Raw genomic sequence first — 72,089 nt, 5'->3', positions numbered from 1 at the left:
ATTTTTTATGTATAACACTTAAGAAATTGAATGGTTTGTATATTTAAGCCGATTCAATAGTCACCAATTTTTAATATTTAATATAATATATATATATAATTATTATAATTTTTAGGGGTATAAAATTGTTAAATTAATATATATAATTATTATAGTATTTTTTTAGGGTTATGTTGACCCTAAAAATTACAAAACCTATGGGCGCGTAGGCCGAGTAACTAATAAGCTAACTACGTCCTTCGATTGATGTGGGGCGTGCCAACTCGTTGGCCGAGCTTGGTCGAGGAGTACAATTTGTTGATATTGCGCTAAGCGCGTTGCTGACTTCTTGATCTTGCGACTGCGGCTGAGGAAGGAACAAATCTCGACCTTTGGATTCTTGAGCATGAAGACAAGACTGCTAATTCTGCGAAGTTCACGAATCGGCGGCGCTGGATTCGGCCACAGTGATTATATTCGTGAGAGTATAAGCACGTCGAATCGACACCAGACTATATGGACACAAATACTCAAAGGTGATGTATGTCTTGATGGTTCTACAGCAACAGTGCTGTTTATCCAAACTGAAGATGTTCGCCGGTTGCCTTCATAGTGCTATTTATCCTAACTGAATGTGTGTTGACGGAAAAAGAAAATCATAATTCTCAAGATGTTTGAGAGGTTTGCGCAGGGCAATTGTGTGTTGAATTGGAAGAGGCTCAATTGTATTTATAGCAACAAATCCTCCTTAAGATCAAGCTAAAACCTTATCTGGATTAGGACTTCTTATTCTGTTCCAACTCTATCTCGACCAATCCTACTCTAATTAGGACTTTGATCTCACCCACTTTTCAGGCCATGTTCATTGCTGGTCGAGAATCCTTATTGCACTAGGACCTCTTATCGTATTAGGATTTCTTCGACCCATCTGCTCATCCAAACTACTCATTCTTGCAATATGACTCGACCACCTTTGCTGAACAGCTCGGGACCACTAAGCAGCCCATATAGTACACTTGGAAAAGCTTTAGGCCGAACCAACGCTCGACCCAATAACATTTTGGGCCCAAACATTGCCCCCTCGCTTCTGAGGTCTTCAGCCTAGAATCCCTTAGCCAATTTTCGACCTTGAAGAAACGATCCTCAGAAGATAACTATGGGATAATGAAAAGCCTTACACTTCCCAACCGTCGATCGCATGTATGACACATAATCACATGATCTGAATCTTCTCACGCGTTTTGCCGCGTGTCAACCCCTTGGTTAACCTAGCAGCCTTTAATCATGACCCTCAAAAACGTGCGCCAGTTAAAGCGTCTCTTCTTTATCAATGCATTAAGTCCGCCACAACACGCAATCATACGTCCTTAAACTTCGAAAACCTCGATCTTATCCTTGGAGATTTCCAAGATATCCGAAATGATTGGTGATTTCCTGGTTGATTTTTCCCTCAAATTTGAAAATCAAACGCCTCAGATTATTAAACGTTTGGCCTTCTTCTCGAAATGCCTATAAATATTTGAGTCTCTTTCACCTGCATTTCACGCTTCCAGAAACCTTTGAAAATCTCCTTGCCATTTTGCTTTCGAAATCCCAGAAGACAAACTTTCATCCCAGAAATCCTTCCAAGCATTCATCTCAGAACCCTCCCAAGCTCTTCCAAATGGCTTCCAACACCTTTATTTTCAAGCTCAACGATGAATGCAGCAAATGCAAAAGCTTCATCGATTGAAGCGCCATCAAAACTCTATGCTTCGAGAGTGATCTGAGCACCACTCATCAAATCCTGGGGCTACTCTTCAAGGATGTAGTACCATCGTCCATCACCACACTCTTCAAGGCTCATTGCCTGACACCCTTGCTGCAAGGGTTCGACTGGTCAAAGTGGGACCTAACGAAGCCCCAAGGAGCCTAGCCTACGACCAATGCCAACTGGGCAGCCTAGGTCGTCCAAATGAAAAATTTCTTCGGTCAAGAGTGGAAGGCTCTCGGCATCTATGATGCCATTAGACTCTCGACCATGGAGATAGTCATGGATAAGGAACTTCTTATGGTAGCGCTGAGTCTCTAGTGCTTGGCCACCAACACTATGGTCCTTCCCTTTGGCCCTCTCGGCCCCACCATCTTTGACGTCTCAACTATTCTTGGGACTTATCCTTCTGGCATCCCAATAGATGTTGCCTTCTTTCGATGCCCGTCGAATCTCGACCTCAAGGCATTTTTTGATGAACGAGCCGTCGAGACAGCCAAGAGCCTTCGAAGGAAGAGGTTCAGAAGCTACACAAGAATTTCTTCAACTGCAACACCTCATCCTCTACTTCGCTGGGCGATGAGAGGCAAGTCTTCGAAAGGGAGAACATGAAGCCTTCCTATTCTACTGGTACATCAAATTTATTTATTGTACTCGATCAAACAAATGCCTGGTCGAGAATGTACCAGTGGCCGAAGCTTTGGCTAGTGGTCATACCCTGGCGCTCAGCTTGGTCGTTCTCGTCAATCTTCTTCGTTGCTTAGCGGAAGCGACCATTGGCAAAATTGACCCAAACCGAAATGGTCCCCTCTGGGTCTTCTAACTCTGGCTACAGGTCTATTTCACCACACTTCAGCCAGAAATCTCCAACTTCCAACTCACTATCTTGCTTGGTCTTTAGTTGGCATCCCGGCGCCTCCTCACGAGGCCGAAGAGGTCTTCAAATATCTCTTCGGCCTAGATGTCCTCTTTGACGATGAATTTTTAGTGTGCCGTCATCAAGAGCACCCTTGCTCCATCAGGCTTCCAACATCAGCATGGAGTGAAAGTGAAAATGCTGTTCTTTGTCAGAATTAGGGGTCGATCGTGTTAACACGCGACCTTCCCCTTGGTTGTGACTCTCGTCGAGTGAGTTGGGAAGTCTACCACCCCCACTTCACTGCCTGACAACTCGGATATCTCCAAGGTTGTCTGGTACCTCTACTCACTTCCCGTTCCCTCCTCAGCCGAGAATGTTTTTCTAACTTGTCAGAGAGGGAGTGTAGAGACTCCGAGAAAAAGTTTCAGGATCGGTGCAAAACATTTCGCCTCTAACCAACTCTTCCTGAATCTCTTGGCACTGACATTTTCGGTGATTGGTGGGAAGAGTACACCCAAGCTTTTTTTGGGGTTTCGGCCGAAGACATCGTCAACAAAATTTTCGGCGATCAACCCAAAAAAACTTCTGCCCCTATTCCAAAGAACCAACCGGAGGTATATGGCTACCCTTCCCTCTATTTCTCTTTTTACTGTCACTACATTTCACTAATTTAATCTCGTTTTCTTAGATGGTCGAGTCGAAGAAAGCGGATGTGATTGTCGCGGCTGCGGTGATGTGAGAATTATACGCACACAAATTAAACCCTCTTTTTGTCAATTGTAGTAAGTATGTAAGTAGGGATCGTTCTGGACCGGGGATTAGGAGGGATTGTTAATCACTCAGATTTGACTCAAAAACGTAAAAACAAGTTTAAAGCACTATACTAGACTCAAAGAATGCTAAACTCAAAATAAGATAGATTAAGACTAAGACTAAACAAAAAATGGGGGGGATTGAGGTTTGGACGAATTTAAACTAAAATGGATAGATTGTAAAGAAAACAAATTGTAAATACGAATTTGATGGAATTGAATGGATGGGAAGCTAGCTAAGGGGTTCATCTCCACACATGTTATACTTGCGCACAAAATGATTTCTAATTGCTTTTCAATAAACCATGAATTCTCAACACCCCGGGTTAATTAGGTCCGCTTAAATTAACCGTCAAGTTTTCCTTAAGTCAATGAATTGGATGATTGCATACGACAACCCAAAGCATTCCCCACAAGTTCCCTACATGAATTGCATAATAGAGATACAAGCAAGAATCATTAAGTTCTTTGAAAACCATAAGTGTTGACGAGGCATTCGTTACTATGAATTGCATGAAACTTATGCCAAGAATTTACTTAACGCGATTGTTTATAAGCAACCTCCACTACTTGTGAATATAAGTTCATAACTATTAGGTGAAACTTACTTATATTCTAGCGTCATATTCATGCATGAAAATTAAGCGTGCACTCTCAATAAACATACATAAATAGGTTATCAATCAAATAGTTAAACAAATTGAATCCACAACTTATGAAACGCAATTGGAAGTAATCAAATCATATTGCAAGCATAAACATGTATTTCGAATCCCCCCTAGCCAAGGGGGGTTTAGTTCCTCATACGTACAAAAGTAAATTTAACCATTGAAATCGAGGAAAAGAAACTCCTAAACATTCCAACAACTCAAACTTGAATTGTATGAACGTTTAGGCACTCTTCTCCTCCTCTTTGTTGTAGCACAAGGTCTAAGGATAGTGTTTTGGAGGGATGAAAGTGTGGAATGGAGTGGAGTGTGTTGGAGGGATGGGGAGATGCTGGAAATGAAGAGAATGATGCTGGAAATGCAAAGAAAACCCACGGCAAAGATGGAAGAATGCTGTTTTTGTGTTGTGTTGTGGTGTTTTGAAGTGTGTCATGGTAATAGGAATGCAAGGGTTTTTATAGGAGGAATGGAGGTGTATATGGCTGTTTGTTTAAGAATGCATGTGGCTGGTTAATGATGGAAAAACAGCTAGGAAAGTTGGTGGAAAGCTGGAAAGCATGTGGCAAGGTGTGTAGGTGCTGGAATTGACAAGGTTATGCACGGCAAAGGCTTGTTTGGGTGCATGTGATGATTTCTGTGGTGGGTTATGCATGGCAAGGCTGGAATGTGGTGTAATGATGAAGGAATAATGTCTTGGTGGCTGGAATGATGAAGTGTAATGCTGGAATTGCACAAGGGGAAAGCTGGAAAGGGAAGGGTAGCCACGGCAATGGAGATTTCTTGATGGTTTTGGGGTTGTGATGCATGTGAATGCATGTGAATTAAAATTAGAGTGAATGATGATGAATGCATGTGGATTAAAGAGGGAGAATGTGGTGTAATGATGAAGTGGAATGCTGAAAATGTAAGGGGAAGGTACGGCTAAGGGTTGTTGATTGTGTGAAGTGTGTGTGGATGGTGGTTTTGCATGGCTTTGATGGATTGCTTGATTGGGCTAGAGGTTTTGCATGGCTCAAAGGATTGTTTGATTGGGCTAGGCCCTTTGTTTTATGTCCAAAGTGCATACAAGGCTTTCAAATTCGTCCAACACTTTGGCTCCAAGCATATGCTATCCATTCCAAGCCCAATTTTGCTCCAAAATGCTCCAAAATGCATCTTTTTGCTTCCTTAGCCATATGAACCTAAAAACACACGAAAATGGCTTAAACTACTAAAACAACTAGGAATTAACAATATAAATGCACGAAAACAAGCTAAGTAAGTCGCCTAAATATGCTCCTATCAAATTCCCCCACACTTAGCTTTTGCTAGTCCTCGAGCAAAACAAAAAAAAAAGAACACGAAACTAGTCAAAATGAACAAAACACAACCTACACCTTCCAACAATGGTCTCATGGATTTTTAATGCACATGACATGTTAAAAAAATTCATTATCTCCACAGATTTTAGTCATCTTCACACTTAAGTACATTCTTAATCATAGTCACCACTTACTAGTTCACAATTAAGCATTTAAAACCATGTTTTGAATGTAGTACATGCTTTAGAGAATTTGCTCAATTCCTTACAAGATATGCACTCAATTTTCACTCAGATTTTCTAACTACACACCCTAATCTAGTCATATGTGAGAAGATTGATGTAAACATGAAAACGAACACTCACATATATGTATCACAAAGAAAGCAATTTCTGGAGTTAATAAGCATGTTTAGATATGATCTCATGAATGGAATGCTACTACTTAGACGCGAGAACCAGTGACACCATATGCTCATACCAAGTTCAAACTCCACAAATTGAAACACATAACACTCAAGATTGAAGTCACGGGTTGTAATGGGGCTTGGGGCGTGTGGATAACAAAGAAGGGATATGGAAAACAAAGGTTCTTAAAGAAATAGTGAGCAAAGCACTTGAATCAACTTAGAATTCACTTTTGAATGAAAACTCAACTTTTGAACAAAAATGGAGAATTTAGACAATTTAGGGCCAGAATTGGTGTTTTGGACCCTTTCTTCAATCACTCATTCTTTCATTTTTTTCAAGCTCTTTTTTCTTTCTTTCTTTCTTTTCTTTTCTGTTTTTCTTTTCTTTTGAATCTCAAAACATACTTAAGAACAAGCATTCCTTCCCCCACACTCATTTTCTTGCATAATGTAACTCAAAAGGAATTCATTTAAGTCATGCTCACTATCTTTTAAGAACAAGGGTGTGGACTGTCCTAAACTAGGCTAGGTGAGGATAATGTGGGTTAACAAGGAATAAAGGCTTAACAAGGCTCAACGGGGTTAACTTAAACATATAATGAAGTAGGATACACGGCAATTTGGCTTTGGTGGTGGTCACTACACAACTTCTTCTTGAATATGTGTTATGCAAATCAATAGCATGCTTTGAATGAATTGGGCATGAGTTCTAGCATTTGGAACTATATGATGAAACGCCTTCTAAGTAGTAACCAAGCAAAGAATAATGAGATCATGCAACGACTTTAGAAAACAATAATGCACAGATTTTAACTCTCCAAATAACGTTTAGGCTCAAGTCTCACAAGGTTGTAGCCTTTGTTTGAGTTCCTTCCTTCAAGCATGTTACAAAAACTAACTTTTCTTTTAGGATTGCATGTGAAGTCATACATTATAACCATAACCAAGCATATACCAAGAGTAAATCAAACTTTTCTCCATGTGTATAACTCTTTTTAACAGTCATGCAATTAAAAACCAAATCCTCATCATTGTGTTGGAAGGTGACCTACGACACAAACACACAAAAACGACTCAAAACACTCTTTTTAGGCTTTTCAAAACATGTTTTTTCAAATTTTTATGTGATTTTCGGAGTTATAAAACAAAACACACTAAAACACTCCAACTCAGCTTAAGAACATTTTTAAAACAGTAAGGAACAACACTTGAAGTTATGGGTGATAGATAAAATCCAACGAATTTGTCTCAACATACTTAGTTACCCCCCCCCACACTTCAATCAAACATTGTCCTCAATGTTTTAAGCTAAAAACCACACTTAAACACGAGTAAACACATAAACAACAACTAAACATACTAAACATGGCAGAATGTATCTAACAAAGAGAAGAGTTTAGGGATGCAAATCTGGTTATGGAGTGTAAATTCCATCTTCTCCTTGGTGATTGCATTGAGGCTTGATCTTGAATTTTTCCACAGGCTAATCTTGAACAGGGCTGGAGGATTCTGACACATGGCAGGCAAGCACGAGGTGGAGGTGATGACCTGTTTCTTTGTTCAATCTTTCCAATTCGTATTGAAGAGGGTTAGAGGATAACTCAACATATGCAGTTGTTGCGTTTGCCGACTATCCACAAGATTGATGTTTCCTCATCACTCGTCTTAGCTGTTCTCCAAGCCGATGTGGTCCCTTCTCTGGAAGTGTATCAACCTTTGAAGATGACTACTCGAGAGCAACACTAGGTAAGCAACCAGGGAATAGATTCCAGGTAGTCGGTTCCAGATCGGAAGACTGACTCCAAGTGCCGGCTGATTGCTCACTTTACTTTGCCATGCGAGTAATAACAAGGACAAAGGAAAGGACATGGAAAGGTCATGATATGAGATACCTTTGCTTTCGCCCTTGATGATATGAGATACTTTTGCTTTTGCAGAAGCAGCGAATGAATCAGCACATATATTTGTTGCGCTTGTCTCCACATGCTTCGATCCACCGTTTCCTCTTGCCTCATCTGTACTCCAGGCATCTGGTATCTTCTTTGGGGGATACATCAATGGTTGAATATGTGTTCTCAAGGGAAGAAGAAAACTGAGCATGTTTGAGAGGTGTGGTTGGAGCTACATTCTCGGCCGAGAAGGAAAGTCATGCGTTTTTGGGTGTATGCCTTGCCATGAATGTTGATGTATATAGGAAGTGTAATGGCAAGTAGTAGTGCGGATGCGGCAATGACCTCCACGCGTCTTCAACTTTGTCAGAGAGCTTTTGATAAAGTGGCACGCGTTTTCTGAAAAGCCGGGATTTCGGCTTTGTCACCCACGCTTGTCGGCAAAAGTGTGTAGCTGCTTTCGCGGCCTCCATGCATCTTCAACTTTGTCAGAAATCTTTTGACAAAGTTGAACGCTTTATCTGAAAAGCCGGGATTGCGTCTGAAGAGCTGGCGAACTTTACGCAGGAAAATCCGGCTTTGAAGAGTGGTGTCTCTTCATTTCTGAATCGGTGATTGTGTCGCCTTTCCTGTAATAGAGGTGATCGATCACCTCTAACATGCACACTTTGAAGATTGCCCAAAAATCGTCTCCGGCCCGTCGATATTTTACTCCATCCAACCCTTCTCTTTTAACTTCTTGAAAAATGGCTAACTCATCTAACCCATCGAACATTTACTTAGATTTGAGTCTCAGCAGTGATCCGGTTGCGCCGCGCCAGGGTCAGGTATGGTGCCCGTCTTTCATATCTTCTAATGGCCCTCTGACAGGTGAAGACTCCGGGATGACGGATGCAACAACAGCTACGATAGTAGCTCGGAACCTCCTCACTCCTAAAGACAGTAGGCTGCTTTCAGGACGGTCCGATGAGTTGGTCGTTCAAGAGTCCCTAGCTCTCAGTGTTCAGTGCACGGGCTCTGTGTCCAACATGGGCCAACACCTTCTTGCTCGATCCCGTCAGGTTGAATCATTGATGGCAGAGGTGGAAAGTCTTAAGCAAGAGATCAAACAGCTTAAGTACGAGAATAGAAGTTTGCACGTGCTTGCCAATAATTATTCGACAGGCATGAAGAGGAAGCTTGATGAGATGCAAGAATCTCAAGGTCGAATTCAAAGTGACCGTCAAAGGCTTGCGTCTTTCTTCTAGAGGCACCTCTTTCCTGCATCATCTAGCGTTCCACCAAGTATTGGGGCCTCGAATGATCTATCTTTGATGCCTCCTGCTCCGCTGCCTCCTGCTCCGATGCCTCCCACTTCTATGCCTCCTGCTCCTAGAGTGTTGCCACGTAGTGGGGCTTCACATAAACAACCTTTGTGAAGGCTCCATCTTTCTCTTTCTTTGTTAGATACATTTGTAATTTCTCGAAAATCAATGAAAATGCTTTGTTTTATTCAGTGCATTGGGTTGCCTCCCAAGTAGCGCTTTCTTTTACGTCTTGCAGCCGGACGAAGAACTTCTTTTCTCACTTAGGACCCACGACATGGAATTGATCTTTGAATGGGGGGTGATACTTGAGATGATCCGGTAATGGTTCAAATTCTAGAGTGGGTGCCTGAATCATTAACAACATATTATTATAAAACAAAATTGAAATTCGGGGAAGTGGCTTACCTATGTGCTCCAATAAGAACTCAAGGATAAACACATCTTCTTTGAACGTTTCAGGGACTTTGCACTCGGCCAGATGTGGTGTGAGGATTGGTCATTGTCCTGTGTCATAAAATTCAATTTCTTTGGGGTTGTTTGCCTCAAGAACATCCTCTTTGACGAATTCTTGATATTCCATACTTTGCACCTTTGGAAGGGCTTCCAAGATGTCTTTTTCACTTTCTTCTTCCTTGGAATTCATGAACCTGCAAGGAATAGGGACATTGGTTGGAATGGGGTTAGAAAGAATTAAATTTGGAACAACCTTACATGAATTGGATGGCGTAGGAGCAATAGGTGCCTGCGGCAAAGGTGTTTCCACCCTTACCGTGTGTTGGGTGTGTTCCTCTTCCTTAAATTGCAATCTTTCATCTTCCTTGTGATTTGATTTTGATGGTTGAGGGTCCGTTCCAACCTCCTTGCCACTTCTTAACGTGATATCCTTGGCAGTTTCAAATCCTTCCTTCGGATTTGCAATGGTTGAAATAGGGAGTTTGCCTTGGTCTTGAAATTGTCCTACGAACTCCGCTATCTGCCCAATTTGCTTTTCCAAGTTGTCCAATCTTTTGTCTTGATTTTGCATTGCTTTGTTTTGATCTTCTTGCCCCTGAGACAAATTGGTGAGTAACTGACTAACCGTATCATTATACAAAGACTTACTTGAATTTGTTTGGGCAGGTTGTGGTGGCTGCATATGTGTTGTATAGAACTCCTCATATGGTTGCCAATATTCTCCTTGTTGAGCCTCCTCGACTTGGTTTTGTGAGCCCTGCACCAAAGAAATTAATTCATTAAGAGCTTGATTATAATCTATTGACAAACCTGAGTTTGGTTGGGCATATTGTATATGAGGTTGTGGTGGATGCATAGACGTTGAATAGAACTCCTCATAGGGCTGCCAATATCCTTCTTGTTGAATATGTTGAGGTTCCCACCACATAGATTTTGAATGATCACTCCAATCTGAATTGTAAGTATTGGAAAACAAGTCATTCCTTGATTGATTATGATAAAATGTACCAACTCTTTTCATTTGGGACCTTTCCATAAGCTGTGACAAAAGAGAAGCACTATCAAGTGCCATGTCTTGCTTCTAAAATCAACAAAATAAAACTAAAAATATATACACACAAACGAAAATAAAACAATCCAAGAGATTAGCAAAGTTGCTAATCCCCAGCAACGGCGCCAAAATTTGATGTGAGAATTATACGCACACAAATTAAACCCTCTTTTTGTCAATTGTAGTAAGTATGTAAGTAGGGATCGTTCTGGACCGGGGATTAGGAGGGATTGTTAATCACTCGGATTTGACTCAAAAACGTAAAAACAAGTTTAAAACACTATACTAGACTCAAAGAATGCTAAACTCAAAATAAGATAGATTAAGACTAAGACTAAACAAAAAATGGGGGGGATTGAGGTTTGGACGAATTTAAACTAAAATGGATAGATTGTAAAGAAAACAAATTGTAAATACGAATTTGATGGAATTGAATGGATGGGAAGCTAGCTAAGGGGTTCATCTCCACACATATTATACTTGCGCACAAAATGATTTCTAATTGCTTTTCAATAAACCATGAATTCTCAACACCCCGGGTTAATTAGGTCCGCTTAAATTAACCGTCAAGTTTTCCTTAAGTCAATGAATTGGATGATTGCATACGACAACCCAAAGCATTCCCCACAAGTTCCCTACATGAATTGCATAATAGAGATACAAGCAAGAATCATTAAGTTCTTTGAAAACCATAAGTGTTGACGAGGCATTCGTTACTATGAATTGCATGAAACTTATGCCAAGAATTTACTTAACGCGATTGTTTATAAGCAACCTCCACTACTTGTGAATATAAGTTCATAACTATTAGGTGAAACTTACTTATATTCTAGCATCATATTCATGCATGAAAATTAAGCGTGCACTCTCAATAAACATACATAAATAGGTTATCAATCAAATAGTTAAACAAATTGAATCCACAACTTATGAAACGCAATTGGAAGTAATCAAATCATATTGCAAGCATAAACATGTATTTCGAATCCCCCCCTAGCCAAGGGGGGGTTTAGTTCCTCATACGTACAAAAGTAAATTTAACCATTGAAATCGAGGAAAAGAAACTCCTAAACATTCCAACAACTCAAACTTGAATTGTATGATCGTTTAGGCACTCTTCTCCTCCTCTTTGTTGTAGCACAAGGTCTAAGGATAGTGTTTTGGAGGGATGGAAGTGTGGAATGGAGTGGAGTGTGTTGGAGGGATGGGGAGGTGTTGGAAATGAAGAGAATGATGCTGGAAATGCAAAGAAAACCCACGGCAAAGATGGAAGAATGCTGTTTTGTGTTGTGTTGTGGTGTTTTGAAGTGTGTCATGGTAATGGGAATGCAAGGGTTTTTATAGGAGGAATAGAGGTGTATATGGCTGTTTGTTTAAGAATGCATGTGGCTGGTTAATGATGGAAAAACAGCTAGGAAAGTTGGTGGAAAGCTGGAAAGCATGTGGCAAGGTGTGTAGGTGCTGGAATTGACAAGGTTATGCACGGCAAAGGCTTGTTTGGGTGCATGTGATGATTTCTGTGGTGGGTTATGCATGGCAAGGCTGGAATGTGGTGTAATGATGAAGGAATAATGTCTTGGTGGCTGGAATGATGAAGTGGAATGCTGGAATTGCACAAGGGGAAAGCTGGAAAGGGAAGGGTAGCCACGGCAATGGAGATTTCTTGATGGTTTTGGGGTTGTGATGCATGTGAATGCATGTGAATTAAAACTAGAGTGAATGATGATGAATGCATGTGGATTAAAGAGGGAGAATGTGGTGTAATGATGAAGTGGAATGCTGAAAATGTAAGGGGAAGGTACGGCTAAGGGTTGTTGATTGTGTGAAGTGTGTGTGGATGGTGGGTTTGCATGGCTTTAATGGATGGCTTGATTGGGCTAGAGGTTTTGCATGGCTCAAAGGATTGTTTGATTGGGCTAGGCCCTTTGTTTTATGTCCAAAGTGCATACAAGGCTTTCAAATTCGTCCAACACTTTGGCTCCAAGCATATGCTATCCATTCCAAGCCCAATGCATCTTTTTGCTTCCTTAGCCATATGAACCTAAAAACACACGAAAATGGCTTAAACTACTAAAACAACTAGGAATTAACAATATAAATGCACGAAAAGAAGCTAAGTAAGTCGCCTAAATATGCTCCTATCATGCGGCCAAGAAAAAATCTGCCTTCTCCAAGAAAAACAAACCTACCGCGTAGCCTCCGCAAAGCAAATGACCTCGTCCGGAAGCTAAGACGGCCGGCGAAGCTCCCCAACCCTCAAAACGAGTCAAGAAATTGGTGAAGATGGGGGAACGGGAGAATCACGTGATCTCCAACCATACTACTGGAACGATTGCACCTAGCAACCCTTCCCCCGCCCCGATCGTCCAAGCCCCGACAGAAAAAAAGCAGACACTACCCTGTTACCCTGGCCAACCCATCTTTGGGGCCGTGGCTGATTCAAGGATTGCTCCGTTGGTCGAGGAACCTGCAGTTTCGGGGCCAACAGTTGCGCCCGTCCTGGAAGAAATGGCTCAATCCGTCAGGATAGCTTTTCCAAGAAAACAATCAACGATCATCTTGGAAGAGGTATGATTACATCTTTGGTAACTCCCTTCTCTTATTAATCTCAAAAGTATTAACTGTTTTTTTTTTCTTTAGGATGACGAAAGCGACGAAGGCGACGAGATTCCGCTGGCGAGTCGCCCTCGACCAACCAAACTTCCTTCCACCAATCCTTTCCCCGTGGTCGAGGTGACAGACCAAGTCGATTCCCTTGCAGCAGATCGTGGGAAAAGGCCTCATGTTGAGCCACAAGCGACGGCGGAAACACCCGTTCACCCACAGGATCAGGATCTTGGTATTCCCCCCAAGAAGTCACTTCAGCCTTTGTAAGTAACATCGTGTTCTTTTCCTTTGGTCAATCTCCTATCTTTAGAATTCTAAACCAGGAAAATATTAAATGTCAGGTGCCTACTTTCTGATTTCACCAAAACTTTTATGCACCGAAAGGTGTTATCTACATTTCCTGGCCACCTCAGTGGTCGTCGAACGTAGATAACCTTCATCGGCTACGTGAATTGAGAAGCAGTCTAAAGCACTGGGCTCAGCCATTAAGCTTTCTCGATTCAAGCATTGAACCAGGGGACATGGTAGAAGTCTCATCCCGATAGGTCTAAAACAAATTTTCTCGGTCAGTTCTTCTTGTTTTAAAATCTCCATGTGCCTAAAATCTTTTCATGTGCAGCCTTCATGGGAGGTTGAGTTTGATGCTCTTATCGTGACCACATCGGGAGTGGCTGGCTCTTCAACGACCACTACCAAACCCTTCGTGTCAACGGCCGAGTCAAATGCTCTGAACGATCTTGCAGCTGATGGTCAATTAAGCAATGAAGCCATTACTCAAGCATCTTCTACTCTGGAACGAACTCAAGAATATTTCAGTATTTTTGAGAGAGCTCTTCGGGCTGAAGGTGACTTGAAAACTGCGATGGTCGCTCAAGAAGCTCTGCGTCCATAGGTCGAGATGTTAAAGACGAAGAAAGAGGCGCTGGCCGACCTCGATCGTCAAATTGCCGAACTTCAAAATCGAAGGTCGGCAGTTGTTTCTGAGCTTGCCAGAGATTTCGAGTCGGGCAGCGAATCCTGCCTAACCAAATACGCAGATAGTGTACGGCGGGTTGAGCAGCTGAAGATGAACAAGAGGAATCGGTAAGTCGAGGTCACTATGGGTAAAGTGAGGTGGTTGGAGCTGAAGGCTGTCCTTGAAACTTTCCTTCTTCCTTCACCTTAGGGATATTTAGCTGTAAACAAATTAAGCATCTGTATTTGTATACTTGTTTTGCGGTCTTATTAATGAAATAAACTTTATTCTCGCATTTCCCACGTGATCGGATAATACTTCTTTAAAAATTTACCATTGATTAGTAGTTTATGAATTAAACCGGTTCGATCTTGGTGATGGTATGCCCCCTTGCCGAGGACTTTATGTACAACGAATGGCCCTTCCCAATTTTGGAGACCATTTTTCTAACTTAGGTTCTTTGATTCTAACCAATAGCACGGTTTGCCATACTAACTCTCCTTCACCGAACGTTTTTTGTCTGACATGCCTATTATAAGCTCGCTCGGCAATCTTTTTCTGCGTTATTAACAAGTTATAAGCGTCAAGCTGAACTTCTTCTAAGTCTTCCAACTCTTGTGTATGGCTTGACTGTATTCGACACTACACAAACTACTTTGTTTAATCACCCGTAATGAATTTATACTCAGTTCAATTGGTAGCATAGTGTCGTGTCCGTAGGTTAAATCATGTGGGGTTGTTCCGGTGACTGATTGGGGTGAGGTTTGATAGGCCCATAATGCTTCATTTTGCTTTAAATGCCACATACCAGGTTTCTCTCTTACCATTTTTTCAAGAATACCGATCAAAACCTTATTACTTGCTTCAGCCTGGCCATTCATTTGTGGATAATACGGCGTAGATTGCTCGAGTCAAATATTTAGGCTTGCCATGCATTCCTTAAACCTATCAGCTGTAAAGATTGTGCCGTTGTCAGTTGTGATTGTTTCTGGTATACCGAATCTGGCCATAATATTTTTCTCTACGAAATTGCAAACTTCTTTTATCGTCAACTCGGCGTATGATTTTGCTTCTACCCACTTAGTAAAATAGTCGGTTACCATTAGTATCCATGCATGTTTTCCTTCTTCTGAAGACGGCGTGATTTTGCCGATTACGTCCATTGCCCATTCTCTAAACGGCCATGGTTTGGTGACTGAATGAAGTAATTCAGTTGGGACTCTCTGTATAAGTCTGTGGATTTGACACTGTATGCATCCTGGTGCGTATTCAATACAATCCTGTTGGAAGTATGCTCACAAAGCCACTCATTTGATGTAATAGCTTTTTTGGAATACTTATTATGTTAAACTTTTATATGTTTAATAGAGGGCAAAGCTTATTGTTAATCACTATTTATAGTATCTTGTGTTTAAGCAATAAGGGAATCCAAGGAATGTATTTGATCTAAGAGACAAGTGATTTAAGTTAGTTAAATTAACGAGACCTTTCTCTTATGTTCATTCCTAAAACGTTCCTAGCCATAGGATTGCCAATTGGGCATTGACAATCCGCTAAGGTTAGTATGTGTTATGTCGACTCAAGCGTGAGTATGAACTAGTCTCAAGTCATTTGGTGTTGGACACTAAGGCAAACACATAAGTGCTCGAAAGAGTAATCGAGTACACTGAACAACGATCAAACGAGAGTTCGAACATACATGTCATGTGAGAACTCAATAGTTGCAATATGCAAAGTAGTCATTTGACCTGAGGCATCATTGATGTCTAATGGTTAGGTCCTTGATCTTTGATTATGTCAATGGCATTCCATTGGAGTGTCCACGACATTGTTGGGGTCAAGCTATCTAGTCATGTAGGCATATGAATGCACAACAAGGGATCTCTAACCTTCCATGGTGGAAGGAGAATACTCTAAGATATGATTCGAGAGTCTTTGGCCAAAGCATATGAATATGACTAAGGAAGCTTGTTCCAAATCTTATTCAATTGAATCATATAGAGAAGTATCACATTGGATAGTAGACATGAAACAAACTATCACTTAAACAATGTGATTAAGAGTATTGTATTAGAGAAGGACCGTATTGCATTGTAGTTGTAACTGGATAGGTTCTCCAACCACTTCTACTTAGCTTGGGTAACCATGACATGCTGCTAGGCGTCACCCATGGTTTGTGGAAGCCCTAAAGATTAGCAAACACTAATTTTAAGGGAGAATTGAAATGTGGTTTCAATTCACAATCGATCGTTAAGAGTAACATCGCCCACTACCTCGCTAATTGGAACCTAATGGATCGTACACCGAGTACGGATATAAGTGAAGAAATTATATGAAATGGATAAGCAATTAAATGGTTTAATTGAAGAATGGTCAAGATTAATTAAATAGTTAATTAATTATACGAAACGTTCGTATTGGGCGTTTAAGTTAGTTTTGGGCTTCGGGGCGCAAAAACGTTTTGGTCCACAAGGCCCATTATGTTTAAGTTGTATGACAACTAAAACAAAATGGGCAATTAAGCCCAATAACAACATATGGCCGGCCATAAGGGTGAGGGGTAGCAAACTTGTATTAATTACAAGTTTGCCACTCACATGAAATGAAGTATAAAATCAACATTATAGCTTTGTTTCAAATTAGGGTTTTCTAATTGAATTTGGGTGAAACATATTCTCTCATTTTCTACATAGAGGCCGGCCACTTAGGGGAGGAACATCTAGCAATCTTTTCTTCCCTAAGTCATCCATTTCATCTTCACACTACATCTTTGGTGTGGAGACTTAGAGACACCATACCTTTGGTGTTTTGGAGAACAAATCCTCAAATCCTCAAAGAAGAAAAGGAGCACTAAAAGGGAGGAAATCACAAGGAAGATCCAAGGAGCAAGGAGGTGACTTGAAGGCCCTCCACTTGGGTGAATCCCTTGTGCAATCAAGGATGAGCTTCAAGGGTAAAGAATCTCTAAATTCTTATTCTCTTTAATATTGTTAAAGAGTCTTATGGTTCACCATATACTAGGCTTTGAAAGTCATGGGTTTTATGAATTGTTTTTGAATGCATGCCTACTTTAAAGTGTTATTAGTTTGCATATGTATTCAAATGTTCTTACATGTTCTTAGCTAGGACAAAATTTTTCCTTCAAATCCTTCAATATACTCGGTTAGAAGTAGCCGTGTTGTCGAAGTAACCAACGCATTTTACGTCCGGATTTGGTGAGCTCCACAAATCCCTTCGTGTACTTCGGCCATTGCTTGGGCAGCTTCTTGTGGGCTGAGGCACAATAACAATAACCCATCCTCACCCTTTCGATATAATTCATTCTGGTATGACACATAATTTGTGGCGTGGACTCTTGTCCTTGGTCATGTTTATCGCTGGGGTTATCGAGATATCGTATAATCACCCTTCTCCTATCGTCTGGTAGCGTCTCGACAACACATACTTCTACGGGGTCTCCTTGCTCTAGTAATATTGGTAAAGACATTACTTTTGTGCGTATCACTTAATTGCGTTGAAGAACTTGCTGATTAACCAAGGCTGGGTAAGATCGTAGTTTTGTGGGTGTTGCCCAGCCTAACTTGCCCCCCGCGAGTTGTGCTTCGGAGGCTGTTTGGGCGAGTTTGTTTGCATCAATGTTTCGAATATGTGAAATGTGCTCAAATGTAATCCTTTCAAATGACTCGGCCAAATAGATGGTAACCATGTGATAGGGCGCCAAAGTACAACTCATGCAACGAGAAATGTCGTTTAGTTGGTTAATCACTAGTTTGGAATCACCAAGGACGAGAACACGGGTTGCTCGTAAGTCATGGAGGACGTGAAGGCCGATGACGAAAGCTTCATATTCGACCTGATCATTTGTACAGCTGAAGTCCAACTTAAGAGAAACATACCAATGGTAGTGGTCCGGAGATTGAATGACAATGCCAACACCGGTCGAGGTGGAGGTGCTAGAACCATCAAAATGCATCGCCCAGTAGTTGTCTCGTGTTTCGACTAAACCGATGTCGACTTCGCTGTCCCCAAAACCATAAGAAGAGGGCTGTTGGGCCAAAAAATCGGCCAGAGCTTGCCCTATGATGACTTTTTGAGGTACGTATTGCAAAGTAAACTCAAATAAGGCCATTGTCCATTTCCCAATTCGGCCTTTGACGATAGACCAAGTAAGCATGTAACAAATAACATATGTCCAGGTAATGACCTATGTAACTGATGGAAGCATGTAATGTCGAAGTTTTGACGCGGCGAAGAACAACGCCAAACAGAGTTTCTCGACAAGTGAATAATTGATCTTAGGCGAATTAGATTCCAGTTGAGATAAAAGATAGCTTCTTGACGCCCAGCATTGTTATCTTGAGCAAGGAGGAAACCGATGGACTCATCAGCCGTCGAAATATACAGTTTGAGAGGCCTACCATGTCGAGGTAGTACGAGTATTGATGGCGTTGTAAAAAAACCTTGATTTGCGTGAAAGCCGCCTGATGTTCTTCTCGACACTCAAACCTGTCTGAGTCCTTAAGTTTTAAGAGCGTAGAAAACGCTTTCAGTTTCCTTGCTGAATTAGCTATAAATCGGCAGAGAAAATTTATCTTCCTGAGTAACGACTAGAGTTGCTTCTTGGTCGTTGAAGGTGGGGCACTGATGATCACGTGAGCTTTATTTTCATCTACCTCAATGCCCCGATGGTGTATAAGAAAACCCAAGAAGTTACCGACCGATACACCGAAAGCTAACTTGGCCGGGTTCATTTTGAGATTATGTTGGCACATACAAAGGAACGCTTGCTAAAGATCATCTAGATGTGTTCGGCGGCTCTTTGATTTCACTACCACATCATCTATGTATACTTCGATGACGGTATAGATCAAATCATGAAATATGGTATTCATAGCTTGTTGGTATATAACACCAGCGTCTTAAGGCCAAATGGCATAATGACCTATTTATACGTGCCAAGTGCCCCTGGGCAACGAAAAGCTATTTTGTGAGCATCGACTTCAGCTATGAAAATCTGGTTGTAACCGGTATGGCCGTCCATGAAGGAAAATACTTCGTTATTGGCTACAACATCAATTAATAAATCTAAGATCAGTGTTGTGTATTTATCCTTAGGAGTTGCCAGATTCAAATTACGAAAATCGATACAAATGCATAGAGCGCCGTTTTTCTTCAACACCGGGACGATATAGGCCAACCACTCGACGTATCGAGCGGTCCAAATAAACCCTATTTTAAAAGCCAAACTAATTCGTCCTTTATGCCGAGCTGTACTTCGGTCAAGAATTGGTGAGGGGGTTGTCGGAAAGGCTTACAACCAGCCTTAATGCGTAATTCGTGTTTGACGAGGTTTCAGTCATGGCACGGCATCTCATGATAATTCCACACGAAACAGTCTTTAAACTCGTTAAGTAATTTACTAAGTTTGACTTTCATGGGGTGAGGTAATAATGCACTAATAAATATCGGCCGAGGCTCATCAACTGTGCTAACATTTATCTCTTCCAATAGGTCCTTGACTTGGGGCCGATTGTCTTCGAGGTCAGCCAATGTGGCATGAACTTTGTCTAGTGATAAAACGGGGTCGTTATCTCCTTCAGCCAAAAATTTGATTAAGTTTATGCCCGAGTGAGGTTGCTTGGAAATAACATACCAATGAGCCAGCAGATATTCCATGGTGGATGAAACTGCGGCCATACACCTTCCTTGGTTGGCGGCATTAGTCATCGGTGTTGGTGATTAGTTTGCCAAGCCGAGTCTCGCCGAATCCTGATGTACAGTCTAGGTGCCTACCTCAATGGCTTTTTGGACTGAGGTCCGAGTTGGTTGTCCATCCTCATTAAAACCCTGTAGGGTAATGTAGCCAACGTGATCATCATAATAGTAGGCTTAAATCATGTTGGTCTCGAATGGCTGATTATTGGCTGAATGGACTACCACCGATTTGCTGTCCTGAAAGATGAGGATCTGGTATAGCGATAAAGGAATGCAACTCGTTTGATGGATCCAGTCGCGGCCAAGCAATGCATTGTATTTGGTCTTTGAGTCAATTATAAAGAATGTAGTCATGTGATTACGACCTGCAACACTTACTTCTAACGGGAGCACTCCTTTGGTTTGGGACTTGTCGCCGATGAAGCTATTCATTGTTATTCCTGTATGAACTCGTCATTGGAACAACGTAATGCCTTCATGATGGAAGTCGACATGATGTTGAATATGGCTCCACAATCGACAAACACCTTGGAAATGGGGTATCCTTTAATATGAGCCGTAATGTATAACAGCTTGAGATGTTAGAGATTAACAGTAGGAGAGTGAGGAAACAATTTGGCCAAGGCTGCTTTAAGTTTGTTGTCTTTACTGATTTCTCCATCCTACTCGGTAGCGATGAAATCGACTTGTGTCACTTCTTTGGCAACTACATCCCCATCCAAAAAGTTTGACTAGTGGTGGGTTGGTTGAAACTCAGCCGGCAGGACATAGACCATGCTGATTTCCATGTGCTCGAGGACTGAATGACCCATCGGGTCTTGGTTGTCGTCTTCCAGGTTAGCGAGTGTGGTATTAGTCTTTGGAGTATCCTCAACCGAATCATCTTTTACCTCACTATGTACCGACTCTTGTGGCGCGTTGACTGAACTTATCTTATTCTGGTTGTCGTCCTCGAACTTGTTTGTTGCCGAAGAGTGATTTTGTTTTTGTAATGCATTACGGGTGCATTCCTCGCAGGCAATTCGAGCATTCCTTGTGTCCAGGTATGCATTTAAATGCACCACATGTTCCTCTTCATCGACTCTAAGGCTGAAGAGAGACACGGCCGAGAAGACTTCGAAATGATATCGTAAGTGCTAAAGGTCTTCGAGGGAAAAAATGAGCTTGGCAGTGTCTATATCTGTCTATGGGTCGACCTCAAAGCCGAGGACTCGAGCCCCACGTATATGCTGGAACCTAGCTTTTATTGCTGGATCGGTGGTTTTTTGGATAATCTGTTTAGCATCATGATAAGTTAGTGCTAGGTCAAGGGCTTCCTGACATGCCTTGGGCAGTCCGTACAAGTCACTGACGAAATATTTCTTATGGAATTCTCGTATGTACTCAAAGGATTCACATACAAATGGAGGGTGTAAATTTCATCGAACTTTCATCTCTCCAGGCCAAAGAAGGAGATTGATACGTTATTTAGACTCTTCAATGGTGGTTTCAAAGTCGCAATCAACTGCCTTTTTCTCTTGAACTAATTCAGCCATAATGGTCGGGGTAGGCTGGTCATCACTGCTTCCTGCTGCCTCTTTTGGCTGCCATCGGGTAATCGAATTAGCTTGTGCTTCCTGTCGTTGGGCCATGCAGTCTATCCGCTAACGACAACGTTTTTGGGACTTAAATAACGTCGTATACATACCAGTCGGAGAATTGTAACTGTACCAACATTGGTCGCGTGGCTTGAAGGTTTTTTGACCCACCGATGAGCTCAAACAGCTAGAGTTACGCGAGTAATAATCCTTATTATAGAATGGCGTGTCAAAGTCAATAAGTCGTCTGACTGGGGTTGGATCTTTTGGTCGTACTTGTGGACCGAGTCTCTCAAACACCTGCCGACATTAGCCGGCATCGATTTGTTTTAGAGGTTTCGCTGCGGCTGTGGTCGATTGACATGAAGTTGGAGCCGGAAGTGTTCTCCTTTTAGCTTCGGTTAGGGCAACTCGAGTTTTACAATGGTCACACAAAACCATTGGTTCATCAGTGTCTTCGAAACTAGAACTTGACATAGGTTCGACTATGGCTGGTCCCGAAGACTCCATGGGCAGCTCATTTGAAAATAAATCAATCTTAAGCCTCAGCTGAGAGTTCTGCTTATGGATATGTTGTACTAGGACGAACTCAGCCTTCCCTTTCCCTTTGTTTTTGGGTGGATAAGCGTCTACCATGCCAATTGTCGTAGAGGGGAAGGATTGACGTCAACCGTCATCTGTTTCTCAAGAAACTTTAACTTACCTTTATCAATCCAAGTCTGAATCGCATCACGGAACACGACGCAATTATTAGTGGCATGCTTGTTCGAATTATGGTACTTGCAATACATTTTGCCTTTTAACTCTTCGGCCTTAGGAGTGTTGTGTCCTAGCCGAAGTTTTATAATCTTTGCTAACAACAACTGCTCGAAAATTGCATCAGCCTTGGTGATATTAAAAGTGTAAGGTTCTGATGTTTTAATCGTCTCTTCAGAGGCTGAACGGGTTTTGGCATCCTTTGAATTGATTTGAGCTAATGCCTTGCAGATGTATGGTTTATCTATGAATATTTCGGCCGCGTCCACATTGGCGTGTTGGGGATCATCGCTTTCGCCCAATGCATAACTAACTGTGGGATTCTTGTACATCGTTCCCCAGGATGGGGCCTTTGAGATCTTTTCCTTTAAGAGCAAATAATCATATTGCTCAATGTGCTGAGCCAGTTCGTACATATCCTGGATATTTGCCCCCAGGAATTTCTTTTTGTATTCTACATCCAGGCCGTTTAGAGCGATTCTGACGAATTCAACTTCAGCAAGGGGTACTCGGCACCAATTTCTGGCCAACTTGAATCTTGTCAAGTATTCCATTAGCGACTCGTCTGAGGCTTGAGCCATCCTAGCTAATGATGAAACTGACATTTCCATCCCCGATCGATAGAATTGCTTATGAAATTTTTCGACCAATTTGCCCCAACTTTGGACGGAGTTAGGTGGAAGGTTAATGTACTAAGCAAATGCTGAACCTGTTAGTGAGAAGTTGAATAGTCGCAGTTTATGAAATTCGCTATTAACGTCTCCATATTGCACAGTGAACCGAGCTACATGTTCTAACGAAGATAAGGACAATTCTCCGGCGAAAAGACTGAAATCTGGGATCTTGAAGCCTTTAGGATATTCGAACCTTTCCACATAAGTCGGGTACAGATGGATGAACTTTGGGAACTTCAGCCCCTTTTTTAAGGCCGAATCATCATCCTTTGAACCTCGGTCATATTGACGGATACTGTTTCCACTCTCTGGTTAGGTTCATTAAATCTACTACTTGATCCTCCTCTTTTTTCCAAGTCAATTGGTTGGAGCTGAGCGGATCCTATCTCAGCTTGTAGTGGAACATTCTTTCCTAGAAGTTGCCGATGTGGACATCTTCGAAGGCTTTACTAACCAATAGTTTAAGCAATCTACCCTGTGTATCACTATTGCTTTGTATCGCTTCAAGCAAATTATTCATTTTCTAGCCAATCGACTGCTCGACCTGCCGAGATTGTTCATCAAGTTGTCTTCAAAGAAACGACCTAGTTGGGGGATCAGAACCTTCCCTACCATCTTCGTTGTAATCTTCCACTATTCCTTCAATGAAAATGCCTACAGTTTTGTTGAGATTTTCTGGGTGGCGAGTTTGTCCGCAGAGACAAACTTCTTTCTCTCGGTGTGTCGCACTTTTAGCCTCGGGTGGCACACCTGTGACAAATCTTGTCCAAGGCCTTATACTGGCAAGTCGGTTGTTGACTTTCCCATGATTGTTTTCTTTTTTATAGACCGTGTCTCAATGGTCATGAACTTCGAAGGTCTAGAATAATGTCCTACCGGACGTGCCAAAATGTTGACCCTAAAAATTACAAAACCTGTGTGGCGCACAAGCCGAGTAACTAATAAGCTAACTACATCCTTCGGTTGATGCGGACGTGCCAACTCATCGGCTGAGCCTGGTCGAGGAGTACAATTTGTTGATGTTGCGTTGAGTGCATTACTGACTTCTTGATCTTGCGACTGCAGTCGAGGAAGGAACAAATCTTGGCCTTTGGATTCTCGAGCCTGAAGACAAGGCTGCTAATTCTGCGAAGTTCACGAATCGTCGACGCTGGATTCGGCCACAGTGATTATATTCATGAGAGTATAAGCATGTCGAATCGACACCAGACTATATGGACACAAATACTCAAAGGTGATGTATGTCTTGATGGTAAATGTGGTTCAGCTGTCAGAATGCCGAACTCTGAAACTCACTGGCGAGTATCCAATCATAAAATCACTCGATGTACAATGTGCTGAATGTCGTAACTCGTAACACCTTACTTCGCCGAGAAGGCTAATAAGATAACCTCTGCCAATAAGGATTCGAAAACCCTTCTCTACTGAGAATTGGATAGATAACTAGTCGGCCTCGCCGCAGTGTTGTTTATCCAAACTGAAGGTGCTCCTCGATCGGCTAATTCTACGACAACAGTGCTGTTTATCCGAACTGAAGACGTTTGCAGGTTGCCTTCACAGTGCTGTTTATCCAAACTAAAGGTGTGTTGGCGGAAAAAGAAAATAAAAATTCTCAAATGTTTGAGAGGTTTGCGCAGGGCAATTGTGTGTTGAATTGGAGGAGGCTCAATTGTTGTAAGATGCCTTGTATTTATAGCAACAAATCCTCCTTAAGATCGAGCTGAAACCATATCTGGATTAGGACTTCTTATTATGCTCCAACTCTATCTCGACCAATCCTACTCTTATTAGGACTTTGATCTCACCCCCTTTTGAGGCCATATTCATTGCTGGTCAAGAATCCTTATTGCACTAGGACCCCTTATCGTATTAGGACTTCTTTGACCCATCTACTCATCCAAACTACTCATTATTGCAACAAGACTCGACCACCTTTGCTGAATAGCCCGGGACCACCAACGCTCGGCCCAATAACATTTTGGGCCCAACACAGGTTATAGAATTATAAAATTAATATTTTCTTATCGTGTATCGTATTACCAACGTGTATACCCGAACCAACCTGTTATCTTAACAGGTTCTTATTGGGTTGACAGGTTCTTATTGGGTTACCCGATAACAACCCAATTCGTTATTGTGTCGACCCAAATACCTGTTAATTTCGTATCGTGTCGTGTCCGGATTATAGAATCGTGTCAGGAATTGTCAGGCCTACAATACCTAACACTAAATTAGTTCAATTAAAATGACTCAAGTAATAAGTTTACTATTTTACCCCTAACAGCAAATGAACATATGTCGTCGCTCCCTCCTAGATTTGGATCCTCTCCTGAGCTAATGGAGAGGATCCTCCTGACCCATCAACATGGACTGTTGGATTTTTATCCAACGACTACAATTATTATAACTTTAAAGGGACCACCCTGTTTGTAGCCGTTGGATAAGATGATGGGTCAAGAAGATCTTCTCTATTAGTTTAGGAGAGGATCCAAATCCGCTCCCTCCTCTTACCTCTGCTGCATTCCTCGATTAATAAAAAAGGACAAGAGTTGATTTTCTGACCCCCACATTACTAACACATGTCTCCCTCATATCATTATAGTCATGATATGACCGAATATATTTGTCAAAAATGCTATTCAAATGTATATATTTTTTTTAAATAAATAAATAATTGTGACTAATTTGAAATTGTTGGATATAAATTTTTTACGACAAATTACAAATGGAGCTCAGAAAGGTTGCATATGATATCACTATTTTAATCCCGTAGTCCAGACATATATCAGAGCAACACCATCACTACACCAACAGAATAACATGTAATCAAAATAATTAAACTATTAACTACTAATTCAATTTAATTCAGATTAAAAAGAAAAATATGAAAATATTTTGCAAAACTAATAACAAATAATCCCCAGAGACAATTCCACATAAGTGGAAATTGCAGACAATCTACATAGCATCAAATTATGTCCGCCCGTCTGCTTTTCCTCTTCATCGATACAAATTTTAGCACAAATCCATTAACAGAAATGCGATTGAAAATCCACAAAAAATATTAAATTATTTTAAAATCAATAAAAACGGCAAAACATGTAGTTTGATATAATTGGGGAAGATAAGTTGTATAGCTTATTATTATTATTAGTATTAGATGCATAAATTTCATAAGTTTTAAAGAAAAAAAAAAAGAGTTGCACATGAGGGTGGATATTGCAATTTGCAAGAATCTAAAGACTTTATAATCCACACTATTTTTGGAATTACAACAAAATAACAAATACTATTTCTAAAACTAAACTAAAATAACTCGCACTATTTTTAGAAAGGAAGAAAATACACACAAGTTTTGGAACAACAACAAAATAACTCACATCATTTCTGAAACAGAACCAAAATAATCCACACTATTTCTGAAACAGAACCAAAATACTCCACATTATTTCTGGAACGACAAACACCGTTTCTGAAACTACAGTAAAACAACTTACACTATTTATGAAATAGAACCAATATAATCAAAACTATTTCTAGAAATACAGCAAAATAACTCAGCTATTTCAGAAATTGAACCAAAATAATCCACACAATTTCTAAAACTACAGCAAAATAACTCACACTATTTCTGAAACTAAACGAAAATAATTCACACTATTTCTGGGACTACAACAAAATAACCCACACTATTTTTGAAACTGTATCTAAATGACGTGACACATCCCGTCCCAGAAAGTCCACTTGGACCCTGAATCGAGCTGTGCTGGCCGACACCTGGAAGGTGACGAAGCCATAAAATATGATAGTGTATAAAAAGTGAATGAATTTGAATCTAAAAGTGTCTAAATACCAGAGTGCGCTACGAGTGGGAGCGAACCCATTTCACACGCGATGTCAGAGCATAAGTAAGGTACAGTAATGTGGGTAAGAATCATACCCTCAAAAATATCCATCAATACTAAGATTCGCCGCAGATTCTTGTCGATACAAACTCAGCAGCTAAAACCTGGAGGGCACCAAACAGAAGGTGTGTTTAAGCAATAAAACCAAGCTTCCCAAAGTTACTACCTCTCTAAAAGTAATGCCCCTAAATGTAAAACCCGTATCGTTTTCCATAAGACAGTACAACATATATACATATATCCAAACCATACTCAGAAATGACCAAAACCACGGTTTGCCATCAAATCCACCATCATTAATAAGTAGGCCAAATGAACTAAATCAATACAAAGTGATATATCAGTCAGAGTCATCTAAAATGACATGTACAACTTATCCGTATCTCATCAATCATGGCTAGCATATAAGTCGGAGTCACCTATAATGACCTGTACGACTTATCCATATCTCATCAATCCTGGCTAGCATATAAGTCGGAGTCACCTATAGTGACTTGTACGACTTATCCATATCTCATCAATCCTGGCTAGCATATAGCTCAATAAGTATACCTGCACACGAGTCGGAACCACCTAAAGTGGTCTGTACGACAGGACTGGGTGTAAATAAATACGCTCGAGTGCTACGATCACGTGAAGACTGGGCGAATAATCGAGGGTCACCTACGAGTCGGAACCACCTAAAGTGGTCTGCACGACAGGACTATGCACCTACCTTGGATCCAAGGTGAGCGTAAGGTGTGGGAGGTGAACATCACGTGAAGGACTGTGCCCTGGCCACGGGCGGGAGCACTAACACTGGGGTGCAGGTTTATGAGCTCTCAATGCATCTCAATATAAGATGTGCAACTCATGGCAACCAGTACGACAGTATTGAAGTTGCCTAACTCATAACTGTAGTCATGTTATAACGCAATCGATTCAACTAGTACCATAAACTCACCTAAACTTACCTGGGTGTCCTGAGTTCACCTTTGCACTTGAAAGCATTCCCAATAATTATATGCAAGTAATATACATATGGATATATCATGATGCAATCTACTACTCAACCATGTCGCAGCATTTTCAATTATAAACAATATGGTGTGAAGTGTACAATCAGTAACGCCCTACTTCCAAACTACTTATTTTCAGGGATAATTATCCATGACAACCCAATTAACTCTAATTTAACTAACTAATTCACAAAACTAAAACTTGTCTTTACCAATTTCCTTCGCATTACTCAATTTCCCAAGCAAGGCTTTTGTCTCAAATATTTTATGGTTGCATCTAACGTCTCCTTAGACTGCCTACGTACCCTAAATAGGGATCAAGCCATTCGTAGTTCATATAGGTACATCAAGCATTCACAATAATTATATGAAGGTAATATACCTAATCAATTCAAAAGTGTCGATAGAACTCTCAATAATATGCACAATAAAAAGGAAAAGATCCACTCACTTGGAGTCCACGCTATACTTCTCTAGCGCACGCATCGAGGCGTCCTGAATGATCGGTCCCTGTGGCCAATTATCAAATCACAGCTCAAAACTCTTATCCGTAGAATACGTAATTCACATAAAACACAACCTCAACGACATTCTAAAATAGTTTGATACCCATTGACCACAAGTCAACCATCGATCAAAGATCGACGGTAGGGTTTACAACCCTGTATAACTTGACCCGGAAGATCCGCATATCAGATTTCCAATCCGCAACTCCCAACGATCCACAATATGTTTCTAGAATAACATATTAAAATTTCATTACGATCCAACAGTCAGATCTCCACCAATTGCCTAAAACAAGTGGTCGTGAACATTTATTTTACTAACTTACAAATCCAATTCAGGAAGATCCGTAAGTCGGATTCCAGATCCGTAAATTCCTATGATCTTTAAATATTACGTATAATTTTGGTGACGATCCAACGGTCGGATCATCGATTCACATTTTTATCAAGTAACGTATCATAACGAATTTAGGTTCCAACGATCAACCTACGTCATTCAAATGACAAAACTGAATTCAAAACATTCGACATAGCCTAAAAATAGCATTGGCGGCTCACTGGCCACGCGCCGCCGCAGGTGGCGATCGGCCGCCCCGACTCGCCGGAAAATCCAACTATTTCCAAAAATTCTCAAACTTCACAGAAATGAAGATCGCAGTGAGTGGAGAAACTTTCATACCTGCCACGAAGTTCAAAAGTGGACGGAAGATGGTCAATTTTGCCCACGAAGCCGGCGGGTGCCTAAAACTTCCCGATGTCGATTCGTCGTCTACGGTGGTCCAACGGGGTCAAGGTTGGTTGGGTTTTGCTCCTGGGATGATGGGTTACAAAGCCCAAGTGGTGGCATCGGCCATTACTTTGCCGATTTGCCGGAAAATCGAGAAGGGTAGCCGGAGCACCATTGATTTTCGTCAACTTTCGTGGCCTCAAACCTCCACATCCCATGGTTAATCAAGGTGGTTCTTGGGTGGGTTTTGTAGAGGGGAATGAGAGCTTCAAGATGGTGGTGGTGGCATCGAAAAACTCCACCGGAGTTGGCCGGAATCGGCCTTAGAAAATGGGAACCCGCGGTGGGTGCGGGTGGATGAAAACCCACTTCCTTTTTTTTTTTTTTTTTTTTTTTTCTAATTCTGATTGGGCTTTTCCCCACAAGGGGGGGATTTAATTTAAATAAACGCTAAACCTTGAATAACCAATTTCGAACGTCCGTAACTATACCGTTATAATCTGGACTCGCAAACAGCTTTCGCCTATACGTTCGTACCAATAAGTACTACGAGGATATGCTAAAAGAATAAGTCCCACATCTCTCGAGTCGATGGTCAACGGAAGTCAAAGTCCTTGCCTCTAGGGCAATTTTGTAAATTCACGCTTTTAAAATAAAATAAAAACGTAAAATTTGGAACGGGTTATCACATGACGCATACTATAACTGGTAGGAAAAAATAAACGTTATTTCTAAGACAATATCAAAATAACACACACTATTTCTTAAACAACTACAAACTAACCAGCACTATTTCTGAAATTGAACCAAAATAATCCACACTATTTTTGAAAATGAACAAAATAAAGAGAGTTTTGACAAAATAACCCAATCTTGATTCTTGAATATCGTTTGCCCGTCTTTCTCTACAAAATGTAGTCTTATATGTTGCTATTTAATAGTAGAATCTATGGATGAATTACTTTCGATTTGGCTTATATATAACAACATGAAATTCAACTTCATGAATAATATCAGGGACAATTACATGAACTTTTCAGTCCTGTCTCCTCTCTCCTCTCCTCTCCTCTCCTCTTTCTTCTCTCTCATGCAAAATCATCGTTTTTATTTTTGTTTCAGAAAACATAAAATATTTTGATAAATATGTTTTTATTTTTTTGTTTTTTTGTTTTTTTGTTTTTGTATTCATGGCCCTTTTGGGATTCTACACAATCTTGTGTCTGCCATGAATGGACATAGACAGTATATGTTGACATTCATTTTCACATGTATACATAATAAATTAAATATGGAATCCCCATATATGAATATAGAATACATAAATAAATTTGGATAAATTACATTTTACCACTTCAGGTTTGAGGTCTATTGCAACCTGATACAACATCTTCAAAACATTTTACTTTCATACATCAAGTACTATTTTATTTCAATATAATACATCCGTTATATTTTTCATCCATTGATCTGTTAAGAGCCTGATGTGACTGCCAAATTTGTGCCACGTGGCAAAAAAAAAAAAAAAAAAAAACTTGAAAACCTAGAAACCCATTCCCCCCGACCACCTCCAATAGAATTTTACGGGGTAATTTTCCATTGTATTACTCCCTTGAAATATATACATATGCAATCCTTGTTCTACAAGGAAACACTAACCAATAAAGGACACAACAATAACTCTTTCCTAATAAAGGACTCCTAGTATTTACAATATATTTACGTACTTATTTTAATAACTTATGTTTACACTCTCTCTCAAGTAGGTGCATAAATATTACACATGCCCAACTTGACAAGTGAGTTACCAAACTTTCGACTACTTACTGCATGAGTAAAAACATCTGCAAGTTGCTCCTTTGAATCCACAAATGGTATTGATACAATCTTCTTTTCAAGTTTCTCTTTGATAAAATGACGATCAACCTCTACATGCTTTGTTCTATCATGCTATACTGGATTATCAACTATGTCTCTTGCTGACTTGTTATCACATAACAACTTTATGGTATCCTTCGGCTTAAACCCAAGTCCCCAAAGAAGTTTTCGTAGCGAAATGATTTCACATAGTCCTTGAGCCATACCTCTATATTCAGCCTTAGCTGAAGATCGTGACACCACCTTTTATTTTTTACGTCGCCATGCCACCAAATTCCCTCCAACGAAGGTAAAATACCCAGAAGTAAACCGTTTATCAGTTACATCACTTGCCCAATCTGCATCAGTAAACCCTCCAATCCTCAAATGCCTTTTTTTTTCATACAAGACTCCTTTTCCAAGTGCCGACTTCAAGTATGCCAAGATACGCATAACAACAGCCATATGATCCACACTCGGTGAATGCATGAACTGACTTATAACACTCGTAGCATAGGTAATATCAGGACGAGTATGAGCCAAATAAATTAGTCTCTTTACGAGTATCTGATATCTATCTTTATTGGTTTCTGCTTCGGATCCAAACACAAATGATGTTTCTCAACAATAGGAGTCTCTACCGGCTTACACCCCAACATACTAGTTGCTTTTAATAAATCCAGTACATACTTATGTTAAGACAAGAAGATACCTTTAGAAGCGCGAACAACTTCAACTCCCAGAAAATACTTCAAATCCCCTAAGTCCTTTATCTCGAATTCGGCCGCGAGATTTCCTTGCAACTTGAACATCTCGTCAACGTCGTCTCCTGTTATAATCATGTCATCTACATAGATAATCAAGGCTGTTACTCTATTCTATCTATGCTTCACAAATAAAGTATGATTAGAATGACTCTGACGATATCCATTCTTTCTCATGACTTGAGTAAATCTACCAAACCATGCACAATATGATTGCTTAAGTCCATAGAGTGACTTACACAACCGACATACTAAGGTGTTCCCAACATCGCTATATCCAGAAGGGAAATACATATACACTTCTTCCTCCAAATTCCTATGGAGAAACGCATTCTTCACATGAAACTGTTTTAATGGCCAACCATGTTTGCAACTAAAGAAATAAGAACACGTTCCATATTCATCTTGGCAACTGGGGAGAAAGTCTCCTGGTAATCCACGCCATATGTTTAGGTATACCCTTTAGCCACCAACCTTGCTTTGTATCTATCTATTGTTCCATCAACTTTATATTTAACTGTAAATACCCACCGGCATCCCACTGTCTTCTTACCTGTGGGTAGCATCATCACCTCCCAAGTAATATTTTTCTGTAATGCCAACATTTCCTCATCCATTGCCATTGCCCACTTCTGATCTTTTAGAGCTTCCTTCACTCAAGTTGGTACCTGGATAGACTCCATATTACTCACCAACATTTGACTCTCTGGTGCAAGCTTATTGCATGATACATAGTTGGCTATCAGATACTCCACCTTCCCTTCAGGAGAAAACCTATCAGGCGGCACACCTCGATTTTGTCTTGGTGGCAATTTATAAGTACTTACATTATTACTTGGATTAGTTACACAATCATTTACAATACTTACCTCATGCATATTCAGAGAGGATGTATTGGGCGGCATTTTGGAACTAGAGAAAAAGGGTGTACTAGGCTCAGCAAGGAGAGGTATACTGGGCTCGGCACAAGGCTGTTCAATAACAGGGCTGTCCTCGGCAGTAGCTAGCAGAGACTATCTTATGTGTTCAGTTAAAATCTGCCGAACATCATCAACATCAGCCATGATACTAACAATTCCAGGTTCTACACGCTCTTCGACATTCACATTTCCCCCTAGATCCAACCAACTCAGATTACCAACAGTGTTCTCCCCCTGGTGATCTGAAGTTGAAGGTACGAAAGTGTAGAAATACTTCGTTTCAGAGAAGGTCACATCCATGGTTACATACATATGCCGGGTTTCAGGATGGTAACACGTATACCCTTTTTGGTGAGATGAGAAGCCAACAAAGACACACTGTAGTGCACATGGATCCAATTTACCACGATGTATTTTCTGAATATGAACATAAGCCACACAACCAAACACTCGAGGTGTGAGAGTATTACTTGACACCATTGGAGCATGTTGAGTGAGGACTTGAAGAGGTGTTTGAAATCCAACCACCCGAGAGGGCATAGGATTAATGACATATACGGCATAGGTAACAGCTTCAGGCTAAAAACGCTGAGGAACCGAAGCCCCAAGGAGTAAGGCACAAGCTGTCTCCAAAATGTGGCGAGTTTTATGCTCCACAACCCCATTTTGTTATAGGGTATGTGGACACGTGGTTTCATGGAGAATTCCTTAAGCACGGAGAAACTTCGACAACTCAAAATTAATGTATTCTCCTCAATTATCAGAACGTAAAACTTTAATAACTGAAGAATATTATGTCTAAATCATCTGAGCAAAGGACTGAAATATGGCACCAACATCACTTTAATTTTTCAACACATAAAACCATGTCATACGAGTGCAATCATCAACAAATGTAACAAACCACCGAAGTCTAGAAGAAGTAACAACTGGAGAAGGTCCCCAAACATCGGAATGCACAAGTTCAAACGAAAAAAATCTTTTATTCATACTAGGACAAAACGAAGCACGATGATTTTTTGCAATAATACATACTTCACAATGTAAATCTGAATCATTTATTCCACTAAATAAACTAGGCAACATACGACGATGCAATAACCATACTTCTTGTAAATTACTATCACGAAGCAAACTTCATTTTTTATAAATTTCAACTAAAATGCAAAGCCACTTAATACTACTTACTACGTGGTATTCTTCCTCACCTGCAAAATGAATTTACGCTTTGGTTTTTCTTTCGCTGGAATCGGATACCGAATAAAGCAGTAGAGAGCATAGTACGATAATCAAGGATAGAAGGTAGCGACGTTATGGTGGGCGTCTGCCACAGATTTCGTACCAAAGCCAGAGCCTTGTTTTCAGCGAAGATCTCACCGCCATGTTCAAGCCCTCTCATTCTCCCTCCCGTCCGGATACCCACCCAAACCGCCCACCGTCTCCTCTCCAGCGGCGTCCACCGTAAGTGCTTTTCCCCACCACACTTTCACATTTTCAGCACATTCCCAATCATGGGTCTCTCTCTTATTTCCTTTAGTTTAAACTGGCGATTGTAATTTGTATGCAACGCTGCAAAAGCAGCAGGTACGAGAAGTGCTGAAATTATGAGCGGAAAGCCGATTGCAAAGGACATAAAATCAAAGGTAGCTTCTGAAATAAGTAGAATGAAAGCTGCCATTGGAAGCGTTCCTAGGTTGGCTGTGGTTTTGGCGGGCAACAGAGAGGACTCCCAAGCTTTTGTCAATATAAAGTTAAAGGCTTGTAATGAAGTTGGGATTGAAACTTCCATTGTGCAGTTGCCCCAAGATTGTTCTCAAAATCGGCTTATTGATGTAGTTTCGGGTTTTAACAAGAACCCGTCTATGCACGGTATAATTGTTCAACTCCCTCTGCCACAGGTACCAAATTGTTTGAATCTGAAATTTATTTACAACTGTTGCTTTGAATTAAGTTTAGTGTTGTTAATTTGGTATTTGGTTCAGCATTTGGACGAAGAAAGGGTTATAAATTTCGTTAGTCCGGAAAAAGATGTGGATGGCTTTCATCCCCTTAATATGGGGAACCTTGCATTGCGGGGAAAGGAGCCGTTATTCATTCCTTGTGCTCCTAAGGCTTGCATAGAGTTGTTGCTCCGGTATGGAGTTGAGATCGTTGGGAAGAATGCGGTGGTAATTGGGAGAAGCAAGATTGCGGGATTATCCACTTCATTGCTATTGCAGGTGATACATAACTTTTGTTCTCTACTGTATAGAAATCGGAATGTTTGAATATTTGTTCAATGATGCTGCCTTAGTCCTTGACAGAGGCACCATGCAACTGTTTGTACTGTCCATTCATTCACTAACAACCCAGAACAAATTACTCGTCGAGCTGATATTGTTGTCTCAGATGTTGGCATTCCAAATATAGTCGGATGCGATTGGCTGATGCCAGGGGCAGTTGTAGTCGATATGGGGACAAATTCAGTAAAGGTGAATTCCCATGTTTTTATCTTATGGTTGAATACATCAATGTACATTCATCTGTTTCTTCTAAAGAGAAATATCTATGTTTCCTGGCTTTATGATTGTGTACAACGAAGTTAGTAGTTCAATGTCCCCGCCTGCAACCCTAAAATGCATTTTTGATATAGGATTTCCATAACCTGGCCACTTTAGAGTTATTATGCAAACCATTCCGTATGATTTTCTAGCGAAACTAGATTTGTAGGATCACAAAAACTTGAATTTTGTGACTTTACTCTCTTTATTCATTTGTGATCACAAAGGAAGATTGAAGTGCTTAGGATCATACGAGTCCTGACCATAGAAAATCGTAACGATATTTATAACATCCTTAGTATTTAACAGGCCTGATGGCGGACTAAATTTAAATACTCTAGGGTAGAAATTGGTCCCTGAGGCAACTTAAGGACAATGAGGGACCCTTGAACGCTACTGCACATCCTTACTAATAGTATAGTTTAAAAGGTTACTCATCCGCCTATTACAATGAAGTTTTCATGAAATTTCTGTTGCATTCTGTCATTACTACTCGGATCTAGGACCATATATTTATTACTGGTATTATTGACCACACCATCACTAGTTAATATATAGCTGAACATCGATTAATATGTAAGAGAAATGCTAGCAACCTTCTCACTTACCTTCTCCGCTTCTCATTTCAAACATCTCACTTCTTCTAATGTCAAATTAAAATTTTAATTATACACTATTTTTCTCCCTTAGTATAATTAACATTTTGGTTTGTCAACTAAAAAGTAATCAAATTTTTAGTTTTGCGTGCTGGTGGAATACACACGGCATGAGTAGAAGGGTTGAAATGAAAAGGTAAGCGAGAAGGTTGAAATGAAAAAAAAAAAGCCTTTCCAGAAGCTCTGGACAAAGCTTCTAACTTAATGGAATTGGTCATTTAGGGGTTGTTCTTGGTCGATTGTAGAATTGCTTTTATCCTTGTTTTTTCAAGGAATTGATAGTGTTATTTCAGCGATGCCATTGTTTGCTTGTGGTTTAATTGTATCATGGGTCTTTGCTTGTGGTTTAAATCGGGCTTACCGGATCATCATGATTAGTTTGTTTTCTAAGAACTAGGGTATGTTGTTATCTAGGGTTTTAATCTATACAAGTAAATAAATTTTGATCAAAGATTACAGCATAGTTGTGTTTGAAAGACTGGGATGTTACGATCTCAAGAATGATAGTCTGTACCGTGTTCGTTAGTTTTATAATAATAGTGAATGATAGTCTGTACCGTGTTCGTTGGTCATACTATGCAGGATCCTAGTAGCAGGCGAGGTTTCCGTATCACCGGAGATGTGTGCTATGAAGAGGCAGTTAAAGTGGTGTCGGCCATTACACCCGTGCCAGGAGGGGTCGGACCTGTTGTAACCTCAATGCTCCTCTCCAACATCCTTGACTCCGCAAAGCGAGCTTTTGGATTTACTTGATCCTTTAACCTACAAAGATCATGTAAACTATTTTGATACTGATTTGATAGTTTTTTTTGCGAAAGATCATTTATGAACTTTTTAGGACATTCCTAAACCTTGAACATCTCTCTGTATCGTTCCAATTTTATCGGATGTCCCCGGAAGGGACAACGTAAGACAAGTGAAAAGAAGCTCTGTCCTAGCAACCTAAATCCCCAGCAGTTTTTGACTCCTGAAAAGAAAATATAACTTGATCAAAATGCAGGTTCGCTTATGGTTTGTGGAATGTATAGGGGCAAAGAAAGTATCATAATGCTTATTGGCATTTTTTGTTTACTTCTGAATGCCCATTTTTTATTGTTTAAAAAAAATTGTCAATTTGTTATTCTTTTTATAAGTGATTGAAGGAAGGAGTTGAACGCAAGATAAACAAACTACCTTCATTCGGACTTGTCATTCACACAATGTGATTAGTCATAATAATTTGATTCGAACTTGTCATTCATAAAGTCGAATTTAAAATTTCTCATTTATAAGTAAAAAGAGGAATATCATTGAACTAAAATGTTAAGTGGCAGTGCTCCTATATTTCAAAAATACTATTTCATTTCTAACTAGTGTGTGACTTCAATGCTATGTAGCGCTATAAGTATTTTAGCCATTAAATTTATTTCCACAACTGGTATATTTTCTATATTCAGTCTCATTCATTTATTGTTTGTACCACTTGATGTTAGGTACCACTGGAGAAAAAGTTCTCTAACTACCAAATTCATCAAATATTATGTTTTTTTTTCCTACTTGGATGGATAAAAATAACCCCGTATTTGGCTTTTTGTTTTTTTTTTTTTTTTTTTTTTTTTGAGTACATCGATATTTTTACACCGAGGAGGGTTTGGCAAAGCCACACAATAGGCAGCCTAATTTGGTATCGAATTTGCCATCTACAAGATTCAAACCTAAAATCTCTCACTTTCAAGTGAAGAGAAATACAATCAGACTGTAATACTGAATGACAATATTTGGCATATTAAGTTGGCCAAATAGCACAATTTTTAGTAGAAACAATATTCGGGGAAGAAAAAGCTATAAAATCCAAAATACAGTATAATGACATGTGGCGCGACGAAAGTGGTTGAAAATCATATTGAAAATCTAAAATGATAATAACAGGTGGAGGATAAAGTAAAAAAAAAAAAAATGTATATATTTGTGAATAGTAATCATCTTTGACCTCGTCTTTCGTCTTCTCAAACAAATGAACTTGCACAAAATCAATTGTTTTTTTTTTAACAACTGATATTATCTACATGGTAGGGAGCGGGCTTAGCTGCATAATGAGCTAGGAATAATGTAGTTCAAATTCGCCTTTGGTAAGAATGAAACCTAAGATCTCTCACTTACAAATAAAGAATAATACCACTAGACCGTAGTATTAAGTAGCAAATCAATTGCTCTTTAAAGTAATAACAATTTCCTTCGTCCTTGCCCTTGAGAGAGGATCCTCACTGGATCCTCCAATCACATCCGTTCATCGTACATCGTGCTGCGAGTTTTTATCAGATACTGTTTATATTCAATTTTAAATAAAAAAAATTTACAATAATTTCTGACCGCACGATATACGATGAATATATGTGATTGGAGGATCCTTAGTATCCTTACAAAGAGAATCCGTCTGCATGCCCTCCCCTTTAAAGGGGTGGACTTGTTATTGGATAGCATCACTAAAGAGGAAATGGGAGGAATGTTCCCTTAACTATCTTCAAATTGTAGCTTAAGTCCCTAAATTAAAAAATCATTATATTTGGTCCTTGAACTTGATAAGATGTGGAGCGTTAGTCCTTCGTTACCAATTCCGTTAGAGCAACTCCACCCCTATCCACTTTGCGCCAGCACCCAGCCCATTTATCCACTTAATTGAACAGTAACAGACTCAATGAACAGTAATAGGCCAAAACATCTCCACCCCAAAAAAAAATGTGCTGGCACCTAGTCTAAAAATGCGCTGGCACAAACGATCTCCACCCCTACAAAATGCGCTGGCGCCCAGTCCATTTAAAATATTAAATAATTTTTTTATAAAATAATAAAAAAAAAATAATTTTAATTTCGGATATGATTTTTAACCAATCTCGTCACGCCACGTGTCATTATCCGAACGTACTATTTTTTGAATAGATTTCCGCTAAGATTTTCAACCAATCCCGACAACCCACGTGCCACTTCCTGTTTACAATAATTTAGGCAAGATTTCGATAAGATTTTTAACCAATCTCGTCACGCCACGTGTCATTATCCGAACGTACTATTTTTTGAATAGATTTCCGCTAAGATTTTCAACCAATCACGTAGTGCCACGTGGCATTGTCCAGAACCTCATCTTCTTTTTTTTTGTCCATATAAACCCTACATCCCTACATCCATCCTCACACTAAACTCAATCCTTTTTTTTAGCTCAGAATTCTTCTTTATCATTTTCAAATCTTGAGTTCTTACAATATCTTCTTCAAGGAGAGCGTATAAACAGTTGCAAGAGCAGCAGAAAAGGTTGTTGGCACAACAGGAAGAATTGGTCAATCTTGACCAAGGTGGAGGTGGAGATGAGGCCTTCGCAATGGAGGAGGATGACGATGATCACCATAGAAGGCGGAGGGCCTCACATTCCCGCCGTATCATGCAAGCTATGGGTCAGATAGCCAAACCCGGACGTGCGGCAAACATCGATAGAAGAAGGGAAAGACGAGGTAAAGATCTCTTGGAAGATTATTTTATTCCCAACAGCGTTTACCCTGATCATGTTTTTAGACGTCGTTTTAGAATGCAACGAAGTTTGTTCGCTAAAATCTTGAGTGATGTTTGCAACCATGATCCATATTTTGTGCAAAAAGAGGATGCTTTTCATGTTCTAGGTCTTCTTCCTGAGCAAAAAATTACGGCTGCCTTGCGAATGCTTGCATATGGAGCATCCGCAGATCAAGTGGATGAGATCGCAAGGATGGGAAAAACAACAGTTCTGGAGTCCCTGATGCGGTTTTGCTCTGCAATTGAAGCCCTCTACACCAATGAGTACCTTCGGCAACCCACGCCAAGGGACATGCGAAGGCTTCTTAGGAAGGCTGAGATGCGAGGCTTCCCTGGCATGATTGGAAGCATCGACTGCATGCACTGGACATGGAAAAACTGTCCAAGTGCGTGGCAAGGAGCTTATGGCGACAGAAAAGGAGCCAAAAGCATCATTCTGGAAGCGGTGGCTTCTTTTGATACATGGATTTGGCATGCTTTTTTTGGTGTTCCAGGAGCTCAGAATGACCTAAATGTCCTTGCCCAATCTCCAGTGTTTGACGAACTGCTACAAGGGCGTGGGCCGAGATGCACATATTGGGTTAATGGTACTAAATACGAGGGACCATACTACCTTGCAGATGGTATTTACCCAAGGTGGTCAACATTTGTCAAAACAGTGCCACACCCGCAGAGTGAAAAAGAGAAACACTTCGCAAAGTGTCAAGAAGGGTGTAGGAAGGATGTCGAGCGTTGTTTTGGTATCCTGCAAGCTCGTTGGGCCATTGTCGGGGTTGCAGCTAGAATGTTTGATGTCGAGGCTCTTCGATCCATCATGATGACGTGTATTATTCTCCACAACATGATTGTTGAAGACGAGTATGATTATGATGCCGTCGATGAATACGAGCCGGATCCGATGAACAACTCAAGAACACAAATCTACTATGCTCATGACCGGACCGAAGATCCCGTGCAACACGAGCCGTTGGAACGGGATGGACGTTACAATGAATTGATCGTTCAACGATACACTTCATTGCAAGAGCCATACTGGCACATAGCCCGCCAGAATGACTTGATTGAGCATCAGTGGAGCTTGCACGAAGGCGAAGATAATTAAAATAAGGCTTGTGGTTGAAGAATAAAGTGTATTGTTTTTTAAGTAATCTTATTTAGTGTGTTTGCTTTTTTTTTTTTTAAGTTTAAATGGTGAGGTTATGTAATTTTAAGTTTAAATGGTGTTTTATGTAATTTTATTTGGTGTTTTAAGTTTAAATGGTTTTTTTTTTAAGTTTAAATGGTGAGGTTATGTAATTTTAATTTTAAATTAAATAAAGTTCTAAAAGTAAATAAGAAATTACATAACAAATTAAATAAAGTTCTAAAAATAAATAAGAAATTACATAAGAAATTAAATAAAGTTCTAAAAATAAATAAGAAATTACATAAGAAATTAAATAAAGTCTATGGAGTTAGGATATGTGGTGCTAGGATCTTGGTTGCTAGGATTTCTGTAGCTGGAACCCCCTTGACTTGTTTCGGCATCTCTTGCACGCCTCCTTCGCACGACATCTCTTTTTTTCTGATGTCCAAAAATATTTTGAATTCGGAGACAGTCCTACTAGAGACTTGTTCATAGTGTCACGATCTGTTTGAGCCATCCTTTCTTCTCTAAGCATCTCATTCTCTCGATGAAGTGCTTCTCTAATCATCTCGTTCTCTCGATTAACTATTTCTCTTTGTCTCTCAGACGCCGCATCACGAGCCTCAGTAGCTGCAATAATTGCTGCCACAGCAGCAGCTTTTTCCTCATCTCTACCTTTTCCCATGCCATGTTCATTTCACCTTGACGAGTAAGTTCTTCCATATATTTAGTGTAGTCATTTTTGGAAGAACTACCTTTTTTCTTTGATGCCTTTTTACCTTGAGGCCTGAGGGACTGACGAGTCGGTTGGGTCTCTGGCACTTGTTCAGGCATCCCTTCTGTGTCTTCAAATGTGTTGGCTTCTTGTTCGGCTGTGTCTGCTTCTGGCGAACTGTGTAGACCCATACCGTGCATGACAACTTCTGGACCGGTTGCCACAATTTTGTATCTAGGGCAATCTTTGACAATTTGCCAACATTCCCATTTGTTGAATGATTTGTTATGGTTCTTTGCATTGTAGAATGCTTGTGCTTGTAGTGTCTATAAAAATTACATAAAAATTACATAAGAATTGTGGAATGCATAAAAATTATATAAAAATTACATAAAAATTACATAAGTATTTGGAATGCATATTACATAAAAATTACATAAGAAATTAAATAAGAATTGTGGAATGCATAAAAATTATATAAAAATTACATAAAAATTACATAAGTATTTGGAATGCATATTACATAAAAATTACATAAGAAATTAAATAAATTAAAATATTGATGTGGGTGGAATGCATATAAATAAATAAAAATATTGTTACCCTCATCCGCTAAACTTGTCCCACTACGCAAATTACCAGAAGCATGAGAGAGGGCGTTTTTCCAACAAGTAAAGGATGCGTTGAGTTTTTTCCAATGACCTTGAAGACCTTGACTAGATCTGGCATCTTTTCCATGTACATCGTTGAACGATTTCGTAATTTTACTCCACATTTCTCGCTTATCCATCTCATTACCCGTAATCGGGTCATGAGTAGTGCGAACCCAACATTCACACAACGTAACATCTTCACTGAGCTTCCACGAAGTCATTTTTTTCTCTCAAAGTGTACAAAATATTCAAATGTAGAAAGTGTAGAAAGTGTAGAAAATATTGAAATGTGGTGTAAGGTGGAAGATGAGGGTTAGGTATTTATAGAAAAAAAAAATGTATTTTTTAAAATTTTTCTGTATTTTTTTAAAAATTTTTGACATTTTTTATTAATTTTTAATAAATTTTAATGTTGTAATTAATCGGGACCGTTGGATTTGAAAAATAATCAAATCCAACAGCACTCATTACGCCACGTGGCCAACGGTCAAATTTCTGACCGTTGGGCCTTTTTTTTTTTTTTTTTTTTAATTTTTTGGTGAAATAAACGTGGACCGTTGATCTGTGATCGAACGGTCCAATTTAAAATTTAAATTTAAATTTTTTTTACCGTTGGAAATCCAACGGCCTAAAAAACTAGCCGTTGGAAATCCAACGGCTCTGAGGAGGCCACGTTTCCTTCACCCGGACGACTGCAAAGCATCTGCACGCGGGCCCCAGCGCCTGCAAATCTTGTCGGCTACTCGCCTGGGCAGCCGCGTGTGTTGCACGCGCCATCAAACAGACCGGCTTCTGGGTCTGTCCATTTTGGGCTGGGCAACAGACTGGCACGGGCTGGGTGCCAGTCAAATGTGCGGGCTGGACCTCTTTTCTTGCAGGCCGGGCTGTTTTCTTCACTGGGTGCCAGTCAAGCCCGCTGGGCTGGAGTTGCTCTTAAGTGTTTACATGTTAGTTTCACCTGTATACCTTATCCACCAACACTCGCAGGCCACTCCTTCAACTTCAATCTTTGATACACACCCGGCCAAGCTTTCACTTCCAACCCCCAAACGTTAATCCCCACTCCCCAGCCGATCCCAACCTGTAGCCCACGGATCACAGACTTCACCCAACCCCGAACCCACACCCCCACAAAATTCTTGAATCTTACCTGTCGAGACAGCCTGGATGGATGTCATTGTGAATTCGTTTACAAAGGGAGACGTGTTCAAAATTTGGATTAGAAACTTTCTTTTGTTTTGGTTGTTTGGAGAGTGCTACAATGGTGTGGCTGGGGTTTGGAGGAGGCGAGGCAGAAGGGAAGACGGGAGAGAGTTAACTTTTATATTTTTAGTATTTTTATTTTTTTTCTTAATGTTTGTATTTATTTTTATTTTGAATTTTTAAGCCACATAGCATTTAGTGAAGAAAAATATGGGGCACACAAAGACCACGTCATCAAACTAACGAAAAATCTTACGACGTTAGTACGAAGGGGCCAATGCTCTACATTTTTGTTAAATTCAGGAATCAAATCTAATGAATTTTTGAGTTTAAAAACCAAAACTACAGTTCAATCGTAGTTCTTGGACCATTCCTCCAATTTCCTCCATCACTCAAATAGAAGAAGGGATAGCCAAAGCTAGTGAGTTACAATTGAGGATAGGGAAAAGAGGGAAGGGAATGGCTGCAACGACCCTTTTGAAAGGAAGCTGCACCAGCATCAGCATCAGCGTCCCTCGTCTCTTCACCTTTGCCCACGCGCACCGCCCTCTCAATCTCCACCAAATCAATTCCGCCGTCAATCAAAATTACTATCACATCCGCATTCGCCGCGAAAAACCCACACTATCACCACCACCAAGAATCGCTGCCTTGTGGCACTCATCTTCTCCCTTCTGCACCGCCGCCTCGGCCGACGACGCTTCTGCAACTGCTGCTACTGCTTCTTCTGAGATAGTGAGGGATGCTGCTGTGGTCGACGAGGAGGCGCCGGTGAGCGAGGTTGTCGATGAACAGAAGAAGATAAAAGATGCAGCCGACGTGCTCGACATAAGGGTTGGCCGAGTTCTTAAGGCATGGAGGCATGAGGAGGCTGATTCTCTTTATGTGGAGGAAGTTGACGTCGGCGAGCCCGAACCCAGAACCATCTGCAGTGGCCTTGTCAAATATGTGCCTCTTGATCACCTTCAGGTACCTAAACTCTTAATTAGCAAGAAATTCCTTAGCTTGCAAATAACCCATATGGATTTCAAAACATAATGTGAATTTGGATATATGTATGTATATTTGATTCTTGTTGGAGAAAGTCTCATGTCGAATGTATAACAAAATAATATACAATTTATATGTGGGAGGTTTACTACCAATCTGTCCGAGGACTTCTGTGATAAAACTTCACACCTATTATATCGGTTATGTTGGCCTAAAAAGTTCATCGATTCTTATGTTACAGAAACGAGAATGATCAGATTGACAATTTTATGCAATGTGATTTTGTGTTTGTTGGATGCAGGATAGAAATGTAGTTGTGCTTGCTAATCTGAAGCCGAGGAACATGCGCGGTGTGAAGTCTAATGGAATGCTTATGGCAGCTTCGGATGCTTCCCATGAGAATGTTGAGCTTCTTGTGCCGCCTGAGGGTTCACTCCCTGGCCAAAGAGTATGGTTTGGCTCTGAAGAGGATCATCAAAATCAGCCTCCTCCTGCCTCGCCTAACCAGGTACTCTCCGTGTCTAATCCTCAACTGTCGAATGTGTCATTTCCAAGCAAGCATGCTAGTATAATTCAAAAGCTAGTCGCACTCCATGAAAATTGCAAATCAATGTTTGAGCTCAAGCAAATACATGCTCTGCTCCTCACTTTAGGCCTCTCCCAACACCACTTGTTGACTTCCAAAATCCTCTCTTTCTCAGCGCTATCCAATTTGGGTAATATCGAATACTCATATCGAGTTTTCTCACAGCTCTCTCACCCAACAATTTTTTATTGGAACACAGTTATTAGAGGTTACTCCAACAGCAAAAACCCGAATCGCTCCCTATCAGTTTTCGTCAAAATGTTGCGTCATGGGGTCTCTCCGGATTATTTAACCTATCCTTTCCTTGTAAAAGCGTCAGCTCGTTTATTGAAGCGAGAACTGGGTATGGCTGTGCATGCCCATATTGCTAAAGATGGTTTCGAGTCTGATAGGTTCATAAGCAATTCCTTGATCCATATGTATGCTACTTGTCGAGATATCATGTATGCACGTAAGGTGTTTGATGGAATCCCTGTGAGAAACTCGGTTTCCTGGAATTCGATGTTGGATGGGTATGCAAAGTGTGGGGACGTGAATTCAGCACGGGAAGTATTTGAGTTGATGCCGGAGCATAATGTTGTGTCCTGGAGTTCTTTGATTGATGGGTATGTTAAGGCTGGGGAGTTTAGTGAGGCTTTGGCAGTATTTGAGAGAATGTGCGTTGTGGGGCCTAAAGCGAACGAGGTAACAATGGTGAGTGTTTTGAGCGCATGCACGCACCTAGGTGCGCTTGAACAAGGGAAGGTGATGCATCGTTATATGGCTGAGAATGAATTGCCATTAACTTTGGCGTTGCAAACATCACTTGTGGACATGTATGCAAAATGTGGGGCAATAGAGGAGGCTTTAGGTGTGTTTCGTGGGGGTTCACTGCATCAATCTGATGTGTTGATATGGAATGCAATGATTGGAGGACTTGCAATGCATGGGTTAGTCCAACAGGCACTCAAAATTTTTAGCGAAATGCAAATAATCGGGATTGCTCCAGATGAGATAACGTACTTGTGCTTGTTGAGTGCTTGTGCCCATGGGGGATTAGTGAAGGAAGCTTGGCATTTCTTTGAATGTATTGGTAAACATGGTATGACACCCAAGTGTGAGCATTATGCTTGCATGGTGGATGTTTTAGCACGTGGAGGCCAGGTAGTGGAGGCATACCAGTTTATATGTCAAATGTCCAAGGAGCCAACAGCTTCAATGTTGGGTGCTCTACTTAGCGGATGCATGAACCATGGAAAATTAGATCTAGCAGAAATTGTCGGAAAGAAGCTTATAGAGATACAGCCAGATCATGATGGTAGATATGTTGGTTTATCAAATGTTTATGCTGTTTTCAGACGCTGGGATGATGCAAGAAGCCTGCGAGAAGCCATGGAGAGGAGAGGGGTTAAGAAGTCCCCTGGTTTTAGTTTTGTGGAGATATTTGGAACCCTTCACAAATTTATAGCGCATGATAAATCATATCCTGAATCAGAAGAAATTTATACAATGCTGAAATTTATTGTGAACCAGATTAAGTTTGATAAGGAGTACAGAAATCAAGATTATTTTTTTCATGCAACAGGAAACTTCTAAGTTCATGATTATTCGGTTATTGAATATGCCTGGTCCAAATGGTGGCAGATCTCATTAATTGGGGACCCGAACCTGGGTGTTGAGCCCTATTCAGGAGTATGTTTCTCGGGCAAAGTCTGAGTATATGGACAGATAACACAAGGTCTAAGCTAGCTCAGGCTGGACAGATAACATAACCCTTGCAATCCTCACATCAATTGGACACGAGGTTCATATGAAATGTTTATACCCTTAACTTTGCCAGTTCCTCTGTAGAATCTTCCCCAACTCCATTCCTGCAAAAAATATCTATGGGAGAAATTGAGACTACTCCTCCGTGTCCTATCAGCAATGAGTATCTAGAGTCTTTCGAATATTCTTGTTACTCGGTCCTTGGACTCTGGGGGTTGGTTTGGGTTACCTTTTCGCACAAGGTGGATTAATGAACATTCTACCATAGATTACTGGCATTTCAGAATTTTTAGTTAAACGAATGTGCATGTGCGTACAGTTTCCTGCAAGCAACAGAGTTAAATTGCTTACACCTTTTGGTATATCTGAAAACCAGATGTGAGTGTCTCTTTGAACATAACCTGCTGGACCCTGTGAGTTATTTACAATGTGTCCGCTGTTGTCATAAAGCATCCGAGTGTGTCATGGCAAATTGTGAGCAAATGCAGTGACTTTGTTTCAACGTACTCTCAGGATTCTACCTTGTAGGAGCCTCTGAATGAATATGAGGTTAAAATCTACTCTGATGATCCATGGGAACCAGGAGGGATGATAGCAGGATCAAATGTTGACCAGTGGTTTTGAACGGCTACATCGTGGATAGTCAATAATTTTCTGTGCATCATTGGGTTGCTGCGCAAGGTAAACAGGTGATGTGCACAGAAAGTTGGGTTTAGCTGCCCGCGTTCTCGCTTGTTCTGATTTTGGTAAGTCATGGCCAACTAGGGGTACCTTCTGAGACAATGCCATTGTGTTTACGGATTGGGGGTTCTTAGTTTCTTTCTAGTGTTTGGTGGTTGTTTGTCTCTTGCTGTCTGTATAACAGAATCTCCATTGGACCGACAAAAAAAAAAAAAAAAATAATAGAAAACATATATATGCTTCAGGCCAGAGGCACTAGATTGTCATGGAAGAGTTGGGTCAAGTTTTTCTTCATCTATCATATACCTTTATTTTGCATTTATGGTTCTTGTTGATCACTTTCTGCAGATTCAAAAGAAAAAGATATGGGAATTGGTGCAACTTCATTTGAAGACTGACGATTCTTGTATTGCTTTACTTGGGGAGCAAGTAATGCGGACATCTGCAGGTCCGGTAACCTCAACATCTCTGAAAAACGCAAATATCTCCTAATTGGACCGGGAACTTCGTGTTATTATTCAGTCTCTCATGCATTCTCATCAACAATTTGTCCTTACTGCCATATGATGATTTCTTAACTGATTTGTAGAGAATTTGGTGTCAAATGGTTCTATAGGTTTTGACGATTTTTATGGTGTTGGTTGCTTTACATAATTTAATGAGAATGAGGTTGTGTTTTCACTCTTGATTCGATTTCTGAAGCTACGCCCTAGCTCCGAATGTTGAATGTTGCAACAGAATTCCTTTTTGGATTACTTATTGAAGTTCTAGGAAATCATGGATTGTTTACTTATTGAAGTTCTAGGAAATCGTGGATTGTTCTCTATTGAAATTGAATTGGTAAATCATGAGATTTGTCTTCATGAATCAAGTTTTCTGTTCATTATCCTGTAGGAAATATGCACCGAAAAACTAATTTGGCGTTCAAACTAATTTGGCGTTCACATTAATGTTGTATGAATATTAGTAGCAGCATTTGGAATTTAGCACCCGTAGAGGAGAGCAAGTTACATGAAATGTGTTTATTGCCGTCATGGCGTTTCGGTCCAATATTGCAATGTCATGTGGAGAGAAACTTACACATGATATTGTATTATTGGTTTAGAACGCCACGGTGGTGATGAACTCGTTCTATGCAAGTCCTCCTGCAGGGAAGATAATGAATGTGATAACATTGTGCCATCGTTACGGATTCTATCATTGAGGAATTTAGAAGTGAAGGCCTGCTGGACAAGGTGGGAAATTGGGTCCCCTTTGCCGAATTCCTCTCCAAGGCTTGAACTTTCGACTCGGGTGCCCGCAATCTATGGTCAAACGCCATAATCCACATATCCTCCTCTTAAAAGTTCCACACGACCTGGTCGTACGCTTTATTCATGTCGAGCTTCAACCGCACTTCAAAAGGCTTATAAGCCGGCCTTCCTCAAAACTAGTAGCACACATTCTGCATTTCTTTCTTTGCACACTCATGTTTATTTTTGGTCTCTGAATTGAGTAAATCAAAAGATAAACATGAAAAATAAGTTAACAATACTATTTTGGAAATCATTTATGTATCAAAACTATTAGATATTGGCAACCCTAACTGTGAGAAAACCATTCATTAAAACAAAACTGAAAATGGTTAATGATAGAACTCTTATCAGATAAGATATGAGGCCATTAAATTGGGTTAATGATGCTTCCTTGTAAAGGGTTACAATCAACAAGATTAACTATCGTAAGGCTGGTAAATTGTTACTGTGAAAAAGAGATGGTTGCACAACAAATTCTAATTGGTCTTAAAATCTAAAGGTAAGTTTCCTAAAGGTCGGTGGTCTTGGTTTTAAGTGGTCTTTTGAGTAAGGCAAAAGGAATGAAACAAGTAAAGGTAGCTTTGGTTTGAAAGTCTGTAGTCTGTTTTGTTGAACGATTAGAGCATTTCCAAACGAGATGTCAAAATCCTAGGTGGAATGCCACTGTGCATATTTGACATCAAAGGTCTCTCCAACTGAAGTGCTATTTGCTGGATTTGAAGGCTTGTTGATTTGGAGTAAAATTTGACATTAATGTCTAATTTATTTTTAATTAATTTTAATGTTGGGTCCCTTATTCCACTTTTAACCAATAAAAATTTTGTTTCTGTTGCAGTCCTGTTAGATTAGGAATGTGATTGTGTAAATCCTAAATCCTAACATATATAGGATATCCTTATGGGATTCTACCATATCTCTTAGACTAGATATTATCCTATTAGAGTTGTAATCCTATTAGGGTACGGAATTAATCTTCCCTACTACTATAAATAAAGGCACAATGGGGTGGAATAAAACACACCTGACAATTACACATCTCTCTCTTCTCTCTCTATGTGCCACACCTCTTCTCTCTCTAGCCTCCATAATTGTTTAATAAATTATGCTTATAACACGTTATTAGCACGCTCTTGATGCTATGCTAAAGGGAGTTTGATCTTCAATCGGGGGAGTATTACGTTTTAATCATTCTTTTTATGATTAATTTATTATTTTATTGAATTGATCTAGACGCTATTGATTCAATTTAATTTTTCTGTGTTAAGCGTGATACAACGCATCGGAGATGCAATTCCGGCTTTCCGAGAGTGATCTTCTACAAATTCAAAGGCTTTTATAGTTTTCTACCAATCAGGTACGCTTAAAATAATGTAAGATATTTGAATGACCATGAAGTATGAAAACATTCTCCATGATGCATGAACCCCCTATATTTATATTTTCCTTCTGATATATATATATATATATATATATTGTATATGTTTCATATATTTGTCAATAAATATATACGTTTCATGCATTACGGAATTTTTGCTATGTGGAATTTGTGAGTCAAAGCATTGAAATAAATTAATAACAATTAGGGTTTTTCAAACCCTAGAGTTGAAAAAAAAATAAAAAATATTGGGATTTTTTTTTCCGGCTCCACGCCGCGTCACCACCACACATTGAGCCACGTTGGTTGGCCTACAGCCTAGCCCGTTGAGCAGCTGTGACTAGACAACATCGTTTTGACGTCTGGACCGACATTAGCAACCATTTGGGCTTGCTACGCATATACCGACAATCAGACCCTTTGGCCTAGGTAAGGTTTCCACGAGCCTGAAGCCTCTAGCCCATTCCATCAGGCATGCAGCCTTGCTGGGCTTGTACTTGTACCCTGGCCCACTTCCAGTGAGCTTGATGTTTCCTGGGCCTTGTCCATACACATGGCCTGCCTATAATAGCCTATGTGTTGCTGGGCTAGCCCTTGAGTCTCAACCCGGTTGCCAATAGCCTCTGAGCTACTAGGCTTCGTCTCGCACCAGCCCAAGCCAGCGCAACTGGGCTTGCTTCCATGTGCTTGTTTTTGGCCTAACTCCAGCAGCTTTGAGCTACTGGGCTTATCCCAACCCACGGCCCAATGGCCTGTAGCCTTCCCATGGCCCCTGAAAGCCTACAGCCTTATTGTAGAGCCTTGCCCATTCATTACAACCAACCTAATTAAGCTGGGCTACGATGTTTTTTTTTTATCCAATGCTAATTTTTGGCATTCCCGCTTCATAACCATACCCATTTAATTTTTGGGATGTTTTGGTTAACACTAATAAACCTATAATTCACTTGTCACTTGGCCCACTGCCAATTGAAGCTAATAAGAACAGTATGTCATTATTTTGCTTCCACGATCGACCCTGTATGATCCCAATTTATTGAATTAATTAAAAGTGACCAGTAGTCCATTAATCTGACAAGAAATTCAAAATTATTGACCTGAAGACCGCTTTTGGAAATTAACGATTCAATAATTTATTTTTCTTCTTTGAACCGTTGACATCCTTTCGTAGTCCCGAAGTGCTCATCCTTAAGTTCCCGAAGCGCTCATCCTTAAGTTCCCGAAGCAACTCAAATCCAATGCATTTAAATCAGTACCTTGTATTCTATGTTCTTACAGGAACCTCTCTTTTTATGAACTAAACGTTCATAAACTAAATTGAACCTGTAGTTTCAAATTTAGTGCCTTTGAACCTGAAGTTTTCATAAAAACAATACACCCATGAAAACTCGAATCTTTCATACATACCATGTCTTAAAACTTGAATGTTCTAACTTTGATGCTTATGGATATTTTATTTCCTATAACATTATTCACAATCTTGTTCCATCCATTCAGTGGATTGTCGAACCGTCACAAGTTTGATCTCACTGATTTGGAAGTTTCTAATAGAAACCACTTTTTGTGGGTACAAGATGTGAATCTCCACTTGACTATCAAGAAGCTGAGAAACCATCGTAGCCAACAATGGCATAGAAGAGCTGAATAAGCCTACGCCATGATCTTTATTCGAAGACTTATGCCTAAAGCATTACCCACGGAAGTACCTCCCGAACGAGGACTCCATGGCTTTTTGGCTCGCTCCTATGGACCGTCTAATCATGATAGACATCACCTGAAGCATACAATTATTACGTCCATGAATGAGTACGATTCTAAAGTTTATAAATCCGATAGAATTTCGACTCGAGAATACATTTTCTTGTCCTTCCATGTTTCTATCTCGCTCTTGAGGCAGTAGTGTAGAAAGCAGAAGTTTACCAAATTGGACTCGTCCCCATGGGCAGCCGTTGAAGAGTCCCCTAACTATGATTGGCACCTTCGCGAATAGGAGTGATGGTTGATCTACCAGGGCAGTCATCTTGGCCTTCGTTTTCAGAGTCAGATGCTTGACAATAGGCGTGCTCGGTATCTACATATATTTTGGGGGTCTCAGAAATGCGAAGTAAACTACTTGCAAAGTTAGACCCTAATTGCTAAGGAAAGTCAACGCTATAAATCTACCTAGCCTACTAAGTCATAAAGAATGCCCTACTCCACTCTACCAACTAGACTAGCCAAATTTGGTCTTTGCCGGTGTTGTTTGACATTAATGGTAACCCACAACATAAAAGTCAGAGTAATATCGAAACTACTGTGAAATGTACCAAAGGAAAACAAAAGAAAAGATACTAGCACAATAAGCCAACTTGAGAGACACGAGATTGGTAAAACTTAAGTCTCTAGAGATGGTCATGAGTTATACAGCCCCGAGCACTTGATCTTAGTCGTTGATAAAGAGCGCCAAAACGACCATATCGTGACACGTGGCAGCTCACTTGCTCAATCTCTGATGTAGAGGGATGTGAAACCACTTCACGGGCCACGAGGTTACACCTGCCTGTTACACCTTCAATAGGGAGGCCCCTCGATTCCACCACCAACCTACAACGAACATATGCTTAACAAGTACATGTTCCTGACAACACTAGCTCCTGGCTCAAGAGTCTGGTAACTGATGAGATTTTGAGTCGAGCGCTTAAAAAAGCATGAGTCGATCGCCAAAGGCACACCATTATGGGCATGCAACACAACACCTAAGTGCCACCCCTAAGTGTCGACCAACCCCTGCAACTTCATACCCAAGAAAGAACCCTTGGATAAGGAGTTGGCGGACTTGTTAACGTAGAGTCATTTCCGACCGTGATAGGTGCAAAGAAAAATCAAGGTCTAATGAACGTGGAAAGTTGAAGCTAAGTGCTTTAAGAAGTCCTGGCCTCTAGTGTTTAATCAGCAATCAATCCAAGCACTAGATGGCAAAATGGCCATTGACAACTTTAAGGCACAAGGTCCTAGGAGCAGAAAGAGCATGCCTACTCAAATGTCAACTATGAGCCATGTGGCAGCTAGACGAAAGAATAGAGGCCTACGAAGGGACATAAAGGCTGACAAGTAGAACGCTCAAGTATGAGTCCCGACCAACTCTAGGGCCAAGCGAGGTGGTTTGCTGTGCCATCCCAAAAGAGGACACAAGTTGACTTGAGCAAGTGTCACCTCGATGCTATGTGTTAGCCAAAGAACGGAAGGACAACTAGCAAGTCTAATCTATACATTCAGCCCATTAAATAGAAAAGAAGTGATAGACTTGAGCCCATAGGCTGAAGACTCAGAGAATGGCCTATATAAGGCGGATGAGTACTCTTTAGAGGGGGTCGAACGAATTGACTTGTACTATGCTGGGCGACCGCTACTTGTAATCTAGTTGGTCATTTATCTAAGAGACTTAATGGATGTAGTCTAGTTTTGAGGGGTGAACCACTTAAATCCTTTGTCTTTTCTGTATTGTTTGCAAAACCCAAGTCCATCAAAGGCAACACTTGATCAATTCTACCTTTATTGGCTTCACCAATTTTGAGCGTTAACACATTCCATACATATTTATAATAATAGTTGGTTTCTTTTTCTACATGTTCTTTTGAAACTTTTATTTTTTACCACCAACTGTACACAGTTATGCATTTGTCTTTCATTTCTACGATGAGTTAAATAGTGTGATGTAGCAAAATTTCGTAGTACTCGTTGTATGGAAGAATTGCTCTTGTTGCATTGATTGCAGCTGAGAGGTTTTCCTTTCAATCAATGGAGCTCCAAGGCTGTCTCTAGAAAATGAACCAGTTACTTACTATTACTCAAACCGGAAGAATATATGGACCAACAATACATCAAGATAACATATAAATATAAAGTAATACAGTACAGCTCTATACTTCCCAGTTTCGTTCTGTAGGCCAAGAGTAGTACAGATATAGAAGACAAACTACTGTTTATATATAGATGGTAATAAACTGGTCGTCTAGGCTACTATAGCTAGCAGCCTAGCCACTGCATACACTCATTTAGTTCCCTTTGTACCATTATACCATATATCTAGTACCTAATAATATTTTGCCTCACTTACAGTATGATAAAGTGACCCAGTGATAGGAAGAACCATGACAATATGAACCACAAATTAACCCATTTTCCTTTTGAACTATTAAACCATATATATACATCAAATTTGTGACTTCTGCTCATGAATTCAACCTTATGGGTTAGTCGAATAAGTTAGCATTTATTCTACCCACAAGTGCCAACCACTTCTAATGTTCCCCAGCAGCTGAAAGGCAAACTATATATAGAGACCTATAGTACGTATTTATGCATGCATGAAACCACCAAAATGTTTCTCTGCTCATCAGCCTTCCCTTTCTTCAATTCGAACCGGCAGGCCACCCCTCACGGTGGCAGTGAGGCCCGGGACAAACTGCGGTCTCCTTTCAGGTTCCAGAATCTGAATATCAAACCTCCCCACAAGTGCGACAGCGACGCATTGCATTTCCATCACCGCCAATTCCTTCCCCAAACAAACCCTCTCCCCGCCTTGAAAAATCGGGTACTTGTACGGACTCTCGGGCGAAAAAAGCCCCTTCTTCAACCACCTATCGGGCTTGAAATCGAGACAATCCGAACCCCAAATGCTCTCCATCCGGCCCATTGCGTATTGATGGTACGTAACTCTAGTCCCACTCCGTACAAAAGTACCATCGGGTAGCACATCATCCTCCTGACAGAACTTGGAATCGAATTGTATCGGCGGGTACAACCTCATTGTCTCATAAAGCACCGCATGCAAGTAGTGCATTTCCCGCATTTGATCAAAACTCGCAGTCGCAAGTCCTTCTCTAGTCGGACCCATGACCTGATCCAATTCCTTCCGGATCTCCCGCTTCACTTCCGGGTGTCTTGCGAGTAAATAAAACAAGCTGGTCAACCCGGAAGAGATGGTGTCACGGCCCGCCAACAGAAAGTTCACGACAATGTCTCTGAGGTACTGATCGTCTTCAATGTTGGCCATGAATCGAGAGAGAAGGTCCTTCTGCGTCGAAAAAGTACCCATTTCACGACGTTGTTTGATGATGCTCTTGGCCAAGTTGTCCACCATTTTAACGGCTTCCTTCAGCTGCCTCTCCGATCCAAGGTTGAAAAATCTCTTTATCTTCCACACGATAGGCGACGACGTCATTGCCCGCTCCGCAGAGAGCTTTGACGCCAAGTCAAAGGCCACCGCAAAGTCAGATATCGGAAGGGATAGCTGGAGACAGCCAGGGTCCAATCCGAAAGAGAATTTGCAGATGTTGTCAAAGGAAAAGCGTCGAAACAGGTCCTGTATGTCAACGACGCCATTTTCGCCTTCGTTACCTGCAACCGAGGCTAATAACGGAATCAGTCTGGATTGGATTTCGGCGCTCACGATTTCTAGCGCGTAGGAGCGGACCGAGACACTGCCGAGCTCTAAACTCGCCATCTTACGCTGGAACTGCCACCCGTCGCCATCGACGTTAAAGATTCCGAGGCCTAAAAGGTCGCCAAGAATGGTCGTGAAGAGTTTACCTTTCGGGTAGTTGTGGAAGTTGGTTTTGATGATATGCTCGACGTTTTCTGGGTTGGCGGTGATTATATTGCCGAGGACGTGGACGTGGATGGTTCCGGAGGGCGACTTTTTGAGAAGGTGAGTGTACCAGTCACATAGATTGTCGAAGCTTCCTGACCAGCTCGAGCTCAGAAAGCTTTGACATATGTGGCAGTTGCACCATGGCCGGAGCCTGATGATGAAGATCAGCAACGAAAACAAAGAAAACAAGGATGCGAAGGAAAAGAAGACCAAGGACAAGGTGCTGCTCATGGACTCCAAAGTAGTCATATTTTGGGAGAGAGAGAGAGAGAGAGAGAGAGAGAGAGAGAGAGAGAGAGAGAGAGAGGCAGGTGGAGAGGAAATGAGTAAGGAAGGGAGCTAAGGAGGGGGTGTTTATATATTGGAAAATATTTGAGTAGGGCAAAAGTTGGGGTGTGTGTTTGTTTTTTTCATTTGAGTGTGTTGTGACAAAATGACAGGCGCGCACATGAGGGAAAAACGGCATGTGAAACGCGTGCGCAAAATAACAACTGGGGCTCGAGGCTCGGACGTCATGATCATAGTCACTCGTTTAATATTCCACGTGGTTGTATATTTCTTATTATTTGTTTCTCGGCTGTGCATGCGTTACAGGCTTTACAGTTTACACAGCGCTGTCTTTGCGTCGACAAAATGTCGGCTTATGTGTCTGATGGCCGACTTTAAGATTAAAACCTTGGCACGAGGTTTTCTTCAGTTAGGTAACTGAACGGAAAATATCGGGAAGATAAGAAAAAAAATTCCGAATAAAATTTTTATTGAAAATCTATAGTTTTCAAAACGTTTTTTTTTTTTTTTTTTTTTTTATACGAAGAACTAAAATTCCTTGGTTATAAAATTGCCTCAAGCTGCACAAGGATTCAAACATCATGAACAATCAACAGCTACAATCAAGAAACAGCAGACCAAATTAAACCCAAATTGAAAATCGAAAACCGTACTTTGATTTTAAAATCCCTAAATCGAAAATCTAATTTAGTTCATTATAAAAAAATAAAAATAAAAATAAAAAAAGACAAAATAATTGCGAGTCAGGGTGAAATTTCTTACCTTCTAGGCTTGTATGTGAGCGAATGGTGGAAGTTCCAGTAGGAATTCGGAGTTGAAAGATGTATTTGGTGGGGTGTCGCCAATTTAATGACATCAGATGACACTATACTCGAACAATCTCTGAAACTCAAATTCAAGGCAAGCAATAACGAAGCATAATATGAAGCACTCCTAGCACGACTCAGGGTAGCAGAAGAACTCTAGGTAAAGGAACTGTCAATTCACTGTGACTCAATGCTCATAGTTAACCAAGTTACAGGAGACCACGTGGTTCACCATCCCACGATGGGACTCTACCCAAATAAAGTCAAGAAGCTACTCAAGAAATTCCAGAAGTATGAAATCACACAGATCCCAAGATAAGAAAATAGCCATGCCAACGCACTGACAAACATAGCTTCAATTATCGACTATTCCTTCCGGTGAACGATCCATTTTGAGTACCTCACTGTTCCAAGCACTCACAAGCCAGAGCTGGAAGTAATAGTCGTCATTGACACCCGAGAAAATTGGATGGACAATATCATTGACTACATACAAGACAGAAAATCACCAGAAGATTGCAACTTCGCCATAAAATTATTCCAAAAGGCGTCGAGGTACATGGTCAACTGTGGGATGCTGTACTGACACTCCTATTCCGGACTCCACCCCTTATCTGTCACTCTAAATCTAGGCCTATAGATCTTAAGTGACATTCATTCCAGAGTATGTGGAAATCATGCAGGAAGAAGGTCGTTGGCCCAGAAAGCATTAACTGCTAGATATTACTGACCCACTATGCGACAAGACGCCACTATCCGTGCCCAAAGATGCGACAAATGTCGAAGGTATGCGCCTATAAACCATTAACATGCAAAAGAGCTTAATACTTTGACAGGATTATGGCTTTTATACAATTGGGCATTGACTTAGCTGGGCCCCTTAACAAGGCTCAAGGAAGCAGGGAGTACCTGATAGTGGCCATGGATTACTTCTCAAAATGGATAAAGGCAGAATTGCTGACTAGAATCACCAGAGTCATTGTAAAGTTTGTTGTTTGGAAAAACATCATTTGCCGATTTGGCATCCACATACAATACTCATTGACAACAGACTATAGTTCGCCAACTCCGAAGTCATAGATTGATACAAAAACTGAGAATCGGTCACCTCAATTCCACTTCGAGATATCCACAAAGTAATGGGCAAACAAAAGCTTCGAAAAAGGCTATTTTGAAGTGTTTGAGGAAGAGGCTTGAAAAGAAAAGTAAGTAGCTTGAAGAGCTATCTGGAGTTTTATGGGCATATTGCACAAAAAATTCGGAAAGGTACAAGGGAAACACCGTTATCCATGGCTTAAAGGATAGAAGCTGTCATCCCGATCCAAGTCACGACAATTTTAAACCTGCACGCTGCAAAGCGAACCGCCTTAGAAAACGCGAGAATCCTCAAGTCCAATCTAGACTTTGCAGAAGAACGTCGGGAATGTACTTAAGTCTGACTAGCAACTTACCAGCAGCAAGTCCGGTCATATTACAACAAAAGCGTAAAGCCTAATAGCTTGCAAGTTGGGGACTTGGTCTTAAGAGAAGTGTTGATGCACAAAATAGGCGAGGACTTTGGTATAACAGAAAGTGTCAAGTTTGTGACCTTCGCTAGATTGCTCTGGTCATTAGTGTGGATAAGTATGTAAATGAATAGAGATAGGGAAGCAAACAACATAAGATGTATGTGGTTCACCCAGATTGGCTACGTCCATGGAGTAGAGAAGTTCTCATTAGTTGTGAAGGGTTTACACAAATACATAGGTTCAAGCTCTTTTTTAGTGAGTTCTAGTGAATAGTTTAGTACAAATGACATTAAGGGTTATTGTGGGAGAATGATCCCCTTTTATAGAAGAGAGTTTCTAGCTTTGTTCTGACATTGACACGTGTCGTGTTGTGATTGGCCTCTGATATCGACACGTGTTGCGCTGTGATTGGCCTCTGATACCGACATGTGTCGCGTTGTAATTGGCCTCTTGGTTGGAGGAAAAGTCTTGTGGGTCCTTAACGGTATACTATTGACCGGTGCTTAGTAGTTTCAGGATTGGTCAAGTATGGTACAAACAGTGCTCCCCTAAGTTCCCGAGTAAAGGAAGCTCCTTGGTTGAGGACTTGCAAGATCCAAGCCATTGGGTAATCACGAAACTTCCAAGTACCAAAGTGTGGTGTCACCTTCACTTGCCTTCTCTGTCCTGTAAGTAGATGTGCCATCTTCTCTTGGAAGTACTTTTCCTTCATCCAGGAGTGGTATCTTTAGTTGGCGTTGACGCACAAGGTAATGTATCATTTTCATTTGAAGCTTACTTGCAGTTTCAGGTTTGGTCAAGTGCGATACAAACCATATAGTAAGAGTCCCCCAAGTCTCTAAGTGAGGAGATATGCCGAAGGAGGTGACAGACAAGGTAAGCAATCAAGGTTCCAAGCAATCAGTCTCAGATCGGTAGGTTCATCTTGGGTTCCGGCTGATTGTACTCATTCTCCCTGTCTCTCATTCAGCAACAAGGATAAAGAGAAGAAATAGGGAGAAGAGATGATATGAGGTATTCTTGTTTTTGGAGAAGACGGACGAATCGGCATGTGTTTTGTTGTACTTGACTTTCCACAAGTGTATTCTTGAACTGGGCTGGAGGGTTTCCTGGTTTCCTCCAAAGAAGCGAGCTAACTCTAGAATTTGAGGGTCAAAACAAGTCCGTCAAACCTGGAGTATGTTCGATCCTGATGATATGGGATACTTTTGCTGTTTGACAAAGTAGTAGATGTGGTATGGCGAAGCTTTGTTCTTCGACAATGGTGTTAGCAAAAGGCTGTTAAGGCTTCTCGATCTCTTTAATTAGAATAATGATGCCGAGCTTGGATTTGACTTAGACTCTTCTGTCTGGATTGTGCGGTTTCACAAGAAGGGCGTCGTGCTGTAGTGATTTGTTCTAGTTCGCCGTTGAACCTTCTGCTTCAATCTTTTGTATAGCAGAAATGGTGCACAACCTTTGCATTTAAATGGTCCTTCAGAGCACCACTTCTCAGTGACTCCTCCATGCTTGGCAGCTTCAGAGTAAAGAGCCAATATCGTACTAACTGTTTTGAGGTATTTGCCGAAAGAATTCGTGACCTTGACAACAGTTGAGGATGAGTACTCGAGAGCAATACTCAGGTTCCAACTGATTGCATTCTTTATCCTTGTCCTGCAGGTAAGAGCAAGGGCAAAGGAAAAGACAGGGAAAAATCATGACATGGGATACTCTTACTTTCAACCCTGATGATATGAAATATTCTTGCTCTAATGTGGCTGGTTGGCATGGGTATTGTCGAGGGAGAAGAAGATGGAGTATTCCGAGAGGCTAGATTGGGAGTGCCATTTCGGATGTGAGGAAGGGTTGAGCATTTTATTTTATTTTATTTGGCAGGTCTGCCTGGCTGTGAAGGATGGAGGTTAACATATATAGGAATTGTCCCAACAGCGAGTAGTAATGTTGTTCCTTTACCCTTCTCGGTCAGAGCAATGTAGTGGTCGCTGCAAGGTTCACGTGTTTTAACTTTGTCAGAGCACTTTGAAAAGGTGGTCTGCGGTATCCAGAAAGCTGATGTTGCGTGTGAGGATTATGGACAAATTTTATCCAATGAAACCCGACTTCTCGAAGTTCGAGGAGCGGTGCCTCTTCGATTTCTGAGCAGGCAATCTTGTTGGGGATATGGTTCTCGAGATTCGAAGAGCGGTGCCTCTTCGATTTCTAGGCAAGCAATCTTGTTGGGAGTGTTTTCTCAGATGTGAAGAAAGGTTGGGCATTTTTGCAAGTCTGCTTTGCCTCGGAGCACAGAGGTTGACACACATAAGGATTTTCCAATAATCAAGCAGTGGTGATGTTCCTTTATCCTTGTGGGTAATAGTAGGGTAACTGGGCCTTCAACATTTACTTGTCTTAAATTTGTCAGAGTTCTTTGGCAAAGTTGTCCTTGGTATCCGAGGAACTGATGTTGCGTGTGAAGATTGCTAATAAATTTTAACTCAGGAAATCTGCTTCTCGAAATTTGGAGAGTGATGCCTCTTCGATTTTTGAACAAGTAGCCCTATTGAAGATCTGGCTCTTTCTTTTATAGGAGCACCAATTAAGTTCAAAGAGTCTGTTCTGAAAGTTATTGCTTGTAGGAAGTTTTCCCTTATTTTCGTACTTCTGAGACTTACTATACCTAATTTTTTCTTCATCTTTTCTGAGAATGTCTGGCCCGTCTGACCGTCGTTTGGACTTAAATGTTGTAGAAAAGGTAGCCATGTCTCCTCAAGATAACATATGGTGCCCATCCTTCTTATCTCCTACTGGTCCCTTTATTATTGGGGACTCTGTGATGAAGAATGATATGACCGCTGCGGTGGTGGCCAAGAATCTTCTTACTCCCAAAGACAACAAACTACTTTCCAAACTATCCGATGAGTTGGTTGTTAAGGATTCTCTGGCTTTCAGTGTCCAATGTGCAAGTTCTGTGTCTAATATGGCCCAACGCCTATTTGCTCAAACCCGCCAAGTTGAATCGTTGGCGGTTGAAGTGATAAGTCTCAAACAAGAGATCAGAGGGCTTAAGCATGAGAATAGACAGTTGCAGATGCTCGCACATAGCTATGCTACAACCATGAAGAGAAAGCTTGACCAGTTACAGGAATCCGAAGGTCAGATTTTAAATGATCATCAGAGGTTTGTGAGTTTGTTCGAAAGGCATTTATTGCCTTCGTCCTCTGGGGCTGTACCATATACTGAAGCTCTAAATGATCAACCTCTGATGCCTCCTCTTTCTAGGGTTCTGCCCAGTACTGAGGCTCTAAATAATCACCCTCCGATGCCTCCTATTTCTGGGGCTTTGCCGAGTGTTGAGACTTCTCCTGAGCAGCCTTTGTGAAGGCGCCCTCCTGTTTGTTTGTTTTAATTCATGTGTATGCACGTATTTGTAATTTATCGAAGATATCAATAAATAAGTTTTACTTCATTCAACGTGTTGTGTTAAATACACTAAGGTATCCTTCACTAAGCTCTTTGAATTTTTTATTTTGTTGAAGTTTGCATATTGAAACTTTGTGGGTGGACCCTGTAGGTTGAAGTAGTGCTCCCTTAATTTCTTGAGTGAGGAAAACTTCTCGGTTGGGGACTTGAAAAATCCAAGGCACTGAGTAGTCGCGAAATTTCTGAGTACCAAGGTGTAGTGGTATATGGTAGGAGTCCCTCAAGTCTCCGGTCGAGGGACGTGTCTTGCTAGTAGGCCATTTTCCAAACAAAACTTCACCATTTTCCTTTCTAAGTGGTTGCCCAAAACTCCTCCTTCATATATATTTGGTATGAAAGTTGTTAGGCCCAAAGAAAGGGAGGCCTAGGCTCATTTTATTTTATTTTATTTTATTTTTTGGGTGAAGCTTTGATGTTGAAGTTTTGTAGGTGAAGTTTTGGTGTTGAAGCTTTTGTGTTGAAGCTTTGGTGTTGAAGCTTTGTAGGTGAAACTTTTGTATTGAAGCTTTGTAGGTGAAGCTTTTGTATTGAAGCTTTGTAGGTGAAGCTTTTGTATTGAAGCTTTGTAGGTGAAGCTTTTGTGTTGAAGCTTTGTTGGGCACCATAAATTGATTTTGCTTCACACTATCTTGATCAAGAGTGTGTGAAGCTTTTGAGAATTGTGGTTGCTCTCCATTGATGAAGCTTTGTTTGATGTTGAAGCTTTGTTGTTAAAGCTTTGTTTGATGTTAAAGCTTTGTAGTTGAGAGTTGAACCTTTGTAGGTGAAGTTTTGGTGTTGAAGCTTTGTAGTTGAGAGTTGAACCCTTGTAGGTGAAGTTTTGGTGTTGAAGCTTTTGTGTTGAAGCTTTGGTGTTAAACATTTTGCGTTGAAGCTTTGTAGTTGAGAGTTGAAGCTTTGTAGGTGAAGCTTTTGTATTGAAGCTTTGTAGGTGAAGCTCTTGTGTTGAAACTTTGTAGGTGAAGCTCTTGTCTTGAAACTTTGTAGGTGAAGCTCTTGTCTTGAAGCTTTGTTGAGCACCATAAATTGATTTTGCTTCACACTATCTTGATCAAGAGTGTGTGAAGCTTTTAAGAATTGTTGTTGTCTTCCATTGATGAAGTTGTTGCGTTCCTTTTTTTCTTTTTCTTTTTTGGAATGAGGGGAACAAAAATTTGAAGTTTGAAATTCCCTAGCTTGTGGAAGTTTAAAGACTTTCCATGTGGGTCTTTCTCATGGTTTGAATTTGAATTTTGAATTTCTTTGGTCCTGTTGAACTTATATAAGAAGGATAAGTCTCCATTCTTTAACTTGCCTTCATTTGCTTATTTTGTAGTAATTTTGGAAGACAGAGTGTTCTCTAGTTGAGAGGGATTCCGACATTGCTTTGCATCATCTTCAGGTTGGTAGTCTTTTCCACTAAATCGCATGCTTTCATTTTGGTTGAATTGTTTGAGTGTTCATGTATTTGGTTAAGAACATGATGAATTGGTTGAGCTTTTTCTTCATGCCCTAGGAACTTCCTTATGTTTCGATCTTTCATGTAGTGATAGAGTTTGTTTCTGTTTGTTGTAGATGTCAGAGTCTGGAAGTCCCAGTGATGAGGGTTCCCCTAGCTCTAGCTCTAGGTTTGAGCTTGCAATGTTGGAGTCTTCAGGGCCTTTGTTGGAGTCTTGTACTAAAGAAAAGTTGGATGATTTTCGCAATTGTCAAACTTTAGCCAATATTGGTTCTTCTTTCTTCATGTTAGTGGGTGAGGGGGTTGTTTTTGACGCCATATCCATATTTTGCTCTAAGTTCACAGCGGACCTTTTAGAGAAAAACTTGTTAGATAGCGAAAGGCAGCTTGAAGCCCTAAGGCAGTCATGTAGTATCCCCCGCAGTGTAGGAATGCGTTTGGTACATCATGAAGAATTGCCCTCTGAACCGTCCAAGGGTCATTTCATGTTCTATACCCAAATATTATTGACCTTAGGGGTGAAGTTGCCTTTGCACCCTTGGTTGCAACGGATGCTATCTTTCATTGGATATGTGCCTGGGCAACTCAATCCTGGTTTTTGGGATACCTTGATCGGGTTTTATATTATTTGGATGGAATGTGGGTTATGTGAGCTTTCCTTCCATCAGTGGCGCTGCTGCTATAAGATGCGCCCAGTGAAAGCATGCCTAAGGTATGCCGAGTGTGCATGTCGGAATGAGAGAGAGCGTATTTTCTTTGGTAAGAAAAAAGGCATACTGCACTTGGAAAAATTATTGGTGGTTTCTTTATAATGCTTGGGAGCATGTTAGGGGTGTCACGCCTGAGCGACGTGTTCTTACTCACTTCCAGACTGTAGGTTGTAATGTATCCATTGTTCGCATTGTTTGCTATTTGTTGTAGTTTCTTCTTGTGTCTAACATTTTCCTTCATCCAGTAACTCAAGGCAACATCAAATTGTCCGAACGGGAATTGGCTGATGTAGAGAAGATGTTAAGGGTGCCTAAGGAAGATAGACATTTGGGAAGCTACGGCCTTTGTTTCGAAAGTATGGTTTCCAACCCCTAGTGTCTGAGTGCCAGAGACGAGCAAGTAAGTTGTATCCTTCATTTCGCCTTCTCTTTCTTTTACAAAGTTGCATTCTTTACTTTGATTTTTCTTGTTTAGTGGAGAAAGTAGCAAGAAAGGGGGGACTAGCACCAAGAAAGGGAAAGTACCCATGTTAGTTCTCGTATATGACATTTTGTTTCACAAGGGAGCTCATAAACACTGGGTGAGGCCAGCCCCTAGACCTAAGTCACAAGAGGAGGTCCTCAAGATCACTGCCTCAAAGAGAGCTGAAGCTGAGGCTATCAGGTGTGCTGCTGCCATAGTTGCAGGGGAGGAGAGACGACTGTTGCCTCCTCTTCTTACCATCGATCCCATCATTCCTCCAACCATGAAGTCCACTGACCAAGAAGGTGACCCTAGCTCCAGCCGTAAGACGAAGTATAAGGAAGAGGTTGGCAGCATCCATTGGAAGGATTTGAAGGTTGCCATGCAGCCAAGTAGTTTTAAGTATGTTAATAATTGCTTGGCAGGACGTCGATCCACTGTTGACGAGCTTGGCGAGCCGCTAGATGAGAATGAATCAGATCGTGATCGGATGATGAGGCTATCTTCTTATGTAAGTGTTATTCTGTCATTTCTTTATTTTCTTCCCTCTTTTTCTTGGTAGTGATGATCATTTTGTCATGTAGGTCATGACTGAGTACGACGACAAATTACGAAAGGTTGAGCGGTACACGGCAAAGTTTAAAGAGAATAACCAGCTTGTGAATGATGCCAGAAAAACAAGCAAAGCTTTGGCTGAGGCCATCCGCCTCAAAGATCAACACTTTGAGAGTTTGAAGAGGCGAAATGGTGAGAACGTGAGGATCAAGAAACAACTGGAGGGGACTGGGAAACAGTTGGAGACTACTATCCTCGAAGTTTCCAAGGTTAAAGGGGAGTTGGATAGTGCCTTAGTTGAAGTTTCTGAGCTAAAGTGGAGTATCCCAACTGAGAAGGACGCTGCCATGCAGAAGTTCTTAGGTTCCCAAGCCTTTCAAGATGCTTTTAAACCTCACTGCATCCGGGCGGCTAATTTTGAGAAAAGGAAATGGATGGCTGTCCTTGAGCGTTACGATAATGGAAGCATTATCCAAAAGTGCCGTGATGAGATAGATGAGTACTGACAAAGAGGTGAAGCCTTTGTCCTCGTAGTTGATCCTAGTAGTGAGGATGACTCTGATAATGAGGCTAGCGTCGGTGAGCAGTCTCAGGAGAGTAAGGATGGTTCTGGAGATACCAAGGATGGTGGCGATGGCGATGCGGTTGAAACGCAGAGTGATATTGTCAGGGGTTCGGCCTCAGATGAGGATGACTCATAGTGCCTTTTTTTCTGCATGTATTTTGTATGTACTAGTTTGTTGTTTGTGTGGCATGTACCATGTACTCTGGATGTACTAGTTTGTTGTTTGTCTGGCATGTGCCATGTTATAAGGCTGAGGGTTTTTTGTTTGTGTATGCTTGCAACCTTGTACTGTGCGTTTTGATGTTATTTGCCAAGTATTTGTACTATAATTGATGAATGTTTGGTTATGTTTGAATAGATCCCTTGTTTGGATATAAGTCATGTTGACATATATATATAGACTTTATTTCATGTTGTAAGCATTTGTGTTGAAGCTTCAAACCTGAGCGTTTCAGTGATAGGGATGTAAGGGAGTTAAGACCAAGTTGTCTAAATCACCTCTTTATTGAATTGATACCAAATGGCCTTCATTACATAGGATGCCGAATGGCCGTAGCTCAACACTTGTACAGTGTGAGTCTACTTGTAATAGTACTTCAAGTGATCAGCATTCCATGGATGGCCAAGGGTCTTGCCATCGGAGCTCCTGAGCTTGTAGGAACCAGGGCGACTGATGACAATAACTTCAAACGGTCCATCCCAATTTGGACTAAGCGTGCCTTCACTCGGGACTCGGTCGCATAGTAGTCTTTTCTTCAATACCCAGTCCCCCACTTTGAAAAAGCGAAGTTTGACTCTTGAGTCATAGTAGTTGGAGATGCGCTGCTTGTAGGCGACATTCCTCAAGTGAGCCTGGTTTTTGTGTTCCTCAACTAGATCTAAGTTGAGGGTGAGTTGTTTGTCATTTTCACTTTGCATGTAGTTCTGGACTCGGAAAGTTGCTTGCTCAAGCTCAACTAAGACAACAGCCTCTGTACTAAAGGCAATTGAGAATGGAGTTTCTCCTGTTGAAGTCCGATATGAAGTGCGGTATGACCAAAGAACTTGGGGTACAAATTTTGGCCAACAACCTTTAGCCTTGTCCAAGCTGGTTTTCAAAGTGCGCTTGATTATTTTGTTGATGGCCTCAACTTGTCCGTTAGACTGGGGATGAGCTGGGGAGGCAAAACATAAGTTGATGTTGAACTTAGAACAGAACATCCTGAACTTTTTGTTGTCGAACTATCGCCCATTGTCCATGACTATCGCATTAGGAATGCCAAATCTACAAAGGATGTTCTTCCATACGAAGTCTTCTATTTTTGCCTCAGTAATGGTTGCCAAGGGTTCTACTTCGGCCTACTTTGTGAAGTAGTCAACTGCAACGATTGCATAGCGGACCTTGCCCTTTCCTGCAGGCATTGGGCCGATTAGATCAAGTCCCCATTGGGCGAAGGGCTAAGGGCTAATCATAGGAGTAAGAGGCTCGGGAGGGGAGTGATGAATAGTTGTGTAACGTTGACACTTATCACATGAGCGGGATATTCTGATGGCATCTTGGTGGAGTGTTGGCCAGTAATATCCTTGGCGAAAAGACTTATGTGCTAGGGATCGAGATTCAGCATGATCTCCGCAGACTCCTTCATGTATTTCTCGAAGGACAGTTTCTGCTTCCGCAGGTGTGAGGCACTGTAAGTATGGTAGGTTAAAACCTCTCTTGTAGAGTTGGTCATTAATGATCAGATAACGGGTAGACTTGTATCGAATCTGCTTAGCTTGGACTTTATCATTTGGGAGGGTGCCATGAACAAGGAATTTATAAATTGGGGTGATCCAGCTATCCCCCTGTTGCAAGTTGCATACTTCTGCGACCATGGTGTTTGGTGTTGCCAACAATTCGACATGAATTTTTCTCCCAATCTTGTCTTCCACTGCTGAGGCTAGGCGAGCCAAAGCGTCTGCATGACTGTTTGCCGTTCGAGGGACTTGGGTGTTCTGGTAGTGGAAATGCTTAAGCAAAAGCTGCGTTTGGGCAAAATACGCTGCCATGGAGTTATCCTTAGCGTCAAAGTTATTCGTGACCTGGTTAACCACCAATTGGGAGTCACTGAAGATATTAATTTGTTTAACTCCAAGGTGTTTGGCTAAACATAAGCCTGCTAAAAGGGCCTCATATTCGGCCTCATTGTTTGACGCCTTGAATTTGAAGAGAAAAGCATACTCCATTGCCACTTTGTCGGGGGTAGTCAGGACTAGTCCTGCTCCACAGCCCTGTTGGTTGGATGAGCCATCAACATATAGAGTCTATATTGGGAGTGTTGGTTCTACCTTCCGGGTTTCCAGGGATGATGAAGCCGCTGCCTCAGGTGTAGGAGAAATGTCAACGGGATAAGTGAATTCGGCGATGAAATCTGCAACTGCTTGGCCCTTTTCAGCTGGCTTTGGGTGGTAGTCAGGACTCTGAAGTATTTGTCGAAATGGGTGATTGGTAAGCACGATGATGGAGTGTGCTTGGAAGTAAGGGCGAAGTTTCCGAGCAGACATGGCTAATGCTAGAGCTAATTTCTCAATGTTGGAGTATCGTGTCTCCGCATCTTGTAGAGCCTTGCTAGCGTAGTAGATAGGTCGTTCGATACTACCATCCCTACGAATGAGGACAGAACTAACTGCTGAAGCTGAGACAGATAGATAGACAATTAAGGTGCCGTCAACTTTAGGTTTGGAAAGTAGAGGGGTTTTACTCATGTAATCCTTGAGGTTCTTAAATACTTCGGCACATTCATCGGTCCACGTAATGTACTTCTTACTTCCCTTAAGTGCTTTGAAAAAATGAGCGCATTTGTCTGTGGCCTTAGAGATGAACCTGGTTAAGGTTGCCACCTTGCTAGTAAGGCTCTAGATGTCTTTTGAGGTTACTGGTTCTTTCATGTCCATGATTGCTTTGATCTTTCCGAGGTTAGCTTCAATGCCTCGTTGGCTAATCATAAAGCCCAAGAATTTTCCAGAGCCCACACCGAAAGTGCATTTGTTGGGGTTCAACCTTATTCGATACTTCTTTAGGATGGAGAAGGTTTCAGACAAGTTGGCGATGTGTTGATCAGCATGTTTGCTTTTGACTAACATATCATCAACATAAACTTCCTTATTTTTCCCAATCTGTTCAGCGAACATTGAATTGACTAATCCTTGATAAGTCGTCCCTGCATTTTTTAGGCCGAATGGCATGACTTTATAGCAATATAGTCCTCTATCAGTGGTGAAGGTCGTGTGTTCTTGGTCCGAAGGGTTTATGAGGATTTGGTTGTACCCTGAGTAAGCATCCAAGAAGCTCAAGAGTTCACACCCTGCTGTAGAGTCTATAAGTCTATCAATGAGAGGAAGGGGAAAGTTATCCTTTGGGCATCCTTTGTTTAAGTCGGTGTAGTCGACACACATTCTCCACAAGATCTTTTGAAGCAAAAGACTTTCCTTGGTCGGATTTTTCTTAACAAGGACCATATTTGCTACCCACGTTGGATAATTGACTTCACGGATGAAGCCTATACTTTTGAGTTTTTCAACTTCTGCCTTCATTGCCTCGTATCGTTCAACATAATAAGATCTTCACTTCTGTCTTACTGGCTTAGTCATGGGATCAATACTCAAGCGATGACAGATGATATCGGGAGAAATGCCTGGCATGTCTTCACATGACCAGGCGAAGACTTCAGTGTTTTCTTGCAAAAAAGAGATCAACGACAACCGAATAGGTGGTGACAAAGTGGTGCCAATCTTCACTATGTGGTCCAAATAATCTTTTGAGATAGAGATCTTCTCCAACTCTTCAGCAGGTTATGCTTGCTGGGTGAAAGAGTCATCTCGAGGATCGTCGGGTTGACTGATACCACTGTGAAGATCCAAGTTCGCTTTGTCCGAGCTGGTCTTTATAACTTGGTCATTTATAGAAAGTGTTTCTTTGGGTACATGCAAGTGTTGTTGCTTGACTGAAGTGTTATAACATGATCGTGCACTGAGTTGATCTCCTCTAATGTAACCATTGCCATAGGGGGTTGGAAATTTCATCAACAACATATGTGTGGATACCATGGCCTTGAGATCATTAATGCATGTGTGCCCAAAGATGACATTGTATGCCGTTGAGCAGTCAACCACCAAGAAGTTAGTGGTGATGGTGGCTGTGTACGGGCCTGTACCGATGGTGAAGGGTAAATGTACGCTCCCTAAAGGTTGCACGACATCACCAAAGAAGCTTATCAGAGGAGAAACCGAGTGATCGAGCAAGTGTTTAGCTACATTAAGTGTTTTGAAAGCTTCAGCAAACATGATATTGACCGACGTCTCCGTGTCTACCAGGATTCATCGTACATCAAAGTTGGCTATGTGAGCCTCCACAATCAGTGGGTCGTTGTGAGGATAGATGATACCTCTTTCTTCCTCAGGGTAGAAACATATTGGATCTCAGTTAGGCTTTTGATACTTGCCTCCCCTGATGTCTTCCACGTGAAGCACTTGGTGGCCAGGCTTCAACGTTCGTTCATTGTTTTTCATGGCCCTATTGGAAGATTCAAATATGAGTGTGCCACCGGTTATGGAATACATCACATTCACTTGGCGTTGGTTGCGGTTATTCTTTAAAGGGTGAAGGAGGAACTGGTCAATTTTTCCTTCACGTGCCAAAACTTCAATATGATCACGGAGGGTGATACATTTCTCGCCGTCATGGCCATTATACTCGTGGTAACCACAAAACATGCCTGTGTTCTTCGTGGACTTGAAATCTGGCTCCCTCGACCTTAGCTTTGGTATCAAGTGAGCTATACTGGGGTAAATGGCCGTGCATGTGGCGTTCAAAGGTGTGTATGTCTCATACCTCGGGGTAGGACCATTCTTGACACGTGTTTGGCCCACTGCATTGACTACCTGGGGGCGGGTATTATCGTGGTGATACCTTTGGTTATCGCGATAGTGCCCCTTACTCTTTTTATTAAAATGAGACTGGTGAAGATGGAAGTCTTTCCTCTTGCCCTGAGAATGATACGCCTGTTGACTTGGCGAGGTATTAGGTAAAGCAGGGGGAAGCATCGCTGCTATTTTGAAGGTTGAGGTCTTCTCATTCGGTTGGATTTGGCTTCCACTCCCCATTTGCTGATAAGGGATGGCTGTAGAGAGTTTCCCTTGATATGTCATTGCCTCGGCGGAGGCATGGTTATAAGCCTGTGCCATTACCTCAGAGTAAGTCTTCCAAGTGTTAGCATTGATCATGTACTTGAAGAAATAGTCACGTAGGCCTGCCGTGAAGGCTTTAAAGGTGATCTTGTCATCTGCCTCAGCGCAGCGAGAATACTCATGGCTGAAGCGGCCAGCATACTTTCGTAGTGACTCATCCGGCTTATGGCAAATAGTGTACAAGTCATCTGCGGAATGCAAGCGATCTGTTTGGAAGATGTGTTGAGACACAAATAGTTTCCTCAGTTCCTCAAATGAGTCTACTGTCTTAGGTGGAAGACGGCAATACCAATTCAGAGCTCCACTAGAGAGGGTAGAGGGGAAGAGAAGACATTGTTCTTCGTCAGTGTGCATTTGATATGCCATGGTGGACTCAAAGAGGTTAAGGTGTTCAATCGGGTCCTTCCTTCCAGTGTAGAGTTGTAAGCCAAGCTTCTGCTTTGTCTTTGCTTGGAGGGGGGTGTCGAGGATCCTCCTTGTAAGAGGGCCAGGCCTAGGTTGGTTCCAGTTAGGTATTTCAGCCTGACGTTCGGCCTTCAACTTGTTTACTTCCTCAAGGAGTTGTAGGACAAGGGGGTCATGAATGGAGTCAGGTACTGTTGGATCCTTCTTCCGTAAGTTTCCATCTCCTCTTGGAAGTAGGAAAGCTTGGTCAAGGGCATGGGATTTTTCTTTGGACTCACCGTACTGACTTTCAAGGCGAACCTGTCGAAACGCCCCCGAGTCCCCCGTACCTTCATATTCCTCTAGGACATGTCGCTCATTCTCTAGATTGGCAATTGGCTTGAGGCATGGGAGATGACCGAACCTTTCAAAAACCCTTGGATCATTGACCTTCGAGCTTATGTGGATGGGGTTCTCTCGATGTTGCCTTGAAAGTCCCAACAGTCGCGATAAACGGCTTTTGATCCTTCTACTCCTTCTGCAAGAAGGTGCCTTCCTCCACTTCTCCTGCTTCGGGTCGAAGCCACTAGGTCAAGAAAGGTCTCATGTTGATGAACACCTTGATGAGTAACTCGCTCCCCATTAGGGATATCCGTGTTAAAGGCAGGTGATCCCCCGTGTTGGGGGGCACCCAGGTGGTGGTTGACTTCCCCGGGGGCGATGAGTTCGTGTGTTTGAGTATGCCTAGCTTCATGGAGCATTCCGAAGAGCTTCTCATACTGCTCCTGGAGGATCTCATTCTTTATCGTTATCTTGTTGTTCTGAGCCTCTAGCTCATCGACTTTAACCTAAAGAGCAAACCTCTTTCATTGCTTTGCTATAAGTGCGAGGGGGTGTCATTCTGCGTGTTGTGGCTCCCTTCACTCCCCATGTTGGAGATGGGTGCCTGGTCGAAGGAAAGTGTGCGAATAGTGGAAACCAGCTTGACAAAGCTGGAGAGAGTAGGAATAAGTGTGATTTCCATAGACGGCGCCAAATGTTGATGCACAAAATCGGCGAGGACTTTGGTACAACAGAAAGTGTCAAGTTTGTGACCTTCGCTAGATTGCTCTGGCCATTAGTGTGGATAAGTATGTAAATGAATAGAGATAGGGAAGCAAACAACACAAGATGTACGTTGTTCACCCAGATTGGCTACGTCCACGGAGTAGAGGAATTCTCATTAGTTGTGAAGGGTTTACACAAATACATAGGTTCAAGCTCTTTTTTAGTGAGTTCTAGTGAATAGTTTAGTACAAATGACATTAGGGGTTATTGTGGGAGAATGATCCCCTTTTATAGAAGAGAGTTTCTAGCTTTGTTCTGACATTGACACGTGTCGTGTTGTGATTGGCCTCTAATATCGACACGTGTTGCGCTGTGATTGGCCTCTGATACCGACATGTGTCGCGTTGTGATTGGCCTCCTGGTTGGAGGAAAAGTCTTGTGGGTCCTTGATGGTATATTGTTGACCAGTGCTTAGTAGTTTAGCGAT

The 72,089-nt window shown here is 41.2% G+C and overlaps 3 protein-coding genes across 6 annotated transcripts; 2 read left to right on the top strand and 1 right to left on the bottom strand.

Moving 5' to 3' along the window:
• The first annotated feature begins 33,629 nt into the window (after positions 1–33,629).
• On the top strand, positions 33,630–36,579 carry LOC103954211 (bifunctional protein FolD 2). Of its 3 annotated transcripts, none has more exons than XM_048568919.1 (5): positions 33,630–33,897; positions 34,021–34,334; positions 34,419–34,655; positions 34,740–34,907; positions 36,215–36,579. In XM_048568919.1, the coding sequence occupies exons 1-5, from the start codon at positions 33,750–33,752 to the stop codon at positions 36,383–36,385; spliced, it is 1,038 nt and encodes a 345-aa protein (XP_048424876.1). In that variant the 5' UTR covers positions 33,630–33,749; the 3' UTR covers positions 36,386–36,579. The 3 variants fall into 3 exon arrangements, with proteins under 3 accessions (XP_048424876.1, XP_048424877.1, XP_048424875.1); XM_048568918.1 differs by having other exon boundaries at positions 33,632–33,897; positions 34,018–34,334; XM_048568920.1 differs by lacking the exon at positions 34,740–34,907 and having other exon boundaries at positions 33,631–33,897; positions 34,018–34,334.
• A 6,574-nt stretch (positions 36,580–43,153) lies between these two features.
• Positions 43,154–47,553, top strand: LOC103954213 (aminoacyl tRNA synthase complex-interacting multifunctional protein 1-like). Of its 2 annotated transcripts, none has more exons than XM_048569299.1 (3): positions 43,154–43,838; positions 44,161–44,367; positions 44,645–44,863. In XM_048569299.1, exons 1-3 carry the CDS (start codon positions 43,329–43,331, stop codon positions 44,735–44,737), a joined length of 810 nt encoding a protein of 269 aa, XP_048425256.1. In that variant the 5' UTR covers positions 43,154–43,328; the 3' UTR covers positions 44,738–44,863. The 2 variants fall into 2 exon arrangements, with proteins under 2 accessions (XP_048425256.1, XP_009364292.2); XM_009366017.3 differs by lacking the exon at positions 44,645–44,863 and adding an exon at positions 47,221–47,553 and having other exon boundaries at positions 43,188–43,838.
• Positions 47,554–53,486: 5,933 nt separating this feature from the next.
• LOC103931209 (cytochrome P450 94C1-like) lies at positions 53,487–55,498 on the bottom strand. The gene has a single exon (XM_009340631.3). It carries the CDS (start codon positions 55,421–55,423, stop codon positions 53,918–53,920), a length of 1,506 nt encoding a protein of 501 aa, XP_009338906.3. The 5' UTR covers positions 55,424–55,498; the 3' UTR covers positions 53,487–53,917.
• Between the last annotated feature and the right edge of the window lie 16,591 nt (positions 55,499–72,089).

This window comes from the organism of the source record quoted next, unplaced genomic scaffold, assembly GCF_019419815.1.
Source record: "Pyrus x bretschneideri cultivar Hongxiangsu unplaced genomic scaffold, Pyrus_bretschneideri_v1 Contig5, whole genome shotgun sequence".
Lineage (NCBI taxonomy): Eukaryota > Viridiplantae > Streptophyta > Magnoliopsida > Rosales > Rosaceae > Pyrus > Pyrus x bretschneideri.
The sequence above is the reverse complement of the archived record's forward strand: the minus strand, read 5'-3'. Positions and strand labels throughout refer to the sequence as shown.

What these genes read in the sequence shown, in the direction of transcription:
- LOC103954211 (XM_048568918.1), top strand. Translation starts at nt 33,750, where the DNA reads ATGGTGGGCGTCTGCCACAGATTTCGTACCAAAGCCAGAGCCTTGTTT. An exon ending in CCTCTCCAGCGGCGTCCACC is followed by an intron (nt 33,898 to 34,017) that starts GTAAGTGCTTTT and finishes CTGCAAAAGCAG; the next exon opens with CAGGTACGAGAAGTGCTGAA. An exon ending in TTCAACTCCCTCTGCCACAG is followed by an intron (nt 34,335 to 34,418) that starts GTACCAAATTGT and finishes TATTTGGTTCAG; the next exon opens with CATTTGGACGAAGAAAGGGT.
- LOC103954213 (XM_009366017.3), top strand. Translation starts at nt 43,329, where the DNA reads ATGGCTGCAACGACCCTTTTGAAAGGAAGCTGCACCAGCATCAGCATC. An exon ending in TGCCTCTTGATCACCTTCAG is followed by an intron (nt 43,839 to 44,160) that starts GTACCTAAACTC and finishes TGTTGGATGCAG; the next exon opens with GATAGAAATGTAGTTGTGCT. An exon ending in CTCCTGCCTCGCCTAACCAG is followed by an intron (nt 44,368 to 47,220) that starts GTACTCTCCGTG and finishes CACTTTCTGCAG; the next exon opens with ATTCAAAAGAAAAAGATATG.
- LOC103931209 (XM_009340631.3), bottom strand. Translation starts at nt 55,423, where the DNA reads ATGACTACTTTGGAGTCCATGAGCAGCACCTTGTCCTTGGTCTTCTTT.